This window comes from Engystomops pustulosus, chromosome 5 (genome assembly GCF_040894005.1).
Source record: "Engystomops pustulosus chromosome 5, aEngPut4.maternal, whole genome shotgun sequence".
NCBI lineage: Eukaryota > Metazoa > Chordata > Amphibia > Anura > Leptodactylidae > Engystomops > Engystomops pustulosus.
The window spans coordinates 74,646,716-74,718,804 of NC_092415.1; the positions used below are offsets into that span (position 1 = coordinate 74,646,716).

At 37.9% G+C, this 72,089-nt stretch overlaps 1 protein-coding gene and 1 long non-coding RNA gene across 11 annotated transcripts in view; one reads left to right on the forward strand and one right to left on the reverse strand.

The window, feature by feature from the left end:
• Positions 1-16,570: 16,570 nt before the first annotated feature.
• On the reverse strand, positions 16,571-49,134 carry LOC140132931 (uncharacterized). 5 transcript variants are annotated; one of them, XR_011855747.1, is made up of 5 exons: positions 48,981-49,134; positions 47,007-47,112; positions 29,169-29,249; positions 19,794-19,870; positions 16,571-17,745 (listed from the first exon to the last, which is right to left on the reverse strand). It is a non-coding gene; the product is annotated as an uncharacterized lncRNA (long non-coding RNA). The 5 variants fall into 5 exon arrangements; XR_011855744.1 differs by lacking the exon at positions 16,571-17,745 and adding an exon at positions 18,386-19,126; XR_011855746.1 differs by lacking the exons at positions 16,571-17,745; positions 47,007-47,112 and adding an exon at positions 18,386-19,126.
• An 8,499-nt stretch (positions 49,135-57,633) lies between these two features.
• SALL3 (spalt like transcription factor 3) overlaps positions 57,634-72,089 on the forward strand; it is a 17,044-nt gene continuing 2,588 nt past the window's right edge. The window contains exons 1-3 of one of the 6 annotated variants that reach the window (XM_072152369.1): positions 57,634-58,444; positions 67,676-70,606; positions 70,823-71,163. In XM_072152369.1, the coding sequence (XP_072008470.1) occupies positions 58,360-58,444; positions 67,676-70,606; positions 70,823-71,163 (3,357 nt within the window). In that variant the 5' untranslated portion in view covers positions 57,634-58,359. Of the gene's footprint in view, positions 58,445-59,088; positions 59,403-60,005; positions 60,115-67,675; positions 70,607-70,822; positions 71,164-72,089 lie in introns of those variants that run through there. The other 5 variants (XM_072152371.1, XM_072152368.1, XM_072152370.1 and 2 more) reach the window with 5 other exon arrangements.

The following is a 72,089-nucleotide window of genomic DNA, read 5'->3' on the forward strand; positions in this document are numbered from 1 at the left end:
GTGCCCATAAAGGGACTCTTTTGTATGTCTGGTTGCCAATATTAATGTCACTGTTGGATAAAGCTGTGGTTTAATACTCAAGTGATTAAAGGGTTTTTTTCCTCCCTTGTTTCTTTTTTTTATTTCTATGCGCATTTTGAAGAGGTTTTCAGAGAAAATTATTCCAAACAGTCTACGAGTCCCTTTGTAAACCATTCAGTATTAATAATAGGGAAAACCACATAAAAATGTATTACAAAAACTGAAATAGATTTTAAGTATTGAGTTTTAACACCCGATAACTCTTTCATATAAACCTTCTGGAGTAGAGGATATTTATTTTTAAATACTTTTCTAAAATATTTGTGAAGAAAAGTAATATTGCTGTATTTCAAAAAAGTTCCTGGTTAAATAAAATATAGAATTACCAACATCCTTCATGCACAAAAATTCTTCCTTGTAAAAGAATCAGTGACTTCTACTTCTTGCCATGACATGATCATAGAATTATAAAAAGGAAGACCCTTTAAGGTTAGGGAAACATGGGCCTAGGGATTTTCAGTCTTAGCATCATGGATGGATTTATAAAACACACGTCAATTATTGCTTCAGGTTCTAAATGGTTTTATAATGGTTAACCTTCAATCCTCCCCCCACCTTCCACAGGTAAAGTGTTGAGGATGGCATTACCGCAAAATGTCCACTACAGACGACCCCAGTTAGCCTGCATTGCATGTCCCCGGCCAAAATAGAAGTTTCTAAGATAAGCAAAACTTAGGCTACAGAAATAAAAGGAATAACATTCAAAAAAGGATCTCTTAGTCACCTGAACCCCCCACCCCACCACTAACAGTATAGAGGTAAAACCCAGAAGCACAAATTTATTCCTAAGATACTTATCACAAATAACAGTGAAAAAACTCTGGGATACAGTTGAAAGAAGAAACTTTTTGTATAGCCACAGAAGATCTGCAATCCCTAAATGAAACTTCTGATAACAGAGGGCATCTTATATGTGCTATCAAATGTTATACTGTTTGTTTTGCTTCTAGATAGTATTAAAATCTTAAAATAACAGGGAGCAGACAGAATAACTGAATCAATTGCTTAGTTATGAGTAAGACAGAGCAGAGCTTCAATTCTTGACGGGTCGCCCTGAACTGTGTGAGGCAGGGTATAGACCTGTACTTAATGGACACCTGTCATGAAGTCTCTGTAACTAATTCTGTCGCAAGCACCCTGAGTGTCACATCATTATACCAGGCTGTCAGTCATGTGTTTAGGAGTATCTCATACACACACAGGCTGCAGGGGGTGCCAGCACCAGTAGTGTCACATCATTATACAGGCTTTTAGTCATGTGTTTAGGAGTATCTCATAAACACACAGGCTGCAGGGGGCGCCAGCACTAGGAAGCACATAGAAGAGGCAGCACCAGGAGTGTCACATCATTATACAGGCTGTCAGTCATGTGTATAGGAGTATCTTATACACACAGTCTGCATGGAGCGTGGCAGCCAGCACCAGGAAGCACATACAGACAGCCAGCTGAATATGAAAATGACTCATTAGACCATCTCAGGACATTTGCATACAGCTTTAGTACCTGATTGTTCAAATTTACAGGCATGTAGAGGATCAATGCCAGGATAGAGGCAATGCTTTCGAATTGCAGTTTATGAAAATATATTTAGTTTTGGGTGATTTATTTTCCTGACAGGTTCCCTTTAAATACATTTTGAATATTAATAAGAAACCTGTTTGTGTCTTTGTGCTCCAATATTGTAAGAAAGATCAGATCCTTGGACTTGAAGGAAAACTTATGTTATCCTTGATATAGAGTAAATATAAAAAATACCAATTAAGATAGCTTGCGAAAACTGAGTAGGAAAGACCACTGGATTCTGAAGATGACATTTAGCAGAGAATTAAATGAAGTACTGGATTTCCCAGAAACATATATAGCAATCTACTCATTTTGTAGTGTAACAAGCTTCATATGCACCCTCTGCCCAGCCCCTTCTGTTCTATAACATTCTGCCTGCAGATAGGACTCTATAGAATTTTATCCTCATCTCCTGCTCTATAGCATGCTACCAGAGTATAACAAGTTCCCTTTAAGATTGGTGATTTCTAGCAATATATCCACGTAATATACATTTGGGAGACTGCTCCCAGAGTTGCTAAGCCATATTTCCTACAACTACTTAGGCCTTGTAGAGTGGTTTTATATTTTGCACTTTAAAAAACCAGTGAAGTTGGACAACAAAGCCATCTGTCTGTCAGGAGTCTTCACATTTTCACAACATCCTGCTAATATAACTTGTATTCAGAACTCTAATAGATGTGTATCAGCATCCTGTCTAGTAGACCAGCATCAGACACTGAGCAACTAGTACCTAATTTTACAGTATTTCTGTTAGGACAACTCTTCTCCCTTTAACAACCAATAAATTAAGGAGTCTTTTGAAGCGGAAAACAACACATGCAATGCAATTTAACTGAAACCTTTCATTTTCATCAGACATTCATTTAGAGATTATTAAACTCTTTTTCAATAAGGAGCAAAAGACTTTCTGCTGAACTACAATGTTTAATAGTAATTTCTGTATATATCCGAAAGCAAACAATAACTGTCCTTTTATATGATTCTTACAAATTGAAGGCCCAATAAAAAGGGAAGAAATGGAAATTAGATTTACTGATGATTATAACTGAATGAGGACAATGCTGTGTGAATAAAAGGTATGATAATGAACAATAAATGTACATTAATGCATATTACAATATATGGGATGAATGTGTGTATAACAGACATCAGGCTTGATGGCCCTTTCCACTCCCATAACCTCCAAACATCAATGTAATCTCCTTTATATACCCCAAGGCTCTTACTAGCTGCTAAATGCCTGTCCATGACAATTTTGTCCAAACAATAATAATACACAATAGATCAATGACAATGAAGTTTTGCTGTGATAATCTGATATAGATTTGCTAACTTTTGTATGAAATTCAATTTTGTTTGATCGCATCTTCATATGTTTCATTTCAGCCTGCAGTATTGATTCGGCAGCTCGGGTGCCAGCTGCAAAGGCAAAAAAATAAATAAAAAATGCCATATAAAATGACATTACAAAACATATTTACTATTTCCATTTATGTGGGCCCACAAAGCAGCCAGGAAATGGATCTTTATGGTCGTTATATACTTATGCAATTTACTATTATACTGTTTTTGTGAAAATTTATAGCCACTTGTTATTTCTATATCTTTGACATATAGAAATCTGTTGTCTGCTTCAATGCCGTCTGTTAGTTTCTGTCCATTTTACATTTTATCTGTTACATTTTATCACAGATCAAGCACCATGATATGTTCTTATAATAGATCTATGGACAAAAAAATGGATAACGGATCATAGTAAAATTTTTGTTTCATTCCTTTAATAGTAAATAAGAAGATATGGAAGGATCTGAAACGTATACAAATGTTATATTTATAATATAGGTGATTCCTACACCTACAACAATGATAGGATCAATGCATTAGACATAGAGGCAAGCACATTGTCCATCTGGTTAGTATATATAATTTACAATATTCCGAAGGTCCTGTACGGTGCATAATGTTCTATATTATATACATGTGCACGCACACACATGCATAAACACTCCTCGATGATGCATCTACTCTACAGTTATTGATCAAGTGCAGATGTGCTATTATTGTGAATATTGACAATGTCTGACAGTGGAACACATCAATACTCAGCCTTGTCACACATGGGAATAATTAGCTTGCAAATCTTCAAAATGTGGTACATATCAAGAAAATGAGCCATTCATTTCAATGTATTATTCAATAGAATTAGTGTTTACTTCCAATCACTTTGAATATTTATAGGTGATAGAAAGCAGCCTGTGCCATAGTTCATCATCCATGTTCTTTGTAGATTCAATGACTTGCAGCGAAGGATAATTACAACATATTTTGTTAACAGCAACAGGCATAAAGCAATTAATGCAATATTTTGCCTCGTTCTCCTTGACCTAAAAATAACAGTAGATTCTGGTTTAAACTCAACAGGAGAAATTATGTAGCAGACAGCATGATCCACTTGCTCTTTTTATTTTTTAGTTTTTACTGCAGCACACAAATTCCATTAAGAAACACATTACACAACAGAGTTGGACAAGAGGAATGCAGAACGAAGAAGTTGAAAAGAGAAAACAAAATATCACTTGGAATAAGATTTCCACCTTTTGAGGTTTTACTAAAATCACAAGAATTTAAAACTTATTATATAAGAATTTTGGTATTTTTATAGAATCACATTACAAAATCATATTGTACGAAATATGACAAATATTGCTGTAAACTACCGTATGTACCATTCAATGTACTATGGAGGTCTTGTGAGAACAACCAGCTCTTAGTTGTATATAGGTTGGGGATACACACGTTCTCAACTGCAACCACAGCTGATAGCTAACTCTTAATGTTCTTTCACATTTGAATTGATGTTCAGCTTCAGTTGTGCATCCGTTGCGTATTGCCTCCATTTTATCTCCATGATGCATCAGTTTTGTCTCTGTGTCCACAAAAAAAATTGAAGGTTTAACATTGCTTTGAAAATATCACAACAGGTTTTTCAGCCTCATCATCGAAAAAAACGAATGTTTCATCTGTTTTTTTTTTTTTGTTTTTTTTTTGGCAGAATCATAGACTTCTATTGCCTTCCGTGATCCTCCTTTGGGTGTGAAAACACCCATAGAAAACAATGGCTTTGTGAGGCATCCGTGGAAATCCCTGAACCATGGAGGTGAAAAATAAAGCCAATTTGAAAGAGTCACGTCTACCAGCTCCCCAAACATTATAATCTGCTGGTAGCAAGTACTAGCGAAATGCAGTATTATGTAAAAAACAACTTTATTATCTCTGAATATTATAATATTTCTTAAAAATCCAACTTTTAAGATGTATTGCTCATAAGAAAGTTGGTTGTGTTCTTAGCACACAGAGCACTACTTTTCCTGATGAGACCACTACCTTCTAAATCTGGATGCCTCTGGACTGCCTCTCTGTATACTTGTACCTCAGTCCAGATCTGAATGAATGGTGTCCTTTCAGGTTCCTTTCCTATGCACAACGTTATCCATCCGGGCTGTCCCTTTTTGCCCCTGATTTTCATTCTCTTCCTGGAATAATTCCTCACAAAGATTAGAGCATACCCAGTCATCTAGGGTTTTCTGGTTGCAGCCTACATCAATGATCTTTCTTTAGAAGAACAATATTCAGTTTACCCTTACTCGCAAAAAGAATGGAAAAAAAACGGCGCAACGAGGATACAGGTTAAAAAGATCCAAAAAAATAACCAGTAAATGTTAGTACAAAATTGATTAATCCTCCGCCTCTACGTTCATCCACTCCACATTTAGGAAAAAAAGATGCAGTACCTTTCCAACCAGAGATTTTTGGTACTCACGGGGACAGTCCTTAGTCCATACCCAATGTCCTCAGCTATGCAAAAACATTTCTCACAAAAAAAAAAAATTATGAGAAATGTTTTTGCATATGAATTGAATTTGCATATAAAAGCCACGTAGCCCAACACGCCGGTAAGCCCCGGAAGAAGCCATATCAGGCGAAACTCGGAGTCGGGCGGTATACCGAGCGTGTTTGTTTTATCCAAAAGGCCTTTTTAATCTTTACTCTTGTGAGTATTACCATTAAAACAATTTTAACGATCAAAAAAGTACTGCACCATTGTTTTTTTCCTTTCTCTTCCCAAATCGAATAGTAATTAGAAGAAGGAACGAAGAAAGTGGAACGAGTAGTGGAGGAATAAGTTCCCGGGTGGGAACAATTAGGAGTAGCACAAAAGCTACGAGCTACCTTGAGAATCCCCAGGAGGGACGCCGTGCCGAGCTACCGTACCCTGTATGAGGATTTTTCATGCCCTAGGCATGCAACGCTGAGGACATTGGGTATGGACTAAGGACTGTCCCCGTGAGTACCAAAAATCTCTGGTTGGAAAGGTACTGCATCTTTTTTTCCGAAATGTGGAGTGGATGAACGTAGAGGCGGAGGATTAATAAATTTTGTACTAATGATCTTTCTTTGTCAGTAGCCCTCATTGCCTAATCTTACCCAAGATTTGTGACTTACTCCATGATTTCCAATTTTAAAATTAATGAATCTAAGTTGTAGCTGTTAGTGGTTGGGGATCTCTCCTTCTCCTTTAGCTGTAAGTGGTCCACCTCAAAAGCTGAATTAGGGTAGGCTATTTTTGAATCAGTAATTTCTATGACATGAGCACTGGCCATCTCTGTCAGCTCTGGGAGCCTACACTGATCCCCCACAATGGTCTTCACCTTTTAAGAACTATGCAATGCTCAAGGAGTGATGCGATACTACCTTTCTCTGGCCTACTGTCTTGGATTCACTTCCCCTACACAACTTTCACCACCTTATCTTGGCCTTACCAAATGCTCACTTTGACTCTCTCTCTTTCTTATCTGATTTTCCTTGCGCATGCTCCTACCTGATTCTTCCCAATTTTTACATCCTTTGTGTGCAGGTAGCGTAAGACTATGTAATTTTGCTCACTAAAGTAGAGATAGCTGATGGCTATCAAAAAGTTACAGATCGCTAGATGCTTTGAGATGTTAATGATAGTTTTTATATATTGATTTATGTAAAGATAGTGGAATAGAATAAGATTGTGAAGTGCCCAAGAGACCCAACTCTTATTTCAGTCATATAGGGGCACATTTACTATGAATGTAGGAAAGTGCACTAAAAGTACTTTGCCAATGTATAATGCTGGGTATGACAGATTCATTAAGAACGTGGGCCAGAAATCATGAATGTGTCGCTTCCCTGCACTGGCCCGACAGAGTTCACCAACTTTTTTGTGTTTCACCTTTAACGTAGGGCATGCAAAACAGACTTTGCATGTTAAATCTGGTGCACGGTCCGACTGAGCACCGGAACGCCCCCTAATTTGTGTTGCATTGGGCCTAGTGCAGCAGCACCACAAAATGGTCGCTTTCAACACATTTGTAGTGCAAACACTTCTTAAGTACCTGTGCAAGGACTTTACAGCTAAAAGAACGTGCAAAGACAGTCAGTAAACTAGCTCAAAACCCTTAGTAAATGTGCCCCTTAGACTCGAACTATTGAGGATCAATAAACGTACATAGCCTGAGTTCTCTCATTGATAAAAGCGTTAAAGCACTAAGACTGGATTACCCCTTTATGTTTTTAAGATTCTACCATATGGAAGAACTATGAGTTGTTTATCCAGTATTCTTCTGTAAGAAACCATCACAACAGATACCATACTTAATCTTGATAGGAATAGTAGGAATTACAAGAAGCGTTGATTGTATATTTCATAGGGAAAACACTTTTGGTATAAATGGATGTTCTTGTGATGCATGTGAGGTTGAAAGCTACTAGCTATACGGAAAGAAAAATCACAGAAGACCAGTGATCCAGGATGCATGTTTTATTTTACTTATATCTTGTTCAACCTCAGAGCAGACTGACAAAAAAGCCTCCAGTACTTCAGAGAAAACGACAGCAAACTGAATTCTGTCATGGACATTTACAGCCGGCCCTAGCAGTGCACACATCTAAATGCCTATAGCAAGTGTCCTTTTCAAATTCGACTTTTTTTCCTGCATTTGCACTTTCTTTGTGGATTCTATTTTTTCCCATTCTCCCATTGCCTTTCTATTGTTATTCACCCTGTTTATTGCTTCAAGCATCTCTGACACACTGGACATCATCTGAAACTACAAACGACAGGATGCAATAAGCTTGAGAATAGCAGTAATCTGAGGAAGGTTCTTCATTCACTCTTGCTCCTAACTCTCTGTCTTCTTATCCTACATAGAAAATAAAAAAATCAATACCACCTCACACAGCTTGATAAAAGCGCTGGCCGAATACAGCAGGCATGCTGGATATAGTAAATTAAAGTGATCAAAATTTTCCAGTCGACTCTGCCTATAGCCTACATAAACTAACAACCCTGTCTGCCCAATGCCTGTCACCCTGGAATCTTTTTTTAGCCATGTCTTTTATTATTGTGCAAACTATATGTGAATGCATGCCCAGTCCTTTTGTATTGTACACACATAAACGTTTTTTGGGGGAGAATCTGTTGATTTGCTAAATTTGGATAACATATGTTCAAACAGAATGATCATTTCAATGCAATATTGTTGAGAAACTTACAATTTTATCCACGATCTTTGCTATTTTTTCTTTTAGACATTAATCAGAATGTTTTCTAAATATAAACTGAAATGTTTCCCGTCTTTTCCTTTTAGTACTAGTTTCTATGTATTCTTGATCATTCTGATTTACTCGTTGTTGGACTGAAGACAAAACATACAGTATTGAAAGTGTTTTTCAGTAATATAGTCTATTTATATTATTATATTTTTTAGCAAGGGCTCTATAGGAACCAGTTAAATATTAAAGCAATTCTCACCAATCCCTGATTCTGCAGTATCACCACTCCTGGGATCACGTGGCATGGGCTTGGCCTGGATAGATTCCGTATGCAGGCCATTACATTTCATTTTCAAACGTGTATAGTAGGTCTTTTTTGTGTGTGTTATTTATGTTGAAACATAAAAACCAAACTGCTAAGCATTTAGTAGTTTGTTCCTGCAATCTGCATGAAAAGTAACCTCTGTGTTTTTCAACTGCTGTACACACCCCCTTTCAGGCTTCTTCATACTTACCAGGCTTAGAGGTGGCATAAATGTGGAATTTGACGCAATTTCTGGCTGTGAGACAGAAATTCAGAGCTACTTCAGAGCTTGTATGCAAGATTTCTAGTGTAGAACAGCTAATAAATCCAGTCCATGCAATGTATTCCATTCATGAGTGATACCCTCTACTGCCTTCCTCTCTCCTGTCCTTTTCACCAATAAATGATAGCTGCAAACGTAATAGAATAAACATAAAGATAGGGTGCCCACCACTATCTGGGAACAAGGATGGAGAAGGGGTGGGAAAGCTCTGGGGAGGCTGAGGGAGCTCTACCCTAAACATACGGCCTTGAATATGGCATGAACTTTAATCTATTTTCAGCCATCCCGATGATTTCCATTTTGCGCCGCTCGGACAGGGGTTTAAAAGGGGTTTTTCGCGCACGCGATCGGATTTTGTCGCAATCACGCTGGCTTTCATGTGACAGAAATCGGGGGGATGTCGTCGGACGATCCGACGGATTCGGTCGAACCAGGGAATTTAACTTCAAAATTGCGTTGCAAGCCAAGCACTTACATGTATCGGGAGGAAGATGGTGAACTCCGGCGGACCTGAGCGGGGAAGCGACACATGCAGGAAATCAAGCACAAAATCTAAGTTAATCTTGGCACAGTGCATTCTGGACGGACAATGCACTTTCGGGAGCTCCAAGGGACCGGGTAAGTAAATGTGGTCCATTGTGTACATTGCAGAGTCTTGGGTCCATCTCACATGCCATGTGTAAACTTGATGAACATCACATGTAAAGCTCTTATTTTTTATGGTGATTTTCATGTCAGTTGTTTAATGAGGATGATATCCATCTCTTCCCACACTTTAATATATTTCACGTAAATAAACAAGTATTTATTCTATGAAAAAGGTACATGACATATCTTGTATTAACTACATATAACATAGAAACTGTGCTTGGCTTGTCTGAAATATGCATTTGGCCTTTGCTTGGGGTTTATAACTAAGGTTAATTGGATTATTGTCAGTAGAGGTCCTATCAGTCCTTTGAGAGAGGATTACCCTTTGTATCTTGAAAGAGAACAAAGAAAAAGACCTCCAAAGAAAGCACTGCTTGCATCCGACAAGGTACAGAGACTGGTCTGCTCATACACAATACGGATTTATAATCTATATTATTATTAGGATGGGCTTTAATAGGATGTAAGTATCTGATAGTAGGTCAATATTCCTGATAAAAATTCTTCAGGTTCCCTCATTCAGCTATTCAAAAAAGCATCAATATAGAAGGATCATCATTAGCCAATCCCAATTTTTATGTAAAAGCAATTTGGTAGATGTTCATTGGACCTTTTTGTTCACTCCTATTCTGTTAGATACTTTGTGCAGACAGTGGCCAAGATTTATCAATGTGTCCACTGCAGTTTTTTGTCTATGTTTGCACTAAAAAGAACATCTTTGGATCTTGCACATGTATTTAATAATTATAATAATTCCTTTATTTATATAGCGCACACAGACTACGCGGCTCTACACAGAGCTTGCCAAATCAGTTCCTGTCCCCATGGGGCTCACAATCTAATCGTGTGGGAGGAAGCCTACGCAAAAACAAAGAGAACATACAAACTCTTTGCAGATGTTGACCAGGATGGGACTTGAACTCAGGACCCCAGCACTGCAAGGCTGTATTGATAACCACTGAGCCACCATGCTTATTAAGTGTTTAGGCCACTTTTGTGTTGCGGCTGCACTTTATTCGACACTTTTAAAAATTGTGTACCTAAAGGAACATGGTAGTGCTTAGTTGAAGTTTGTACCACATTTATTTTTGGGATGTGCCACAATTCCTGTGCATGGTCTACAATGAAAGTGCACCAAAAAGAAAATGCTGCAACTTTGTCCACACTTGGCATAGCAGTGCCGATTGCACCAGATAATTGAACACCATACGCCAGTATTGAATATATTTGTACAACCTGCACAAGAGTAAGGTAAACTGCACCAAAGCAGTTTGTCCCAGTTTTCATATACCTGGGCCAATGATTTGTACCCAAGTCTTTAGTGCAGAAAAGCAGCAGTGCTAGTCATTAAGCCACTGCACTCTATATGTGTGTGTTTATAAGGACACAAGAAAGAAAGACCACGGAGGACAGTGCCTAGGAAGTAGAATCAGGGTATGGCTACAGAAATAACAGTGTACCTAAATCATACAGACCTTTCATGGCACAACAGACCACTCTATCACAACCCCCCAATCCATGGTGTGGCCGTCCTTCATTTATTTTAAAATATATTGTAAAAATCTCCTCTCTCCCAATTAAATTATATACAGCTCCTATAGTTTATTTAAAATATCACACCTATATCCAGATTCTCCCACATGTTTAACTATATACAGACCCCTAAATAGATTTGCCCCAAAAACTCTTATTTAAATTGTGCCCTTATACAGAGCCCACACTCACTTAAATTACATACAGTAACCCCTCCCTTTTAAATACAGCCTCCTCCTATATTCATTTTATATATAGCCCCCTCCCATATTGATATGATGCCTTGCCCTCAAGCTATATAAAATGTAGTTAAATTATAACCCCCCCCCCCCGAGTTATATAATGTCTAGCTCACCTCCCATATTATATATTATGAAACCCTCGTTATATTATATACAGCCCCGTTATTCTACAATATAAATCCCCTTTATATAATATGCAGCCCCCTTATATTATGTGCAGCCTCCTCATTCTAGTATATGCAGACCCCCTTATATAATATGTAGCCCCCTTATTATAACATATGTAGCCTCTGTATTATATAGTATACAGCCCCCTTATTATATAATACGTGGCCCCCTTATATTATATACAGCCCCCTTTTTCTATTAAATACAGCCCCCTTTTTCTATTAAATACAGCCCCTTTTTATTATATACAGCCCCCGTTTCTATTTTATACAGCCCCCCTTTTTCTATTATATACAGCACCCTTTTTCTATTAAATACAGCCCCTTTTTATTATATACAGCCCCTTTTCTATTTTATATGGCCACCCTTTTTCTATTATGTACGGCCCCCTTTTTCTATTATATACAGTCTCCCTTTTCTATTATATACAGTGCCCCTTTTTCTATTATATACAGCCCCCTTTTCTGTTACATACATGCCATTTTTTTATTAAATACAGGGGATAGGGCCTAACTTGCTGTTCAGTGGGGGTCTCAGTGCTGAGAACCCCACAGATCGTGAAAACGAGGGGTCCATCAGACCCCTCAGCGCTCTTTCAGACTAATAGAGTAGACAGCCGCGCATGACCGTTCTGCTCCATCAATCTCTATGGAGCTGACAAATTACTGAGCACCGTGCTCACCGATCTCCATCGGCTCCATAGAGATTAATGGAGAGGGCCTAACTTTAGTTCATGGGAAAACCCCTTTAAAACAAGCACCTCAAAAAGTAGAAGGCAGCTTTCATCAGGTTCACAAATCTAGTAAAACGTGGCAACCCAAGTGTTGTGCATTTTTTTTGGAGCAAAGTAGCCATGTTTTTTCCAGCCAAGAGTATTCTATTTGCAGATGGAAAGAAACAACCACCCAAATGTAATAATTTCAGCCTTCAATAAGCTTATATTTGTAAATATGGATACCCGTTATCAATGTGTTTGATTATGTCACCATAACTTGTGCCTTCAATTCTCTTTAAAGCAATATTTCCTTTGAGTAAACTACTGAGTTAAGGGCAACTGTAATGAACATCATTCTAAATAAATTATTCTTGGGTCCAACCAAAGACCATGTATGTAACAATACAGATCCAGCGGTGAAAGGGTTTCCAATATTCTACAATAGCATTTATGCAGACAACAGAATCAAATACACTCTGCGGCTCAATGTGTTTGTGCTCTTGTCTGCTTTTTTCAAAGGGTTTTTAATCACAACTGTAGCAGATTGATCAATGACAGATATAAGCAACAACTTTTGCATGCCAAAGGTGCAGGATATTTTTATCTGAGATAATATTTCTCTCCTAAAAGGGCCCTGCTCTGCTATGTATTAATTAAAATCTAAATACTAAATATTGATTGATGCGTTATCAGGCCGAGCAGTTGGGCCCTGCCACATTGATTTTTTCCTGTGATTTATTATCATATTTAAGAAAAATCATTTTGTGTGATTATACGAGGAAATAGACTTTAGTGAGGGTGTAATTCTTTTGTATCACTTTTGTTGTGAGGAGGACGGGCCAATTCCTCAATTGTGTCTAAGATTGCAGATATCCTTCATTGCTTCTTCTCTTTGGCTTCCGACAGCTAATGCTTTAAGCCTGCTTGGTCTTGTCATTAGGAATAATGGGTATTAGGATTAGCTCTTTAATCACAACTAAGATTCACAGATGGTATGAACCTAACATCTTCAAATTATCAAATTATTAACTAGTATTTATATGTAACAGGTTTAGATTAGGGTAACAAAGAAGCTGAGACACCGAGGAGGAGTGGATTTCAAGGAAGCAAGATGCATGCATCCAATTGTTGGTAATCATATGTAATATCAATAATCCTATTCCCAGGAAATAAAAATAATTAAAACAAATAAATTGTTTTACTGCCTCCTATGAGGTTATTGTATTAATCTATCTAACCCCCCCACACACACACCCCCTACAATAAAAAAACAATCCTTTTTTTCCACCTGAAGGAGCACAATTAAGGCTGAGAATTACAGGGATGGCACAAAAGCCAAAATCTTCATTTATGGATATAACTTGATTGATTGTGTCTGGATTACACAAACCAAACAAGGTCTGAAAAATAGATATCTTGCTGAATTAAAAACATAAAATAGCTAAACATTACTATTTTTGGGAAAGCAATCTTTTACAATTTTTTGAACAACGACCATGATTTATATTCACATAAGGAATTGCAAATCTAAAATATGCTTGTGCTCTCTATACCAGTCTGTAACACCAGTATCTTCAGTTAATTGAATGTATTAACTCAAAGCAAACCACTGTTATTACCATTTTTTCTTTATTACTTTTTATATTTCCATTAACAGATTTGCATTGGAGTTGGTTTATAGACAAAGGGTTACCTAATATGATTATGTTTTGATCCAGGAAACGGGGACCATTTAAAAAAATATTTTTTTTTTTCATGTGCTTCACTTTTTAGACACTCTTCGATGTTTTTTGTGATCAGTATGCTGCAATGCTGATATGTTGCAGCATATTACATATTTACTGTATTTTCATTACATCATGCCACAATGGTGGCTGTAAGCAATGGTTGTATGCTGTGCGATACATTAAGTTCATACTGTATAGAGAGGGTTCAGGTCCTCATCTGAAAGGTTGCATTGAACCCTTGTCAATTAGCATCAAATGAACACTTATATTTCAGCCCAATGGGGCAGATTTATCAAGCTGTCTGAAAGTCAGAATATTCCTAGTTGCCCATGACTACCAATCACAGCTCCCCTTTAAAATATTCATGAGCACTGGTAAAATGAAAGCTGAGCTGTGATTGGTTGCATTTCATTTTTTTTTGTGGATATATGAAGACAATAGGCTTGATCTGGAAGGCTGTCCCTGCTGTCCATCCTAGTTGGATGTGATGTAACCTAGCCAGATATAGTTAAAGGGCAAGGTCACTTGTCAAGCACTGAGAATGATACCTAAGCAAATGAGTCAAGGATAAGAGGAGTCAAAAGGTCGGAAAGTAGAGAAATACTCATCATAGAAAAAGTTAGAGTGGAGATAGCTTGGCCCTTTTTAAGCAAAAAAAAAGCTTACACTTAAGCTGCACACAGTCACAAAAACATATGGATATTTTTGTAAGTTTTATGACATCATAAAAAAGATTGCAATCCAGCACGCCAACGAATAGTAAAATAAAGTGTTTTACCATGATTAAGACTTTAACCAAAATAAGCATAAAGCGAGGGGTGTGGGCATAGAATCTCTATCTCAGATAACCCCCCACTATTTTCATATAATACAACCAAACTGTTGAATATACTTAAAAGATAATAAGTCAGATAAGTGCCAAACAAAATAGACCTTATTAAATAAACAAGTGGATGGCAATACAAAAGTAGCAATAAAAGTATGAAAACAGAGAGTGCCAAAATAAACACAAAATCATGAGCCAATTGGGGGAATCAGACCTGGTATATGAGACATGGCATCAGTCTGAGTCTTATATGGAGATACCCAAAGTAAAGGCGAAACATTATACCTCATATGGAGTTAACACCGAAACATAATTACCTATGTCAGTCTAACAGGCACACGCTGTACACCACTCTCTGTTTTCATACATTTATTGCTACTTTTGTATTGCCGTCCACTTGTTTATTTAATAAAGTCTATATTGTTTGGCACTTATCTGACTTATCATGATTAAGACTTTGTAAAGTCGAAACGCTTTGGTGTAAGGGTTTCTACGTATATGCACCATGGAATTTTAATCTTAATAAAAGGACTTTCACTATTCATTAGAGTGCTGGATCACAATCTTTTTCTTCTTCTGCGGCACCTGCTTCTGGACGAAGGTCTGTGTATACTCCGGATGTGGAAGGATCAGGTGAGATGAGTATATGGACTTGATTTATAAGATCATGGAAGGCAGCAAATGGCACGTCTATATAAATAAAAACTGCTTACCACTCATAACACCCATTTTAGCAAGCCAGCACAATGTAACAGAGAAGTGGAAGAGCGCTACGCTACAGAATATTGACCTTCCTTTAGTTCACCTTGATGTTGTTCTGCCAGATTCACTCCTCCACTGCTATTCAACCACATGGGTAAAGTCCAGCGCATTACAGTGGTGTCAATGTTGAAATGTACACAGCTACATATTGACGCTAGTTACAAATCCAAGGATACGACGGCCCTCGCTGATACGATCCACAAACTTTATTTAGCGTACAGGCAAGCAGACATGTGAGGACCCCGAGGTCCAAAAGGCAACAGGCTGTTTCGCGATACTAGCGCTTTGTCAAAACCTCCATATTGACGCTAGTTAACCTGCTTAACTCTCGCCAAGAAAGCAAAAAGTATCATGTACTACTGACTATGCTGTATGTAGAAATAAAGTAAAAAAAACATCCATATCTTGCCACTGTTCCTGAGAAGCTATTTTATGGTTTTAAAACCATATACATTTTACATTTCAAAGAAGACGTGTATCAGATCTGTAATAGATACTTCATTGTTTCCTGTAAGGCTAGCTAGAACTAATAAAGGATCCATTACAGATTTGCAATGCATCTTCTTTGAAATATAAAACTTTTATGGTTCTACGGAATATCACCCAGCTCCAAAGGGCAGCGTCCACTAAAGGAAAACCAAAAAAGGTGAGACCAACCTATTTTCAATACATTTTATCCATAACCTTATTACAATATCAGAGCCTGCCTGTTTCAATTTTCTCTTTTATTTACTAGTATTTAGTGAGTGGCCACACAGAGAAAAAGAGGAGGAGGGGTAAATCGAGCAAGGTGAGGGCAAAAAAAAAAATCTTGCCTGGTGGCAGAACCCTTTAGGAGACAAAAGAGTGTCTTACTCTAATGCAGGCAATTCTGGTGCTCATGGCCCAGAAAAATGTATTGCACCCTATGCTATACAGCTATCGTCACCGCTCTGTACTGCAGGGACACCACCTGCATGTCTGTACAGAGCCACAGGTGGCAGAAGAGCCCGTGGAGAGCCACCAATGTGAATGAAAATAATCATTTGTACAGAAAGTATACAGTGTACACCAGTAGAACCATAGCTAGCCTCTCATGTTATAGATGGAATGCACCAAAACAAAAAAAATGAGAGAAGAAAGTCAGTATCAATACTTTAAGATGAAGAGCTGTATTAAATACAAAAAATGTTAAAATCAATAATTCATAAAATTGTGTATTCCAGGTAGGACACTGGGAACCAATCAGGTAATATCCCCACAGTAATATGGCAACAATACATATATAGACTTCTGACAATTTCCAATAAATAACATATATTGCAAGTAATGATGTAATGGGTCTGATATTTGAAAAACAAAAGCCCATTAGTGCTGTACAACATCACATATAAGCATAAGTAGTAACAGTATTCCACCTCAACGCACGTTTCAACCCCTGTAGGTCTTTCTCAAGGAGTCTTAAGGATGCTGTATGTAATCAGTTAAAGAGGATGCAGTATATATTTTTTTAAATGTACAGTGTTGTTATCCAGGTGACATTATACTGTAAGTGACTCTGGTATTTTTAGGTGTACAGTGTGTGGATTTTCTGCACAGAGCTGAAGACATCTAGCAGCAAATTCAGCAGTGATAAGTCACAGCTGGGAGAAATTCTAATGAGACCTCTTCCTAATGAAGCGAATTGTGATCTATAAGGTACTACCACCAATGCTTCTCAGAATATGCTGTCAATCACAGAGTGTGGGGATGTTATCAATTGTTAGTAAAGTTTTCCATTTTCTAAACACAATGTGGGTACTTTGTGTATATATTCAGTAAGCTGAATATGGCAGGGGATCAGAAGTTATGGTTTCGCCTCACCCTGCAAATAGGCTAGAATGAGCCCTACATGAAGAAAAATTCACTACAGTTCATTGAACTTTTTTCTTCTTCCTTGTACTTTTCATAGATCATTGCAGGAAATAATAAAGAGAACTGAAAGGCCTTGATTCCCAAATTGGTTCCCTGAGCTCTCACGTATTGCATGTAGGGCCCAATATAGCTACACAAGCTGCAGAAATGGTAGGTCTGTTTATGGCATAGCAATTGCCATACTCCAGGACAATAGCAAATCAGTAGAAGTTAAGTAGATAAATTGTGGTTTACTTTGGAGAAACGCCAGTCCAAAATTAACTTTAGTCAATCTTCAGGTGGAAAGCAATAACTTGTCGTATCAAACCCATCAAGTTCCCAATTATTAATAAATACTATTACAACAAACATATTGGGACCAACAAGCTGATTAAATATCAGGCTGCACTTCTTTCTTTACTAGACCCTTTCCTAGAATAAGAAAGTTGCATAAAAAGTGTCTCTAAATATGTCAGAAAACAACACACCAGAAAATTATTCCTGAAGCCCACGCTTTGTAATTTTCAGCAATGGAGAGACTTAATTTCTATAGGTCCTCCTTCTATTAAAAAAATGTGTTTATCCTAAAAAAGTCAGAGAAGACCAAAGATGGCTTTCAGGATAGTCACTTTTAGGATTTTTGAGAAGGTAGATGTTTCAAACAACTTTTCTTTGTGCTTAAATGTTCTACTTTAAGAATTGGTATAGCAAAATGAGACCAAAGAATTTACCTAAAGTATATACAGTTGAAAACAGAAGTTTAGATGCATCGCTTAAGAAAATACAGTGGCCACTACCATTACCTCTACATCGTGACTGAATAATTCCTTCTTATTGATACCTAAAAGCATATACAATAAAATACAATAATAAGCTGCATGTCATAAAAATGATAAACAGTATATTTATCTGATGACTTGCTGTTTTTTTTTCTATAGCTCCCCCTGTAGTGTGGGACCTCTTGACAAGCAGTAATTATTCTTCTCCATTATGCAGAGAACTTCATTAAAACTAATCCAGCTGTGACCTCTCTCTGTAGAATTTGCTACCAGAAGTTTTTAGCTTTTGCAGCTTATCTACCCACTGCACCCCTAAACATAGCACAGTCACTTACAGGATAGTGTTGCCTGATATATAAAGCAGTAATGTACAGCTTCCCTGCTCTCTTGCCCCCCTGCAATACACAGTATTATACTGTACTACCCTGCATCTCTGTTACACAGCAGCCATTACGGCCCCTCAATATACAAGACCTCCTAATATACTGTCTGCTCCCATCTCGCCCCTTTATACAACACCTGCCAATACACTGTGCCCTTCAATTCCGCCACCTCTATACAGTGCTCCCCCTCTATATAGTATTCCCAGTCCCATCCCACTCCACCTCTATATAGCACAGTTCAGCTAAAAGTGCCCCTTTTATGCAGTCCTCTTCTGTAAAACAAACCCCACTATGTAGATCCCCCTTCCTTACAATGGACCTTTCCTTCTACAGTGGGTACAGAAAGTATGCCGATATGTAGATATTTTTGTTAATTTATTAAACAAGAAAAACTGAAATATCATATGGTCAAAAGTATTCAGACCTTTTTCTTAGTATTCAGTAGAAGCACCTTTTGAGTTAGTACAGCCACGAGTCTTCTTGGGAATGATGCAACAAGTTTCTCACACCTGGATTTGGGGATACTCTGACATTCTTCCTTGCAGATCATTTCCAGTTCCCTCAGGTTGACTGGTGCGAGTTGTTGGACATATTGGGACCAACAAGCTGATTAAATATCAGGCTTCACTTCTTTCTTTACTAGACCCTTTCCTAGAATAAGAAAGTTGCATAAAAAGTGTCTCTAAATATGTCAGAAAACAACACACCAGAAAATTATTCCTGAGTCCAACCCACTTTGTGGCGGGCTCTGGTGAATACTGGGTCCACCACCAACAACCCTGACACAAAGCACTATGGAAGACGTTTTCATCCAGGATATCTCTGTACTTGGCTGCATTCATATTTCCTTCAATTGCAACCAGTCGTCCTGTCCCTGCAGCTGAAAAACACCTCCAAAGCATGATGCTGCCACCACCATGTTTTACTGTTGGGATTATACTTGGCAGGTGATGAGCAGTTCGTGCCTGGTTTTCTCCATGCACACACCGCTTAGAATTTCTCAGTCTGAAATTAAAATAGTCTTACGGTCTACCAACAAGTTTTGTCAGGTCCGTGCATGGAACAGCTAAGACTTATGGGGCCTATCATTGTTTGAAAGCCAAAACCAGGTTAGGGTTCAAAAACAAGAAAAAGTATTTTTACATTATAATTTTTCTTTGTAAATTTTATTCTTGGTGTAGGGACAAAATAGCTTGCAGTATACTGCCTTGTGAACATACCTTTAAAGGGGTTTTGAAACCAGAATAATTGCTAGAAAATACTACTGAGACTAAAATTTATATACATTAATAAATATGATAAAAGAAATAGTACTTACCCTTCAAATCCCCTGCTATACTATTATAGCCGCTATGGTGAACTTGATTGAAGTTTGGCTAAAGCTGTCGTATCAACCTATCACATAACAATAAAAAAATCAATATGGGAAAAACTATATTGTTAGCAAACAAGGGGGTAAGGAGATGACCCAAGTTTGAAAGATTTATCAAAAGAAATTAAACTCCAGGCCCAGCTTTTTCTGGGGGGTAAATTTTCTATGTACTGTATGCCACTGATAATACTGCGGATTTATCTAGAAATTACTATCATACAAGTACTCATATCCATGCACAGTTCATACCCCACTAGCTTTGTTTCAGACTATAGAAACCCAGAGTTCTACATTGTGTTGTGGACTTGTATGCATGTGAACATTTGATTACCATGCATCCATTGCAAGTAAATTGGAAAACTGCACTATGCATCAGCTGCTTTAAAACACTTCTATAGATTTTTTTTCTCTTTAATTCCCTTATCGTTTTTATTTATTTGGTTAATGGTATTGAACAGATTTTAGTCTTAAGACCTCATTTAGCAGGGTTTATACAGTCTATAAGAGATGTAACCCTTTGTTGGCAACGCCGATGAGTCTTAAATGAAAATCTAACATCTACTATCATATCTGTTGTTTTTCTTTTTATGAGAACACAGCCACTGGATTTACACTCTTACTGAAAGTGCTACCGCCCTGGCCCGCATTCTGCTATAAATAGATACCACGAATAAACTACACAGCATAGGGCTTAAAAATAGGAAGTGACGGCTATCTATTTCGTTTGGTCCATTTAACCTAGGCAGTCTACATGACATGTATTAAAAGGTTGCATCTATAACACTGTCTTTTCCTGTTGGATTTCCTCCCTTTTCCCTATCTTAATTCCTCCATCACTGGTTTCAATATGACAAGTTTGCAATCTACAATAGTGTCCTACGTTACTGTCTAAGATGCTTTGAGTCTATGGCTTATATAACTGTCCATTTGTGTTTGTAGCTTACTATTGTTAATATTAGGACTTTAATTTTGGTGACTAACCCTACCAATCTCAAAGAATATAAGTCAAAGAATCCGGTTGTGGATTCCCCATGAGGGAAAATGTGGTCCCATGCAAACTCATTAAAGGACATCTACCACCAGGATGAAGGATTGTAAACCAAGCACACTGACATACTGCTGTGTGTCCCCTCTTCTTTAAGCTTTCTATACCCTTGTTTTTAAGAGAAAAAAGCTTTACTTATTATGCAAATGAGCCTGAGGAGCTCCAGGCTCCATTAACACCTATGGAGCCCAGAGCCCCTAAGGCCCATTTTCATAATTTCTGAGGACTTTTTTACTTCAAAACAAGGGTAAAGGAATCTTAAAGAAGAGCACATCCTGCCAGGTGGAGCACACACCATCGAGTTCTGTGCTATCTTACTGTAGGGGAACCATTCTACATTATTATGGGGTCTGTGCCTCATTACTAATGAGCCCTGTGCTACACTAATATGGGGGTACAGTACCATATTGCTCCTTTGCTATATTACTAAGCTGCTCCTGCTCTATATTACTAAGTGGGTCCTGTGCTACATTACTAAGTGGGGTCCTATGTTACATTAATATGGGGTGTCCTGTAATATATAACTATGGGGAAATGCTGGGCTACATTACAATGAGGGCTTTGGGGGCTACAACATAACTGGGGCTGCTGTGTTAGCTCAATTAATGAATAGGTGCTAAATATGAATTATTGAGGGGGAAACTATACTTTACAATATTGTATATCAAATTAAAGGGTAACAGTGTATTAAATGTATATAAGAGAGACATTGTCATCAGTTTTGAGGGTACTATGCAGCACTGTCGGATATACTCGTTATCAAAAAGACATTATACTGACTGTGATGATTTTAGGGACAGGCAGAAGGTGGATCTTTGTGCCTAGTGCCTCTGAGAAAGCTATTTCATGTGATTTGCTGTATTCCTATTTTCCGGTTCCTTTCCTGACATTGACTATGTGCTGCCTGTCCTGACCTCTGGGCTCTGGTGAAAACCAGGTGCCCCTTAGACTCCACTCCCAGGTGTTAGCTTATGCCATCACTAGCAGTGGTACAGAGGATCCACTACCTCAGATCCTGACATTACCCTACTGCATGAACCTATACAGTGGAGGACAGCTAGGTGTTGAGAGGGGGCATCGGAAAAGCCATAAAAAATTCACTGGAATTTTCCTTTATGTTTAAAAAGTGATCATACCACCAAAACCACCCAACCATCCCAGATTCAGCGTGACAGTCCTAATTTTGGCCTCCATCCCAATGTCCCGGGACATAAACTTATCGAAGGAGTTCAATACATTGATGATATCAAGAGCCGACAGCTCTTGGCAATGTCACCATTCCATTGAGGCTGTGGCGCAGGAGTCAACATGTGTATTGTGACATTATGTATGGCTTCAGTGCTACACACAACAAAATAGGAGAGCTGCTGCATGGGAGTGGGGAGAAGCAAGTATTTGGTGTTTATTATTTTTTATTCTGTTCTGTAGGAACAGAATAATGGGTTGCTTGGCACAATATGAGGGGAGCTGGGCACAATAAAAGGGGACCACAATATGAGGTGGAGCTAGGCACAATATGAAGGGAGCTGGGAGCATATTATAAGGGGAGTTAAGCACAATGTGAGGGAGAGCAGGGAGCACCCCTTTATACTGTGCCCTCAGCTCCCCCTTAAAAAAATATTAAAACCAGGTACTTCCCATTTCATTGCAGCTGCTCCTCTTTTATTCTATGTGTAGCACTGAAGCCATAATGAAGGCATAATATGAGGGAGCCACAATGTGGGGAGTGCTGGCAGAAGCATAATGTAATGGGGAGGAGCGACAACATTGTGACAGGGAGTTGTGGGGGTACTAAGGGAGGAATTATACTGAAAGTGGGAAAAGGGATGGATGTGGGAAAGGGGATTGATCAAAAGGGATGAATATTTTTTTCCTTAAGGCAGAAAATTTTGATCTTTTTTTATCTCCACATCTCCACAAAAGTTAGGAGATAAGCAAAATCATCATAAAACTGTTCCTTACTAAAACCCCACTATTTAAATATCTCACTTTAGCTCTGATCTCAGTACTGTTATCAATTTAATGCAGCGTATGAAAGTCTAAGGTCAGTTGTTGTTGTAAACATAGGGCACCGCTTCATATTAGAACAATAAGCTACCCGCATGAGAGCATATTTTACAATATAGCCTTCGTCCCTGATTGTAATCCCTGAATTCCTTAGTGTAAATGAGGGAAAATATAAAAAAAAACTAATAAAAATAATTCATATTCAGTATATTTTACTACGTCATAGTCATTTGCAATTGTTTTCCAATAGCATCCAGGTAATTCTCACTAAACATTATTTTTCTGACCTATTTGTCACCTAGAAAAAAACCTGTAAGGCAACAAAATTCATCTATAGGGCCCCCTCTTCCATAACTTTGGATTAACTCAGATACAGTGATAATGCAGACTGAGTATGGGGTAGATCAGGGCCACATCTGCCATGCACAATCTCAGGCAGCAAATTGCAAAGCTCTGAAAATACTACTGGCAGAAAATTTCCAGTAGTATGGACTTGCCAAAATGCTGTCAAGTCCATACTAAGAGGAAAAACTATTACATCTGCGTCTTTATGACACAATGCAATTGAAATGCAGAATGGTGCAGTACAGACCCGCTCATCTGCACCGATCTGCATGACACAGGCTGGCACAGGCTGGACGACAGCAACCTGGTTCTGCAGGTGAGTATTAATTTTATTAGTATTTACAGGCCCCTTGTAAAATATCTATGGGGATGGGGCCTTCCTGAATATATCATCTATTGGTATACTATCTGTATAAACTACCTATGGGGGTACAACCTGTATATATTGTCTATGGGGCTTCTGCCTTTGTATACTATCTATGGGGGTGAGGGAGCTTGCCTGTGTATACTATCTATGGGTGGGGGGCCTGCCTTAATATACTATCTATGGGGGTGGGGGGCTGCCTGTAATAATGTCTATGGGGGTCCTGCCTGCAGAAAGTTCCTATGTGGTTGGGGGACTTGCCTGTATAGAATACCTATGGAAGTGGGGAGCCATGCTGTATATACTTTCTATGTGGGTCCTACCTTAATATAATATTGTCACGGATCGTAGGGACGAACCGTCAGAGAGTCTCTGTGGGAAGAGTCTGTGGACTCCCTGGACCACCACGGGAAATGATGGTACTAGCCCCGGAGTCTAAGTGGCCCCTGGTCTTCACCAGAGCCTGCCGCAAAGTGGGATGGTCTTGCTTCGGCAGGGAGCCAACAAGTCGTTCCACGGGTGCGACCACAGTGGCAGCCAAGGTACGGAAGCAGACAACAGGAACCACAAGATGGCACAGGAACCACAGGAATAGATCACCAGAGCTGGAAACAGGAACAGACGGCAGGATGACAGGACCTCGGCAGGATGGCAGGACCTCGGCAGGAATACAGGACCGCCACAGGAACACAAGACCGCAACAAGAACACGGGAACGCCACAGGAACACAGGACCGCCACATGAACACAGGACCGCCACATGAACACAGGACCGCCACAGGAACACTCGGAGGAACACTGGTGTACAGACACAGGAGATCTTTCACTTCAGGGAATGACTTGAATATTTGGCAGTGAGTGAAGGGAGGTTCCCGATTATAAGGGCGAGCTGGATTAGCCAGTGCCAATTAGGAGGACGCTGGCCCTTTAAAACAGGACAAGTTGGTGCGCGCGTCCTAGCAGCAGGAGCGCACGGGCTAGAGTGGAAGCCGGCGTGCAGCCTGGATGGGGAACAAGTTGCATCAGGAGCCAGGAGAGGCTAGTACAGGCCTGGGGAGCAGGGGCATCATTCACACAGGAGGACACGGGTTCACCTGCGATCCGTACCGAGGATCCCGTGTGTAAACGCGACAAATATCTATAAGAGTGGGGGGGTGGGGGCCTGTCTGTAAATAACACCTATGGAGGTGGGTCTGCCTGTGTTATCTATTTATGGGTGAGGGATCCTGATTATATATACTATCTGTGAAGGGGACTGGCTGTATATACTAATTATGAGGTTTCTGGCTATACATACTATCTATATATTAATTAGCAGGTCTTGTATACATAAATATTGCAATAAAATTTGGGTACTGTACATATTTTATTTATTCAGGAACTATATATCAAATGTTTTATTTGTAATGACAGGGGTATCAATTATTTAGGAGAACTGTTATCCAGGTGACATTATATTTTTAATAACTGTGGTATTTTTAGGTGCACAGTGTGAGGATTTGCTTCACAGAGCTGAAGACATCTGGCAGCAAATTTAGCAGCTATAAGTCATGGCCAGGAAAAAGTGTAATGAAGTCCTCTTCCTGATGAACGGATTGTCACCCGTAAGTTACTAGATGTCACTAATGTATGTGTCACTGACTGACCTACTATTGTGTGAGACAGCATCAGCATGTGTAGTGTTACAGTGATTTGTTGGCGCTGTGTGAGGATGTACTCAATTGTTAGCAATGTTGTCAGCATTTTTTGAACAGGTTTTAGATGCTATTTATAGATTTCCTGGTGAGCCAACAAAACAGGGGATCAGGGATGGGCTGATTGGGGGGGGGGTGGCGGCGTCATTTCAACAAAAAGGATAGAATCGGCCTTGGGGTAGAGGAGAAGTAACCAGAAGAATAATCGGAAAAACAACAGTTACAAAAAGGTAGTAAGGTATAGTAGGGACAAGGACTGTAAAGAAGATAATGCAAGAGGGTAATTAGAGACAGATACATTTCAGTTCAAATTTAAGAACAGGATAAGAAAATAAAAACATGGTGCTGAGGCCAATGCACAAATTTATCAAGTACACCACCTGATACTTAGATTGTTATGACTTGATTTTTACCACATAGATTGGACCACTGCAGACAATGACATAAGCCGACACCTGGGAACGGAGTCTATGTGGTACCCGGTTTTCACAAGAGCCTGCCGCAAAGTGAGTTCGACTTGCTGTGGCGTGGTACCACCAGGTCGCTCCACAGGTGCAACTTTGTCCGTGGTGGCAGCCGAAGCGAGTCATGCGGTAGAATGGTGGTCAGAGACAGGCAGGAGGTCAAGACAGGCAGCACAGGTTCAACGTCAGAGGCAGAGCAGAGGGTCAGGGCAGGCAGCGGAGAAGCGAGATCAGGAACAAAACCGGGTCACAACGGGAAAGGAGTCTGAAGGCAGGAGATATGGGACACAGCTTTTTAAATGGCATGGAAGCTCAAAGATCTGGCAGGGGACACAGGAAGGGCCCGGGAATTCAACAGGGAAGGCTGCCAGTCAGCGCAAAATATGGGCACGCTGGCCCTTTAAATCTCAGAACACCAACGTGCACACCCTAGGATTCGTTAAGGTAAGTTAAACTCCACTCACAACTACTACTTTTTATAAACTATTTGATTGTACAGCACTTCATATAAAGGACATAAAGGCATTTCCGCTCCAAAACCTGGATCACCTAATGAAAACATTGTGATGCTGAACTGTATGTAATAAAAGAAATAATTTACACTAATGATGTAAATAAAGAAGCAGCAGGAACAAGGAAGAAAGGCGTTCATTCTGCTGTTAACTGGTCATAACTGATAGATAAGAAGTTTGTAAGTGATCAGAATTTTCTACAATATAAATTAGATTTTTCTATGTAAACAGTACATGATTCATTTCCAGTATGCTATACATTGCCAGTTTACCGCATGCTCCAGCATTCATTCATTCTGCTACTCTTAGCCTACTCTCAACTTGTTAAATCAGAACATTGGACATATATTTGGCAATGTGACTTGCGAAATCCGTGCACAGCAAATTGTGCAATTAATTACATATACCCAAATGAGTGATATAATATACTTAACATCTAATTTTCTAAGAAACTGTCTCGAAATTAATATACTGCATTTGTCACACATGGCTTTATACAGATTCCGTTACAATGAAGTACATTTGTAGAGTCCATGTCTGTTTATGAGCAGATCTTTTTTAAAGCTTCTATTTCATCAGAATGTCCTAAACGTTATGATCATAGTAAGCTTGGACTGTTTGCATACAAGCAATAAACAGGCATGTTAGTAGGAGTACGGCTTATTAAATGGGGATTTATGAATGCCTCCGTGACAGCCTTGAGTATGGACAGAAATCCTGCAGCAGATGTAGGCTATTAATTAGCACCCTGTAAATGCAGTCAGTACGGTTTAATACATGTGATACTACAGAGGATAATGTCTGAAGAGGCACTTTAACTGAGTAAAATTGGACCTTTTTTTAAATATACGCTGGCTTGCGGAAATCTCTAAATTTCTACGCCTATCTAATTTACCATTTACAAAGGAGGAAGATTAGGTCAATGATACTGTAGGACTCTCTTACAATTCACAAGTACAATAATTTAAAAGTGTACTTAGTGCTAGGCGTTAAACATTTAAACGCGCGATTTAGAGCATTACAGGGAAATTGCTTAACCATTCTGTTCAGTTTTATATGCAGTTTGTTTCCTGTCAATTGTGGTGATGAACTTTGTAATGGAAAGCTAATGCCCAGTGGTTGTTAATAAGGGTTGTGAGAAAGCCAAGGAACAAACAACTAGCACTTCATCTTACTCCATACAACGGGATTGTCTTAGCCCTGTGGAGAACATGAAGGCTAAAATGGGAAGTTTCTATAGAAGTTAACTCCTTCTGCTTACATTAAGACATTAGAAATCTTGTTTTACACACATCTACATGAGCACATATTATTTTTCCTGAAGCAAAGGATTTCGGATTTATACCAATGTTGTTCCAACAAGGTCTATGACTAGAATACAATGACTACCACAGTAAAATTCATAAGATATAGACTTTGATTGTCTATGTGAAAACTGCATTTATTATAAGAATAATATATAACACTTTAACCTTAAATTCCATAAGAATGTCATCTGTTTATGCAGATCCACAAATAAAAAATAAGAACAGAAAGCAGGCATGTTATTTCACTCCCTGAAGGGATTTTTGTTAAACGGCAAACACAAGTGTGTCACCCATGTGCCATTAGTATTTTCATATTTCCAAAGACTTCTAGGCAACCCAAGCAGTCTACAGTCTCCTACTGGATCAATAAAAATCACGCTCATGAGCATGGGCTCATTGAAACTACTGTGTCAGTGCACCCCCCACAGAGAACAATGTTCATGTGCCTAAAGCTTTAACTTATGAAACCTTGTATGTTTCAAAATCCTTATTCACATAACTTTTTTTTTCTGCTCTAGACTTCTCCAGCTGTTCGGGGCCAGATGTGGTTGACAGCTATCATTGCATCTTTGGTATATTTCTCTGTTACCCTATTACCAATGAGTCTTTTAGTTCTTCTCTCCCTAGCAGTCAATTTCAGTAAATAACTCTCCCATTCTCTTATTGTGCACAGACATTGCTGATGGAATCTACACCTATAGAGTGTCAAATATGACCTTGTATCAGTGACCTTATGTTGTATGGCCATCAAGGATCTGTCAACAAAATAAGGGAAGACACACATAAATGTTTCAGCAACACCCCAAGCATAAAAAAATGTACTATTTAAAGTAGTCTAGGGTTCTTCTGGCAGATGATGGGGAACCAATACAATAATAGAGTCCCAGGGTAACACTGTGAATGGTATTGTTATATTGAGCTGCCCTTGCACAAACCATACACATGTGGAATGCCATCATCCAAAGAGATTCCACATATTTTATCTTTTTCCTCTACCTATACATCTGTGTTAGATGATTATAAAGGGAAACAGCTCATATAAACTAAACATAAGGCCATGTAGGTTTTTTGCTGTTGTTGTTCCCCATTCTGAATTAAGATGGTAGGATTACAGGTTGTAGTTAAACCTGACTGCTTATTCAACCTCTTCTACTATGAAACCACAGCTACAACATCCAATTGAGTGTGTATTAAATAGTTAATATTATAAAGAACATTATTGAATGAAATGTTAACTACTGAGAACCGTGGGAGAAGGTAAAGGTGGTTTATTACCATTCTGCTTTCCGCACTACATAACACTGATGTGTTGCTGCCTCTATACTCCCGGTGGTCACATGATCACTAAGTGGTTGGGTCAGAACAGCCACATCTGCTGCTATATGGAAGTTGCCCTTAAGGATGCCCCAGTTACAGTGGAAAATTAATTTAAAAAATTGAAAATAAAAAAAATTGTAAAAGTGTGGGGAAAAAAAACAACTGTTCACTTTAAACTATCTCTAAATGTCATGAAAAAAGGCATAAAAATGCACCGAAAAATAATGCTATGGCCCTTAAACTATTACTGTATGTCTGTAAACTTGCCAAAGATTCCGATCCTTTTTCAGGCATCTTCATGGAGGAAGTCTGTTTTTCACATGTCAGACCATCATCTGCATTCATAGCCTGCAACATAAAAGATAAAAAAAATTGCGACAATTATACTTCAATGGCGACTTCAGTGTAAAATTATTGCTTGGTTCTAGTTTTATAGTACTACATTTTACATCAGATTCATTGACAATTGTAACCAGTAGAATAAAACTAAATATTATACATTGCTCTTAAATAGGAGAAATGGAAACCATGCATAGCAAACTACCCACCAGGAAATGGTTGGTCTACATTACATTATACAACAGGGAATTAACACTATACACTATGCTCTCCAACAGGGAATAGCTCACTATTTATTAAAGTCACCACCAGGGACAGGGACAATATACACTGCCTTTCAAAAAAACGTCACCATTCATTAAACTTTTGGCTATATCATATTGATCATCCATTAGTGAGAAACTCAAAGGGAGAACATAAAAATGAATTAATGTAAATCATATTAAGTATACTTTATCAAAGATCTAAAACAATAGTACATTTGGAGTAAGAAATACATTGTAAACATGAAAGTCTATTAATGACTTTATTAATTTAGTAATAATAATAATTCCTTTTGATATAGCGCACACAGATTACTCAGCACTACACAGAGCTTGCCAGATCAGTTGTAGGACATGTAGTATTAACTTATATGCCTCTAGTTCATAAGAAGATCTACAACAATGTGCTGTCATTTCCAATGACTCTTATTCTATCTTACTTTAAAAGCAAGTGTTGATTTCTCGAGGTTTGACCTGTATCTTCCTGTAATCCTTTTAGTGGAGGAGTAATCTGTGACTGGATTCTCTCCAGGTTTATCTGCTAACATTGAATGAGTTAATACATCCTTAACCTTCCAGAGAGATTACATCTATTATTATATTATGGTGCATTGTCATTTTGACTCAGGCTTTTAAATGCTGAACAAAAATATTACTATAATGGGTTCTGAAGATTCCAGCTTCTTATAATGAAATAAGTATGTGGCAATTTGACAGAGGAGCAGATAGATAGAAGTCAGCTTCTTATGACCTTGGACCCTGTAACTTAATCCCTTTATCCCAGGCAGTATAAAAAGACTAGGTGCTATCAGTGTCTGCAAGTTTCCATCAGATGTTAATGCTTTAACTGAACTATTATGAACTCTCATAAACCTACAGATCCATACAATAAGTGATCCATATGGGGGACTAGTTACACATATATATAGAATTTGTCAGTTTGTTTTTATTATGTCAATATTTGCTTTTCCTTCATTAAAAATAAGAAAACATTTGTGAGTACATTCAAATTCGGCGCATTCATTGTATGATTATGAGGGTCCATTCACACGCAGTATGCCCACTGTGCGGGCATACCGCCGTGTGCTGGAGAGGAGGAGGAGGTGACCCCTCCTCTCTCCATAGAGCATGCTCTATCTTTTTGCGGTGTGCGGGTCAGATCAGTGCTACACACCGAGCCCTGAATTGCTTGATGCATTAAAAGGTTTGTCTAGAGGTCGAAAACATAGATGCTTTCTTCCACAAACAGCAACACATCTGACCATAGTTTCAGTTAGCAGGCAGCACCCACGGTCAGGAGAGGAGATGATTTTGGAAGAATGCAGCCATTTTTTTTTCAAACCCCAAACAACCCCTTTAACTTGGGTGTTTTGGTTGGCATTGGATATAACCATAAACTCAGCCTTAACTATAATTCGGCAGGTCTTCCTATCAGCTCTGATTTCTCACACATGAACACACATCTCCTGTACTACAGGGGGAGGAGGCAAAAATCACTAGAGCCACAGGCACTTCCTGTACAGCAAGGTAAAGAGGAGAGCAGCTCTACAAATAAGATGTGTCGTGATCCGAAGGGGTAGGAGGCACAGCAGTGTTGAGTCTGTGTTTAATTGATTAGGTGAGATAGCAATGCTGAGTTTGTTATTAGCGATCTTATATCCATCTAATGACTCCGATGTGTCTTATTTCTCTTTTTCTATGTGTCAGATATTAGTAGAATGTTCAGAAGCTAAATGAAAATGTAAAATATTTTAATGGGGCCCACCTCTGTACATCATAGCTTGCTTTCTAGTCATTGCCTTGGACTGCTATGGTCTTAGGAGCCCTCTCAGTAACCTGCAGGACTGGTCTTTGTCTTTAACTTATGCCATTCAAGCTCTGTGAGCAATATTAACTAATAAAATTGGGCCTGGGGGTCGACCAAGCTCAGGGGCTCACTGATAGATCCACCTGTTCACTTGTGGTCCAAACCTGTCTCCAGCCTGTACCATGATTATCTAAGAACATTGTCACACAGCAAGAGGAGATTGTAGGATAGGAGGATGGGCACAAGCATAGCACAAGCAAATCAGGAAGTGTCTGCTCAGCTAAAGACCGCCCAAGATCTGAATCAAACAGCGAGAATCGGATGTAGTGATAGGAGCAAAAGCGGCAACAAAACTGAGTAAAATTGCAAAATAAGTGGTAAAAGTTATCTTTATCATGTAAGCATAGCTAGGGATTAAGATTTGAGGACTTTCTTTTATGGTCAAACCCCTATAATAACAACTTATGGCCCAGCACAGTCATGCAACACCTGAAGTTACTTTTCACCTTCCTGACATGGCCCATTTAAGCAAATGGGTTCAAATTTGCTCAAAGTGGTTATAACTTTGGAATGCTTTAACATATCCAGTTGATTTTTTTCTTCTGACAAATTTTAGTTTATGTTAGTTGAAAAATTTTGGTGATATGTTTTGCGTTTATTTATGGAAAAAATGATATTTGGAAGTTTTGGGAAAATCTGGAAAAAAGGTTATACAATCTTTATTTATTTATTTTTTTACAATTTGGACATATGAGGTCTTATTTTCTGTGAGATGCACTTTACAAATAATTCACTTTAGTGAGTCTTTACTATTTGATTCAATTTTACTGACTATTGAATGTATAGAGAAATAGAAAATCATCAATTCTGGTTTTGGATTTTTTGCATTTTTGGGGTGGCCAATCACTGCACAATAAAAATAATGGTTAATGGTTTACTATGATTACGGTGATGCTTCATCTATATAGTTTTTTAAATATTTTACCGAAGAAAAACTAATACAGAGAACTTCTTATTGGTTTTAGTATTTTCCAGTAGACAGGGTTGGTTTAGGGCTTATTTTTACTTGTTGGGTTGTTCTCTTCATTGGTACCATTTTGGCGAATATTTCTCTGTTTGCTCACTTTCTGGAAAATTTTTGTGAAGGGATTTTATTAAAAATGTATATTTTTGGCAAGTTTTTAATTTATTATACAGATTGTTAAGTATGCAGCAATACCAAATATGTTTTTTTTGTAATTTATTACATGTGAACAGGGAATGATGGTATTTAGGAGACTTTTACTTTATTTTATTAATTTTTTTTTTTCTATTTATTGTTTAAACTTGTTTTTTTTATTACAGGTTGGCTTGATCAAGCGGTCCTCTGATCGCTTCTTCAAGCTCTCATTGATCTAACACAGTGCAATACAGATATATTGCATTGTGTTATGTAACAGACTGAGCATGCTGCACATGCTTAGTGTGTTACAGATATCCAATATGCAGCCGACACCCACAGCTTCTGGCACTGGCACCATTCAGGAGTCAGTGTCAGAAGCTTGATGAAATAGTACTGCACAGGTCGGCAAGCCATTGCCAGTCATGCCGTACTATTATGTCCAATGTGGGTAAGGGGTTAAACTTTTTTTTATTTTATGTACATTTTGCAAAACAATTCAGTAAAGTTTCTGTTCAAGCTAGTTGGCTGAAAATAGAATATAAATATAGAAAAAGGAACATATGCTGTTTCAGTATATCATTTTAATTATCAGAAAAATTGAGTACCACAGTGCAACTGACCAAGAGTGTTTATTATATTTCTGCAGGAAAATATCAGTGAATATCAGATACAAACAGACTGAGTGAATGGAAACAATCATCTTTCCTATTGAAGATCAAATTGCCTATTGATCTTCATGGGAGAGTGTAGTGAGCATGCCCAGCGAGATGTAGCAATCACTATTGTCAATGCTGGATCCTGTACCATCTGACTCTTGTTATTTAATAGAGATGTTATTTTATTTCAGTCTTAGCTTGGATGACAAATGAGCTGACTGGAAGAAATAGCCTAGTGTTTATAAGTTAAAGAAAAATACATGATGACATAAAAGGGAACAATTATTATATGATGGAGCCCCTCTGTCCTTCACCCACCGGATTTATTAGGAGGCTCCAGCTATTGTGACATAACCTGTCTCTCAAAGGGAAAAATTATGCGGCTGTCCACGCCCCCATTCACACCACTGCAGGCCCAATTGCCGTGGAGGCAGTGTAGAGGGGGAAATAGGCGCAATTCTAGGCTGTATGCCAGGAATTGCACCTATTTCAGGGCTGGTATGCCAGATTCCGCCAAAAATGAAATTTAAAGAACACATTTTCTGATAATAAATTCTTTTAAAGTTTTTGTTTTTTGTTTTTTTTTACCGAAATTGTCTTTACTATCATAACATTAGACAGAAAAATTATTCAGAAGTGACTGCATTCCCAACAACGGTTTCTTATGTAGGCATCAGAGCACCTTTTGGTCCTTGGGGTTATTTATCATTAGGCCGGCTCCCTGGAAAAGTTCTGTGTCTGTCTTTGGAGTTCCTCTGCCCATCAGATTCATTATAGTGCCGTCTTATACTCTACTTGCTGTCTGGGATTTAAAAAAAACGTCCCAGCACATACGCCAGCAGGGGACTGGAGTGACTATGCAATTTTTTATGTGACTTTTTGCAAAAAATACCAGGTCATGAATCTGGCTTTGCACAGTGTTACACTAGCAGTAGTTCTATGTCTACAGATTAATGAAATGATAGAAATAGTCCTGTGAGAGTTTTTAGCAGTGATACGGCCCAAAAAAATATCAACGCAACTTTGAGACTTTTTTAGTTTCAACAAAATTTTATTGAAGAAAAACAGAATGGGGCCTTACAATAGGTCACGGCAAAACACATACCCCTCGCAGGGGGAATTCACAGAGTTTGGTATTATACATAGCCAGCAAAATGAAAGGGGGGAGGAAAGGGGGGGCAGAAGAGGTTGGAAACCTGGGTAGAGATTACTAAAGGTTATTAGGGGGATAGAGCTAGAGCCCTCTCAAGGGTTAGTGAACCTTGTGCTGTGATCCATGGGTTCCAAATGCCTTCAAATAGGGGTAAGGTGTCTATCCTGGTTGCATCTATCCTTTCAATTGATTTTGTTCTTAACTGCTGTGAACAATAAGTCTGGGGACTTCCATTTTGCCGCTATATGGATTCTAGTTGCTAAAGCTATAAACTGAACCAAGGGATGAGCTTTATTTTTGACCCTCGCTGGTTTATCCCCTAAAAGGAGTACAGCTGGGGTTACAGGGGTTGCATTACCTAACAGAGAGCGGATAAGGGTCTTAACATTGTTCCTTTTTTGACACTTTTTTTTTTACACTAAATAAACCTCAGGAAAACCAATAATAAATAACTCCCATTGAGTTTATCTCCAAATCAACCCTAAAATGGACTTCCACTAAGAACACTCATAACCTGTCCTCAAGTCCTATAAGAATGAAGCATTGTTGCATGATCTGGGGGCTGTACATAGAGTCCCACAAGTAAGTTAGTACTCCATTGTCAAGAAGCGTCAACAATACTTGCTGGCCCTTTTTTCATAATTGCACTTCCTTATCTTGTGGTACTGCAGCTCCTGTCTCCTTCAGCTGCAATAACAGGTATCGAAACCAATAAATAAATACAAAAAGTGGAGGTGTCCTTTAAGTAATGTGTCAATTTTTAATAAGATCATGTTTATAAAACAACCAAGCAGTATTTGTCACATTCTCCTGTCCCTGAAAAAAACTCTGGAATGTCCTTCAAAATTGAACAACAGAGGTGGCCCATGAATTCATAAGAATCCAAATTGTGATTTCACAATTATAATTAGGAGACTTCTTGTTCTATGTAATAATTAACTTTAAAACAAAGATTTGTGAAGCATTTAGGAGTCAGATGGAATCATGTGAAAAGACCACTTCATCTATTTTTACCATTATTTGTGTGGCAGTAACTTCTGACCTCTACATGCTGCTCGCTGACACCTAGGATCTGTGATAAAGCACAGCATGGATTAATAATGCATTGATCTGTTTAAAATACTAAATTATCCAGTAACAGTACAGACTGGACTTTAAATGTGACCATGGCTGCCACAAGGAATTTTCAAGGCCCCATATACGCCAAATGAATGCCCTCCATTCAATACCCATTTACAGTGCAAATTTCAGTTTCCCATCTAACCACATATTACATCCATATCTTTGTCACACAAAATAATAGGTCTGATAAGGGCAAAAGAGGCATCTAGCAACTTGTTAGCACTGTGACCAAGTTCCTGATGGCAATTCTTCCTAGATGGTGGACTTGCATGTGATCAAGATATGACTTCCTATACAACATAAAACACGGTGGCTGTATTCAATATGGTCAATAAAAGTTCAATCAAAAAACAGTGTGAGGGACATTTATGAATACTTTTTGTGGTGCAGAAGCACTGAAAAAAATGATTTGAGATTACGACACTTCCACTGCATGTGTCCCATGCCTGTGCAATGTTTGTTTGCTGATTTCTATGTAAAACTGCTCCAGGGCGGGCCTAGGGTAGTTTTGCCCAGTGGCGCGGTTATCTGACAGATACCTCAAAAGGTCTAAGCCTCTTGATGTAATCCGCGGGACAGCGGGGTTGCGTTACCAGCATATGATAAATTCCCCACAAACATCTAAAGCCAACACCTGGAATTTAACACTTTGTGTTCTGTCCATAAAAAAACATATAACAAAACAAAAACATATCTATCAAGTGTCTGAACGTCAGAAGATTTCCAGTTGCCCATGGCAACAAATCACAGCTCAGCTTTCATTTTACCAGTGCTCATGAATATTTTAAAGGGGAGCTGTGATTGGTTGCCATGGGAACCTGAAATATTCTGACTTTCAGACACTTGATAAATCTGCCCCAGTGTGTTTTTAGAGGGAAGGGTCTATAGAGCAGTTCAACACAGAGAGCTAAAAACTCAGCAGTGTAAGATCATGTCCTAGAATAGAAACTGAGATATAGGTGCTTATTTGGGTCCACAGGAAAACACTAGGGGTTTTTGCACGTGAAAGGATTTTGGCGCATCGGCGCCAGCTTTCATGTGACACAAATAGGGGGAGCGTGCCATCAGACGATCCAACAGATTCGGACTAAGCATGGGATTTAACAGAAGGTGAACTCCGGTGGACCTGAGCAGGGAGCGACACATGCAGGATATCCGTTGCAGCCTCGTAGTGAATCGCGGCACAATCCATGATCGTCGGACATTCCGGATCAGCTTCCATGATGGCCAACCTGAAGGATGCCCTGTGACACCTGTGGGGAAAGGAACAAGAGATGATAAAAGGTCCCACCCTGCATCCGCCTGACAGTGACTACCAAATAACCACACTGGGAATTGATACAACACCAGTTTATTTAGCATGTTAAAATTTACACACGAAATACAAGCAAGAGAGGGTATATATACACTCACCGGCCACTTTATTAGGTACACCTGTCCAACTGCTCGTTAACACTTAATTTCTAATCAGCCAATCACATGGCAGCAACTCAGTGCATTTAGGCACGTAGACGTGGTCAAGACAATCTCCTGAAGTTCAAACCGAGCATCAGTATGGGGAAGAAAGGTGATTTGAGTGCCTTTGAACGTGGCATGGTTGTTGGTGCCAGAAGGGCTGGTCTGAGTATTTCAGAAACTGCTGATCTACTGGGATTTTCACGCACAACCATCTCTAGGGTTTACAGAGAATGGTCTGAAAAAGAAAAAACATCCAGTGAGCGGCAGTTCTGTGGGCGGAAATGCCTTGTTGATGCCAGAGGTCAGAGGAGAATGGGCAGACTGGTTCGAGCTGATAGAAAGGCAACAGTGACTCAAATCGCCACCCGTTACAACCAAGGTAGGCAGAAGAGCATCTCTGAACGCACAGTACGTCGAACTTTGAGGCAGATGGGCTACAGCAGCAGCAGACCACACCGGGTGCCACTCCTTTCAGCTAAGAACAGGAAACTGAGGCTACAATTTGCACAAGCTCATCGAAATTGGACAGTAGAAGATTGGAAAAACATTGCATGGTCTGAAGAGTCTCGATTTCTGCTGCGATATTCGGATGGTAGGGTCAGAATTTGGCGTCAACAACATGAAAGCATGGATCCATCCTGCCTTGTATCAACGGTTCAGGCTGGTGGTGGTGGTTTCATGGTGTGGGGAATATTTTCTTGGCACTCTTTGGGCTCCTTGGTACCAATTGAGCATCGTTGCAACGCCACAGCCTACCTGAGTATTGTTGCTGACCATGTCCATCCCTTTATGACCACAATGTACCCAACATCTGATGGCTACTTTCAGCAGGATAATGCGCCATGTCATAAAGCTGGAATCATCTCAGACTGGTTTCTTGACAATGACAATGAGTTCACTGTACTCAAATGGCCTCCACAGTCACCAGATCTCAATCCAATAGTGCATCTTTGGCATGTGGTGGAACGGGAGATTCGCATCATGGATGTGCAGCCGACAAATCTGCGGCAACTGTGTGATGCCATCATGTCAATATGGACCAAAATCTCTCAGGAATGCTTCCAGCACCTTGTTGAATCTATGCCATGAAGAATTGAGGCAGTTCTGAAGGCAAAAGGGGGTCCAACCCGTTACTAGCATGGTGTACCTAATAAAGTGGCCGGTGAGTGTATATATGGGCTCTGTGATTCATAGGAACAAGATAGATAACATTCTTCAGCCATCTATCAATAGTCGCCTTTGACACCTCTCTCCCCTTACTCTTTATCTGAAATCAAACATGAAGGTTATGATCCTTATCCCAAGTTTCGGTAAGCTCCATATCATAAATAGCAAAGGTTGCCGGTTTTCTACTTGACTTGACATCTTTTTAGACAGCCCGTGAGATTTTAGGAATTTCCCTTCAGGATACAGGCATCAAGATGAAACCTCTAAACATACTACAGGCCCTTGACATAGAAGGCCCTTCTCAGCAGGTAGGATTATCGGATCTTGTGGAGCCATTGACCTCAGCTACTTTTTGGACAATTTGGACATAATAATATCACTCTGGTCTTGTCCACGTATATTTTCTGAAGTATTCAAGATTTTAGTGAAATAGAAAGAAAGGTGTATGCCAGAGGCGTACTCCAGTGGTGACTGAAGGAGTCCAGAATGTTCTTGGATTCCCTTGTGTCTAATGAATAAAAAAAGAGGATATTTGGCATTCTTCCTTGTGGTAAACAGGTCCACATGACATTGAAAGATCTCTAGAGCTAGGACCATGGTCTGTCTGCTGAGCAAGTCTTCTGTTATATTTTCCACCTCTTGCCAAGATAGAAAGAACATTCCTTTCTTCCCAGACAAAGATTTTCTATGAGATGGATAGCAGAGTTGGAGACTTTGTTCCTCATTGTCTTTTTAGATAAGAGACTGCAGTCATGTTGTCCCTTCTGTAGCTTTCTCACCTGCAGCCTCTAGAGAAGATCTTCTTTTAGTGCTGTTCTCACTGAGATGCGACCCTTACTCTGAAAGATGGTGATCTGATAATGGATCTTTTGTCCTTCTAAAGAAGAAAAAAAAATGTTAGCCAGATTCTAACAAGACTCCTAAATATCTTTTTTTGTGTACTGGGTGTCAGGTCTGATTTTTGAAGTATCCAACCTAAGTCTGGTAGTGTAGCAATTTTTAAGTTGTGGGAACAAATTAAATGGTCTACGTCTTTTGCTACTATTTGTAGGTCGTCCAATTAAGGAACGTTGGCATCCTTAAGAATGCCACGATTTCTACCATGATTTTTGTAAAAACCCTAGGGCAGAATAGATGCCAGGAATCTAAAGTTATGAGTGTTGCCATCTGGTGAGAAGATGGGGAACCTTAAGAATGTTTGTGAAGAAGGGTGGATAGGTACATGGTAATATGCATCTTCTAGATTTATTGTGCACGTAGAGGTACTTTGTTAACGATAGTAGTGGCTCATCTTACCAATTCCATCTTGATGAAGCGGTTGTGGATCCTCAAATAAATGATTAAACTATTTGTTAGTTTTTTATTAAAAACAAAACGGAAATAAAACACAGAATTTATATGGTCTTGAGGTACTGGAATTACTGTCCTTATCAATATCAGGAATGGTACTTCCTGCCATATGATAAGTATATAGTAGAAGACCTTGAGGAAACAGTTCTGAGAACAAGTTCTGTTGTATTTTTATGGGTGTGTTGGTTGAGCTCTATTCTATCTATTTATTATGATGTCCAGAACTGTTGGATTTCCTCTGATCTTTACCTTGTAATCAAAGACTCCCCCCAACCCTGACATCACTTTTGTTGGAGTCATTGGATGATGACTCCACGGTTTTTACCTCCTTTAGGGTAACTTCAACATCCTTGCTTACCTTTGCTTTTAAAGGAGTCTTTTTGCACTTTGTAATTACGAAAGGAACACTTCTTTTGTACAGGTTTATTATCTATTATTCTTTTAATCAGCAGATTTTTCTAATATTGTATCAAGCTCTGGACAAATACAAATTTGCAAGAGAAAGGAAAACTGAAGAGTTTGTTAGACCGGATATCACCACGCCAGGTTTCACCAAATAAGCTTCATACAGCCCTGGAGATATGTGTAACCATACATTTGTGTTGTTAGTAGCAGCAAGACTGTGAACAATGGATTTATATTCCAAGATTGTAGCTGAACCTCCTCAAGGCACATCCGCTCCCCTCTGTTATGAGTAAGAGCAGTAACAGGCTTTTGTTTGAATACTACAGCAGTTACCAAGGGGAAGGGAGTCAGCAGTACATTGAGAAGATTGCGCGAGAGGTCTGTTGCTACTGACAACATAGAGAAATATATGACTGCACTGCTCTTTAGGGCTGCTGCCTAACACCATAATACCATCTGCAGTTTTACGTGGTCATACCTGTCCATGTTGTCCCTTGCACCCCAACCTGTGTCCTCCCTCAGGTCTGGAGCAGCACACTTTACATTCTAAGGTTTCATGGATGGTATTTACAAAAGTGATTCCACGTAATACCACCCACGTAACCTTCCCTTATCAAAAAGAATTCATATGTTTACTTGAGAAAAATATAATGTTTCCCTTAAGAGATTAAAAGTGTCTTCACAGTATGGCTACATAGGAAAGCAGACAGGTAGTTTGACAATTAGATGGCAAGGACCATAGTGGTTTTATTATACCCCATTAGAAGAGGATCTGTCATCAAGTACAACATGATAAATGACAATCTTTGTACCCATGATACATTTTAGGTCTACTTTTAAAATATTTCAACCATTTGAACAAATGTTGCCCGATTTATGCAAATTAGCTGATACAAGTAAAGGGGTGGTAACCTTTTATTTTGTCCGGTGCGTTCTATAACACAAGTGGTATTTTGTGGCTGGTGTTTTCCCAACCTCCATTTTATTATAACTGCCCTATCATGTTGACTACTACTACTACTACTAGGAAATCTACCATCAAAATTAAGCATCATAAAAAAGGGACACTTACTCATAAATCCAGGCACCATGACTGTGGTCATCTGCTTATATTTGTTATCCATGGCCTCCTAGCTCCTGAGGGAGCTGGGGGAGGGTAATGCATGCCCCTTCACAATGTAACACCCTGTGAAGCCTGAGCACTTCTGACTCATATGCATAATTTTAAAAGTTGATTTTAGAAGGAGGGAGGCAATGGATAACACATATGAGAAGATTACCAAAGTCATGGTGCCTAGATCTATGAGTAAGTGTCCCTGGTTTATCATGATGGATTTTGATGGGAGATTGCCATTTAACAAAGACTGCAGAGACTACCAATGCAACTATGTAGAATACCTGCACAGACTATGAATATGAAAATACATTTAGTTAAATTTATCAATCAGAGAATTATATGCTGGACATACACATAAGATAAATGTATTGATTTAATATATGTGTCCCTCAATATTGCCCCCTAGTGGCAACATATTCAATCGTTTCTACCGTTCTTCTGCCAGATGTGTCAGCATGTTGTTACCATTATAATATACATGCACAATCAACCAAACAAAATATACATGTTAAAAGGGGAGTTGGATGATTTTATGTGTATGGTTGGTCCTAGTTCCTTAACTATGACAGACCGGTGTTCTTACAAATCAATTAGCTGTCATAACAGCTAACATCATGTCCTCACAAATACAAAAACATCACCTAACCAATACTCAGGCATTTTTTGCCCAGTCATATAATAGGATGAGAGTCAGTCGTGGGTCACTGTACAATCCTAGTAGCTAAATACTACGGTTATGAATAGGAATCAGTGATGCGGAGGCTTTCTGCTGATTTCCCTGCCATAATATGTTAGACATCCCATCTCTTAATTATATTTCCTGTGCCTGTGTGCAGAGAAATGTGAGCTGTTTTATGTGTTTTCCCACTCAGCTGTTCCTTGTGTGAACATGTGGCGCTGCCAGGGCGCTTGTACTGGTCAGCTACACTCCTTTTATTTGGAGCAGATTTGATTTCATTAGACCTGTGCTGCTCTGAATGGTTTTATTGCTAAAGACTAGTTCCCTTTTAAAGAAAATATATTTTTATAACAAGAAGGAATGTCCAGCCCCGGAATAAAACTTTGTACACAAAGCTGGTGGTATATTTTTAGCTTAGTGCTGATGAAGGCTCATTTAAATAGGTGGAAAATGAATACCTGCAAGAGGGTCCTTTATACTGAAGACAGGAATTCCTTACGGTGTTCCTGTAAATCCCATGCTCGCTATGGTCTTAAACATTTAATCTCAGCACCATTTACACCCTTTTCCACAACATAAACCACAAATTCCATTCCATCTCTTGCCACTTCCTCCCAGAAGTGTTCTTAGACATCAGTGGTTTTCACTGTATGTGAGGTTCCCTGAACCACAGACCAAGGTAGTAAGATTCACCACAGATAAAGTATAGAAGCTTTTTAGATTACTACTCTACTTCTTGGACCTTCACTTTTTCACATAGCCAAGAAATGCCATTGGCATCTCTGCAGATCATAGAAAGATGCCTCAGACAGGAGGTTATCTTCCATAGAAAGAAAGGCTGAGGCACAGAAGTTTTATTGTTGGAGAATGCACAGTTAGACATTGGAGGATACACTCGATGGACACCTGGAATGTAGGAAAAACAAAAAGTTATAATAGACTTACCTACAGCTACAGTTACTACCTGAAGCTAAGGGAATCACATGTTCACAACCATGATAAAGCTGGCTTATGTTTAGGGAAAAAAAAAATTAAAAAAAATTTTAAAAAAAATCGAAATTTACATTATCAATTAATTTAATTCATAATTAAAAGTTAGAAAGCCAAGTGTTTTTTTTTTTTTAAATTATCTAAATGAAACCATATTAAAGGTTTCTGCCCTAAGGATTATCTCATCAAATCATAATGTGGACATAGTTGTGCATCCATAGTTATTTCAATCCAACTGCATCAACCATATTGAACCTATAACTGTACACCTGCATTAGCTGACCAGCCATTAGTGGTCAACAAACTTTTATAAATGAATAGTACAAGTGAATACAAGAAAGTTTGTAATATATTTGTAAGGTGTTTCTTTCCCCACTTACTTAGCTCCTATTCTGCTCTCTCCCTTCCTGATAAAATGAGTTTCCTTCTGAAATTTCTGCAGAAAAATATCAGATGACATTGAGTAGATGTTTTTGAGAAGGTAAAGGAAAGTGTGATAATTCCCATGTATAAATATTTTACTATTGAATTATAAAGGTTATGTACACTGCAGTGTATTAAATTGTGTCTTAGAGCATCTAGGTTTTTTTTTCAATTCCTGGAAAGTGTCATGCTCTAACCAATGTAAGTATGCTCACAATGCAGGCCTTATTTGAACAAAGCTGAATTGATAATAATAATTATCATGCTATATTATTATATTTTAATGTGTCTTACAATATGTAGAATTTTTAAAACATTATTGTTAAATCATTTTCGATGTTTTTTCATTAGTTAATTATCCGTTCTTTCCTTATGTTCTAAAGGGCCATAAAAAAATAATGGGAATAAAAACCGAACCATGCTAAAAGCTGTCACTGTGAAAAAAATAATGATTTAATGAAAATTTCCAAAACAAACTTTTGTCTTGAATATATACGGATGCTGCAATTTAACCAATAAGGTTGCAATAATAAAAAAAAACATTCAGTAACCGGAAGCAATGTTTCTCTATGTGCTTTTAAATCTGGTAAAATTAGGTTTCTAGAATATGGTCTTATACGGTGCTTGAAGATCTTTCTGCTGTCTATAGTTTTGTTTAGATATGACTGGGGATGCTTTAAAAATAATAGAGCATATACTTACCTCTCTCCCTGCTCTCGTTCAGCTGTAGCGCCACCTTTCACTGCAAGGTCTTTGTTTGTATACAGAGGCTGGTGGTCCAGTCCCAGCTACAGACCCCACCAGCGTTAGTTTACAGCTATAGCAGCAGCTATAGCAGCAGTCCGTCAGTGGTTGGGATGGCATAACTAGCCTCTGTGGCATCACGGGTGAATGGAAGCAGGGAGAGAGCTAAGTATATGCTCTTTAATTTACAAAGCTGATTTAAGAAGCGGCCATGGATAACAAATATAAGATTACCACAGTCACTGTACCTGGATCTATGAGTAAGTGTCCCAGGTTTATCACTGTTTATGGTAGATTTTCATTAAATATTGTTTCCTATTAAACTTATGAAAAACTGTATGGCTGTGATTTGTGAATAACTGTCCCAAAAAGACTACATTTTATTGTGGACTCAGTCAAAAGTGTACTTAGTTTTTAATAGGCACTCGCCTGTTCTAACAGCTGAGCCCTCTCCTTAGCCGGTGAGTGTTTGCTGCATATTGCAGCAAACACACACATGTAACAATAGTAACACTGTTAATCATTCAATCACTGGAGGCAGTAAAAAGACAGGGACGCTTGGACTAGGTCCGCACAAAGACCGGTGCACAACATGTATTATAATATGCGATTTGAACGTTGTTGTAGATGGCATTTTATGGTAGGATCAATCACACAAACTTGGGTTAAAGTACCATATGGGGTAAATCTAAAAGAGAGTTTTAAAAAATGTAATTAAAAAAGACATAAAAAATCAAATCACCCCCCTTTCCTTAAAACTGATATAAATATAAATAAACAGTAAAAGTCTAAACATGTTTATTTCTGGCATTTAACCCCGTAATGGAAAATTACTCCCAAAGTCAAAAATAACTGTTTTTTGCCATTTTGCTAAATATAAAAATTCAATAAAAGATCAAAAGGCTGTACTGTCCTCAAAATGGTAGCATTGAAAATGTCATCAGAAGTTGCAAAAATTGACAACACACACAGTTCCGTACACCGAAGTATGAAAAAGTTATTAGCGCTAGAACATGCCAAAATAAAGAATTTTTTTACAGGGTGTTTTAATTTTTGTAAATGTATGAAAACATTATAAAACCTATATAAATTACATATTGCCATGATCGCATCGACCCAAAGAATAAAGTAAACATATCATTTGTGGTGCACAGTGAAAGTCATAGATTCCAAGCCCCCAAGAAATGGTGCAAATGCATTTTTTTCACCAATTTCACTACATTTTTTTCTGCTTCCCAGTACACGGCATGGAATATTAAATACTGTCACTATGAAGTGAAATTTGTTATGCATAAAACAAGCCCTCACACAACTCTTTACATGGAAAGATAAAAAAGTTATACAGTTTTCAAGGTGGGGAGTGAAAAATTAAAAACAAAGAAAAGCCTGGTCATTAAGGGGTTAATTATGTCAGATTTATAATTGAGCATTAGATAAATGCTGATAAAGACACCCAAACTCCCAAATCCTCAATAGGGCAAATGTATAACACCTCATCTACCAGTTTTCGAGACTTTTGTATCCGCGTGCTAGAATTCAACCAAGGATCCCGTTTTGTTCCAGTACAGAATTGAATTACTTGCTTATATAAACCCTAGCCTTTTAGCTATTTTGTTATATATATTTTTTTTATTTATTTATTTGTTTGCTTTGTTATATATATATATATCATTTTTATGGTACCATAATTTACAGCATCTCCTCTAATTGTAATAGATTATATTACTAGTTGTGGACAAATCTGCACCTGGTCCAGGGCAGGTGCAAAGGAAGGATTTTTTTTTCATGGATCCTGTTTTAACATGTAAATTGGAATTATTTAACATGGTTAAAATGTTTAAAATTGAGCTGTGTTTTTTTATTTAATTTTTGCATTTACATTTATTGACATTTGCTTGGTTACTTCTAAGGGCTCGGTCACAGTCGGTGTCAGTCACACATGCATTTTTAAATGCATCACAACCGTTGAGATGACGTACCTAATTACATTGCTGTCAACATGTAAAGACAAAGTTAAAACATATGTTAAAGTGGTGTTAACACACACATTTGTTAACATTGTGTTAACACATGTGTTGACATATAGTGAACACATACATTTTGTTAACACCTTGTTGAGAGCAATGTAATTAGGCAGATCTCCCCTTCTCAGCTGTTGAAAACTCATGTATTAATACTAGATGTGACCGCAAATCATATGTCATCATCACCCTGGGGTGTGACTAGAATGCTTAAAAATGCAGGCCACGGCTTGAAATCCAAAATTTACAGTAGTATCCTTTCTTGTACATAAACACCTCACATCAGCAATAGGTAAATGCTAATAAAAGGCACCAAAATCAACACCAAAAAAAAAAACTAAAAAAAATATAACACCTTGTGTGTTAGTTTTCTGTCCTTTTGTTTTCACTTGCTAAAGTGGGTGGGATAGGGAACAATTTATATCGAAATACTGTTGCTAACGCGACGCTAGCACGCAGGGGGAGGTCCTCGGCCCGAACGCACATGCGTTTCCAGAGAAATGCATGCGATCGGCTTAACAATCGCATGCGCTCGGGCCGAGGACCTCCCCCTGTGCGCTAGCATCGCGTTATGATGGACGCCTAGGGGTATGTGTGACCGTGGCCTTAATAATCCTGACAAGTCTGGCTCAAATGGAGCAAATAAACAAGACACGCCCACAAAAAGTAGGTCAATATATACCGGCCTCCAGCCTAAGACCAGGGCTACATGGGCTGATTTGCCACATAACAGGAAGTAATAGATATGCCATGTGACATATTTTTTTTATCCCAGGCATAGCCACAGTGGAATTTCTGGCTGCTAACCAACCACATTGAGCAATTCTGTCCAACCTGTCTCAGGTTATCACAGGGTGACATTTCCATTTTTCGGTTGCCAAAAATTTGCAGGCAATTTTTGGTAAAAATTTTTGGTAATTTATGGCAAAAATGTTAGGCTACCATATAGATCTGTTTAACTATATTCACTATATAAATTAATCAATACATAAGTAGCACTTAATCCGTTTGCTAAAAAATGTGACAAAATTAATCAAAATGTATAAAGTTGCAAAATAAACTGAAACTGAAAGTTGTGTGTAGACATTCTTTACACCCAGACATAAATGGACTTCATTCCACAGTGAATTGCTTACAGATTGTCAGATTACCATGTACTGTACTATTTTCTGTACTATTTTCCTAGCAATAGTACAGATTACATTTGCTCATATCCCACGGTTGAGAATTGTTGTGATTATATAGCTACCTTTTAGTTGCTGGATTTGGAATCATTTCTTGCAATGCAGGTCTCAAGTGACCATTCAAAGCCAATTGACTAAAAGCTTGCAGTTTCATGATGTCTGGGGAGGTTTCTAGGGAGAGAAGAAAGTAAACGCCTACAAGAAGACGGCAACCAAGGGCTACTTAAACTTTAATTAACACACATGAATATTCATAAATGTCTAGTAAATGGCCACCGTCATGCAGGCATGTGGCAATTAAGAGGGTAAATGCAGAATCTGTCTAGTAGATGGTTAAAAAATGCTTGTATGCCGGTAAGGAGCACACTCTACTATCCCATGCATAAGATATAATGTCACTCCGACAAGTCAAGAGTCTAACAGCATTTTAATACATTACATGACAGGAGCTCTTCAACTTTTATTCTTGATGGACTGATCTAATCCTCTAACAATATCTACCAGAAACGTCAATGAACGGTCCTGTGGGTATAGATGAGGGTGAGCACAAAACTGCCACAGGGCCTCAAGCCACTAGACAAAGGCTTGGATCAATTTAAATGCACATACATTATTTAAAGCTTTGCAGGTCCCATATTGTAATTCTTTATAACCCTTCAGCTTCTGGACAGGCCAAGACTCTGATCTGCATTATGCTGTATAGCTATCTAATGTGTTTATCAATACCATCAGAAATCATTTCATTTACCCCTTCAATTGACTCTATGTGCAGAGCCTGGTACTTATTCTATATACAAAGTTGAAATATACCAAGTCCTATAATAAAAACTATTTGATATAGATTTCAGAGAGGAAATAGAATATTCCTTATTACATAAACCTAGAACTAAATTGGCTTACCATTCTCCAGGCCCACTTTCATCTATCCCTAGAGTGATAAGTGACCACTAGTTTAGCTATATCATTACAATCACTCTACTAACACACTTAGGGGTCAATTAGGGATCTGAGATAGTTCTAGAAGTGTTAATAGTCCAATAGAAAAATATGATGTAACACTAGAATGATCATTTATGTCAGTATTTATAACTTGAAAAATCTAATGTGACCAGAGACGTGGCACCAACCATTAAAATCATACACTTAGGCGACTATATTGTATTTCTTTAAAGAAGACATTTTTTGTGAATTTTCTGTTTTGGGACCAACTAACAGCATTCTGTATGTGGGCCGCTAGCACGAAAAGTGTAATATGAAACACCTACCAAATATATGTATTTGGTTATTATGTATAACTGTATATACCATATAAGATAGTCTGCAGTACTAAATTATAAGACATCTGCAGGTGTCTATTCTCTAAACAGTGCTTCACATTACAGATTCATAAAAACCAAAAAAAAATTAACTATATGAACCTGACACAAAAGAGACGTAATAAAAAAAAATTCTACTACAAATATTTTAAATTGTTTTTTATCTTGTACGTATTCATTATTGATAGGATACAAGGTGGATAAGCTCAGAGCCCTGCAGTAGAGCAGACAGTATGAGAATACACATACTGTAGTGTAGCAGCCACTCAGCTGGCAAATCCATTGTAAAGCAGACACTTCATGTGACATTGATCTCACAGCTAAAAGCTGCCTTTTATTTGCTGTGTAAAAGCATCCCTAGGTCTTAGCACAATATTCTACAGCAGATGGTTTCTTTAGGGGGCAATTAAATCATATAAAGGTGGTGGAGGGCAATATATAAAAGAATGGTAGTCTACATACCAGGGTATCAGGAGAGATAAAACTTCTCCCTGCATGATGGAGCCATGACAGACAGCTGAGCTCTGTGACCATGCCCATGTTACTAGTTACTTTCCATATTTCCAGTTATACAAGTAGCAGGTGAAATGCCCACGCTGCACTCTTAACCCCCTGTCTGCCAGACAAGAGGCCTGGATGCCCAGGAACAGTGCCTTGCAGGAAAGGGTTAACTAGTGCTGAAATCTGCTGAATTCAATCAGCCATTAAATAAAATCAACATACCGTTTGCATGAAGGGGAAACCTTTCCAGTTCTGATTGCTCCAAAGGGGATTGTGCTGGTCCCTCAGTCACTCACACCTTCCCAGTCCTCATCCTCCCAGAGTACACATGCTTGTAATTACTGGTGATTGTGCTAATGCTACCCTCAGCAGAATCATGCTGGCACACTCAAGGGTGAGGCAGGAAATCCACTCCATTTAACCCAAATACACTTGTCTTAAAGTCCCACTTGGCATTCTCAGCTCTCAGACAAATACAGCTGAGTGTTAACAGAACTAGGTATTCCCATTACAGAAACTCTTCCACAATACAAGGGAAGCATCTGGTGAATGTAAACCTGTTACTATTGATCAAAAACCTATATTACCTTCATTGCTTGTAATCAAAGACCCACATTGATTTTAGTACTACATTTATCCCTATCTATTATCATGCCATGCACCTATTATCATGCCATGCACCTATACTATATATATATATATATATATATATATATATATATATATATATATATTATACATTAGTGTCCTATATTCCCAATTGTTCCCATTCTGGAGAAATGACAGCCCCCCCTTCTTCTTTCTTTTCATCAACAGGAAATAAAGATTAGTTGGCCAGATTAGAGGATTCATCCTGTGTGCTGTGCTGATCTTTATTCCAGAGCCTTTGTGATGATATTGATGATGATGATGGCCAAGTGGACAGTTTGATTTTTGTGTTTGGAGCTAGTTATAAAGAATCAATATTATATCAAGGGGTAAGTTTGGTGATAAAAGACTTTAACCAGTGCAGCTATTCATCATAAGTCTGTAGCAAGCAGATAGGTCAAAAGAAATTATATTGCACTAAAGACTGTGTCTTCTTATCTCTGCTATAGCAGGGGAATAAGGGACAAGGCGATCGATACAGTGGCTGCTGTATACTTCTGGCAATTATCAATAGCTGATTCCCTCTCTGCAGAGCTGCATCTATTAATACAAGCTAATAATAATCTGCCTAACACAAGGGCCACTTGTCTGTAGCTTGGACAGCTATGCTGAGACAATGGCTGCATAGCCCCCCCTGTCTATTTCTATGCCCAAGTGGAGCAGGGGCAGCGCAAAATAGAAATAAGCTATCCATAGATTCATGCCACTGCAGGGTAAACATGCTGACAGCTAGCTAATGAGGCACAATGCCCAGCTTACCACCTAGTACAGTGATACATTACCATGTGTAATATTAAATAACTGTAACAAGAATCTCAGAAATGTAATATAAAAAACAGTGAACCAAGAGTGCAGCCGAGGGTTAATACAAACTAGTGTTAATAATATGTAACATTAATTTATTAGCTACCTTCAAGAACAATACAATATATATATATATATATATATATATATATATATATATATATTTATATATATATATATATATACGTTTTTATATGATATATATATATATATATATATATATATATATATATATATATATTTATTTAAAAAATTGTATCCATCTATCTAGGATGATTTGGGTGAGCCACCCCCTTGTCTTGTGTGCAGCACCCCCCCCCCCCCTCCCCTATTGTAGGGAACGAGTTAATCCCTCTCAGTGTACATCACACCTCGGAGTAGTATCTAAACAATTCTTGTAACCTCTGACTTCATTAGCTGGATCCCTTTATTCTTCCCTTAACTTCCAGGACACTTTGGGACAATCTATCAGCAGTCTTTAACCAGTGATTAAGTAACATTATCTCCGAACCTGCTCAGTAGCAGGACAGAAGAGAAAGAGTCATGTGCCAGACACTACTCATCTCCAAAATAACCGAAAACGAGATCTATGGGTATCTGTCAAAAAATAGAAATAGGAAATGCTGTAATGAGCGTAAATCAGAGAAAATTAGAGAAAAAATGAATATGTAAAATGTTAATCGTACTTATGTAATCCTACTTATTGCAATGAAATAATAGACAAACTGCTCGTACTCTCATACTCTCTCCATTTTATATATATATATATATATATATATATATATATATATATATATATATATATATGTGTGTGTATTTTATTGATAATACTATAATAAAAGTATTAATAATTTACATCTACATTGTTGATATATTTCTGTGTCGCTTTCCTCGCCCGATTTGTTCAGTTTCCATGACAGGTTGAGCTGATCAGATCGCAGGAAAGTTTTAGCTGCTGCCAGCGTGTTTCTGGGGCACAGCATGGGGCATCGTTTGTAGACAATAATGGAACATCTTTGTAATTGACATGTGACCTGCTATTGGGGCAGCCTGTGGTAGAGCAGGCATTTATCCTGACAGTGGCAGCTGCTCTTATAATAATATTACTATGGATGCAGTGTAAAAAGTTGGCAGCAGCTGGCACAGTTGTGATAGCGGCGGGCGCAGCACGGACTGGGTGTACAATGCCACCTCACACCAGAGCTGCAGAGTACACGATCTACCGCACCGGCACCAAGCGCAGCGAATCCCTAATTACACCTGAAAGAAATACATAGAATATTATGCAGAAAAATAATATCGTGCCCTCGCCTCCATAACAAAACAATGGGAGATCATGGACGAATTAAGAGTAATTTAACTCCTATCTACAAGTGTCACAATGTAGCTGATCCCTGCAAGTAGTATAATATATATATATATATATATATATATATATATATATATATATATATATATTTCAATTGAAATGGGAATTATGCAAGTGATAGTAATTATTGAAATTATTATTATTATTATTATAATTGTTATCATTATTAATATGATGTTCATTCTGGGCGTGGCTGTACATGCAGGTAATCTGATGATGGGCTATTTGCTGACATTAAATATAAGGGGGTATGTGGAACTTTAATGTGCTGAATGTACATTAAATCCTGACATACTTAGATTGATTTTTGGCATGTAAGTCAATTAAAAAAACGTCCCCCACCCTACGATTTGTCCACCACACCTTCACGCAGTTAACCCTTTTAGTACTGTAACATAATATGTGTTTATTATAAAAAAAGGGAATAGGAAGGTGTGATTTGTTCAGGGTCTAAATATATATATATATATATATATATATATATATATATATATATTACACACACACAGGCTATAAATAAATATGAATAAATAGAGAAACATATATATATATATATTACAACTATAATCAGCCTTAACATTAAAACTACTGTCAAGAGAAGTGAATAACATTAACTATCTCATTCAAATGGCATCTGTCAAGGGGTGGGATATATTAGTCAGCAATTGAACTGTCAGTTTGTAAGGATTGGAAGCAGGAAAAAGGAGCATGCTAAGGATCTAAGCAATTTGGACAAGGGCCATGTTATGATCAGGTCAGTGCATTGTCAAAATAACAGGTTTGTAGGATACAACAAGTTCTACAGCCATTAGTATCTACCAAAAGTGATATAATATAGGACAGCCATGCACCTGTGCCAGAATTAAAAAGGCTTACTGGTGTCTTTAGGGGGTACCAAAGGGGCTGTCTGATCTCATCTCACAGATGAGCTAGTGTATTACAAATTGCTGAGCAAGACTACCTGCACACTAATGATACAGTAATTGTGTATTAAAAAAATTTACTTTTTTCAGTTTTTCATGGCCAATTTGCTGGCTTTGTGAAAAAAGGTTCTGTCTAGTAGATCTTCTACTTGTTAAAGCATAGGCTGCACAGATAGAATAATGGCCATGGGGACTGATCCATTAAAAAATATTGCAAGCAGTGCAGCCATGTGCATCCATTCTAATGTGTGCTTCAGTCCTTAATGCTGGAAATAGAAAGGTGTCAGAATGGACAACTGAGCTGCATGGCTGCAGAACAATAAGAAGCTGCCCCAATACTTCCTACAGTATAAGGGGCATGTGGACCGCCATGTGGACATTAAAACTGTCATATAACAATGAAGGAAGATTACCTGGACAGGAATCACATCTTATTTTACTTGGTGTGTATGCAACACTTAGCTAGAGAAGAGATGCAATCAGTATGCATTAATAATTCTTTATTTATATAGTGCACACAGATTACGTAGTGCTGCACAGAGCTTGCCTGTCCCCATGGGCCTCACAATCTAAACATCCTACCTGTATGTTTTGGAGTGTGGGAGGAAACTGGTGGACCTGGAGGAAACCCACGCAAACAAGGAGAGAACATACAAACTCTTTGCAAATGTTGACCTGGGTGAACCCAGGACAATAGTGCTGCAAGGCAGAAGTTCTACCCACTCAGCCACCGTGCTGCCCATGGGACAGAAAATGTATCTTTATTTTGATCTACTTTTTTTCTCTTATTTTTGCTGGTTCTTTAGTTTTTAAGACTTTTAAGGTGCAAATTGGAGACTTTTGAAGTACAACTGACCCCATGCTTAGTTCCATATACGCCGCAAAAAAATAAAAATCAAAAAACCCGCAAAACAGAGACCAAAAAAAAATCAGACATTTATCACAATAGCAAATTTAGAAAGATACATAGCACTGCTAGGGTATGCTGATTTTATCCAACTTTAAAAAGTTGCAAAGGTCTTATTTTACAGGGACATCTTATTTTTACATGAACAAGAATTTACATTTATAGTTGAACAAAAAAATGAACATTTATTAATATACTGTAGTCATGTTATCAAAAACATCAGCATAAACATCGGAATTCCATCAAGAAAGTCTTGTGACGTTATTTCCATGTACAACAATCTATGGTAGCGCAACAGTCATTGATTTTATCCCATGACTTCTTCCCCCATGTCACAGCCTCTTGCAGTAACTCATCTACTAATACTAATATATGGCATGGGGGAAACTGTAGCCATGACCGCCGCTGGGTCTTATTTTCAGGGAAGGTTTTATATTTCTAAGCTTGAAAAAAATTGGCACTAGGCCTTATTTTCAGGGGGTGTCTTAGTTTCAGGGAAACATGTTATCACACTTGATCTGAAGACATTTATAATAGTTTAACCCTTAATAATAATTCTATTATTTATATAGTGCACACAGATTACGCAGCGCTGCACAGAGCTTGCCAAATCAGTCCCTGTCCCCATGGGGCTCACAATCGAATTAACCTACCAGTTTGTTTTGGAGTGTAGGAGGAAACCGGAGTACCCGGAGGAAACCCACGCGAACACGGAGAGAACATACAAACTCTTTGCAGATGTTGACCCTGAGACTTGAACCCAGGACCCCAGTGCTGCAAGGCATAAGCCACCCTATCCTATTTAGTTTAGTCACCAATTACAATGCTTAAGAGGTTTCCACTGCGCTATTTCCTATGGTGGGTTTTCCCTTGCTGATTTATGATCCACAGCATGTCATTTTATTTGTGCGGAAATCAACTTTTCAATGCAAAGGTTGAGCTCCGCCCCCTCTTGGGACAAAATGTCAGTATAAATGTATTAGAAACTATTCTGCCAATTTTGTCAATTTCCTGATGCCTGCGGAATAGCTGCGGAATTACTGCTGGGGTAAATTCTGGAGCCATTACACCACGTGTGCAGATAGCCTAGAGTGGTGGTAGTAGTACCATGCACAGCTGTGAGAAAGCTGAGATGCTAATTCCTTCGTGCACTCATCCTGTAAAGACACTTGATAGGACCAATGTTGACAAATATCTGCAGAAAGTTCAGTGTGGCCTGCATGACATCCACAAAGGGGACTAGAAAACTAGTAGGAGACATCCATTACACCCTTAATGTGGCATATTAGTATATGAGTCCCGGGTCTCAAGTATGTAATGTTTACCAAGGTATTAGAATTACAAGGTAAATGTGCAGGCATTGTCAGTGTGCCCACATGACCACCAACTGCAGGGTAGCTGCAAACTCTTAATACACGCAATTAACCCTTTTAGTGCCATGAACTAATCCATTTTATTTAGTAAAACACATACACAGTAATATAACCTGTTTATTACTAATTCCCAAAACTACGAATACATTACATACACAGCTATCAAAGGACACATGCAAGCAGAAGAGTATAAAATAAAAATATAAAAAATATCACAACAGACCCATGGTGAAATGAAATTGCAATAGATTGCAGTTTTCTCTGGATTGTGGAGATTAAACACCCCTAATTTTTTTTTGTGGTCCTAAAGGCCCTAAAAACTACATTTGACCCTAAGGGGTTAAGATTCTGCATGAGGACTAGATAGAATAACAGGAATGCTGAGAAGCAATGGAATTAATTGTTCTCAGAATGTCCTGGAAAATAATGTTACACACTTCATTCTTTGTTTCTGTTCTTTTCTTCAACAATTTATTTCCAGCTACAAATTTGGTACATCCCTATTCCTTGATATGCAAAAATTGATATTGGTTTCTGAAAAGAGAAATCAATAGTAGTGAGCATTAAAAAGAGGACTTTACAATTAGACCTTATATATGCTGTAATTCTACACTTTGTATGCCTTTCACATTGTCCCTTGGTTCTGTACAAATGAAACCTAAAAAAGAATTTAGAAATATTTGCAATAAATGTTAAAGGTAACTAAAGCACATACGCAGACCAGAGAAAGGGAAATATTTTTATTGATATTCCATTGCATTTGTAATGATGTTTTTTTGGATAATCATTTAGAAAGCCAGGGCTGTATGTGCATATAAGGTTGCATAGTATCATGTATCAGTTAGCATGTAGAGCATGTTACCGCTATGAGTAGTTAATCTAATGAACTGATAACAGGTGGTAAATTATATGATATTCAGACCTAATGAAGTGTAAATTGAGATGGTTTCTTGTATAGTGATTGTTTAATGGCTAGATATACTCATAATACATTTACATTTTAAGGAGCACTTCCTAATGTGTCACATGACCACCAATGAGGTTCTCCAACTTTTGTGACAATATGGAGTCAGCTTCCCTATTTGTTCCTCGATCAGTCTGTTAGGAATGAGCAGAGGAACTGACTTCCTGTCCACACATAATACACTGGGGGAAATTTATCAGAAGTGTCTGAGGTTAAACTGTTTAAGTTGCACATAGAAACCAATCAGAGCTCAGGTTTTATTTTATAGACAGCGGTGGGAAAAAAGCTGATCTGTGATTGGTTTCCATGTGCAAGTAGAACAGTTCTACTCTGAGACACTTCTGATAAATCCCTCCCACTGTGTCAGTTAGTGAAGCTGATAGCTGGTCATGTGACAGAATATTACAGTGCTAGGAATGCTTCTATAAGGTCGTGTCAATCACTTATGATTATAAAAATGTCAATATTAATGATAGATTGCATGATAAAGCATGTGAAGTACAGATGATTGGTCAGCAGTCAAGCTTGTGATCTGCTTGTCTTCATGATATACTTATAAGCGCTTAAAATGTATCTAAATCTTAAAAGCTAGTTTTTATTGCAGAAATAAATAAAGCATGTAATAATAATAAACTTTGCAATATGCTTCATTTTCTGACTTGATTATCTGCTTCTTTCTCCTGTAGAAAGCAGTGTATCTGAAAGTTTTGTGAGATTCCTCCACCTCAGACAGATAAGGACATGATCTTTAACTCTTTCAATACCTAGAGCATATTTCACTTAATGATTCAGCTATAATACTGTTTGTTGGATAAAGAATTTTAAGAAATAGATCAAGGACTATAGAACATCTGAATAGTTTTGGCTATAACAATGAGATGTTACATGAAGAATAAAATTAGTTTTGGTGCACTGTGGCCATTACAGTGATGCATCTCCTCTGGATGTCTCCACAGGAGTGGGCTTTTACCAGGGAAAAACACACCTTTATACTGTTCGTAATTATTTTAAGGAATTGAAAGCTATACTCAATAAGATAACATTGTGGAAAGGGAACAGAAAAGATATTAATGAAATCTGAAAGTATTGTGGATGTGTTATAAGTGAATATAAGGCCTAATAGTCAAAGAATTAATAAAATAAATACATTTCATTTATATAGTGGAATATGCTCTGCAGCATTTTACGGATCATGGGGACATATACAGGCAAAATAAGATGTTACAGAGCAATAACAAAGGCAGATGGAACCATTGGAATGAGGGCCCTGTTCACAAGAGCTTACAATCTACTAATCAATTGTTAACATGGACATGTAAGGAGTTTTTGTATTGTTTTATTTTTTTCTGTTGCTTGTCTATATGCAACTGTAGAGGATTGTGGGTAAAGAAGAGTTCTGTAGTTAATGGTAATGTGCAGGGACTGGAGAAAAGTTGTAGTAAATATTAGTAGTAGTAAGAGATGTTGAGAAGAGCAGTAGTGGACAAGACGGGAGAGGATAACTGTGGATGCTCTCTCCCTGATAGAGTTACAAGGCTGGCAGCTGTGAGCAGTGCCAGTAAAGTGAGGAAGAGATAAAGAGCAGAGCGCGGTACATGCCAGGCCGGGGATCAGAGTGTGTGAGATGCTGCTACCTGATGTCTAGTGTCTGGCTGCACATGCTCCATATTAGCTGCTGGGAAATCCTCTAACACCCACTCTCAATAGAACGTGTGAGGGAGAGGGAGGGTGACACATGTACAAGTGCTGCACTTTCCTCTTCTAACCTGGCTTCCCTCCCATCTCCTCCACCACCCACAGCAGAGCCCATCAGGACCCACCCCCTCCCTGGCAGCTGTGTGAGAGTCTAATGTGCTGCTCCCAGGGTCCAGAGAGAAGGCAGTGCAGCCAGGGACGGGACGCAGCATCTCGCAGCTGAGGAAAGTCTGCACACAACTCTGCAGAGCCCCAGGCTGTCATCTTTATCACATTGATTATTACAAGTCCCCAGAACCCCACCCCTCTATCCTGTGCCCCAGGGGACCAATCAATTACTCATCCACCTAAATCCATACATAAATACAACATGATCGGCACAATGTGATCGGTGGACGCCATCCAGCCTGCGATAGTCTCCTGCTAGTCCGGGAGACAAGGCAGAGTAACGGAGAGAGGAGTGCAGGGGATGTGAGCACAAGGTCGTGTACATGGATTAGGGACACCACAGTGAGGAGAAGGGGCGGGAAGGCAGAGCAGAAGTGCACGGCCACAAAGTTTCCTCACATCTCTGGAAGACACAACAGACACCACAAAGGACACCAGGGGTCACACAAACACGGCGTGTGCCCAGGACCTAGCGAGGATGTGACCTTCCTGCCTGTGTGTGCGTTCGGGAGGAGAGACAGCAGCTAATTGCCGGAGCCCATCCCTCATCCCCCGCCCCCCCCCCAGCAGATAATCGCTGTGTATTATTCACCATTATACAGGCACATGCGCACTGTGATCCACACCGGTATCGGCTCATTCCCCTCATTTTCCAACTCGGCTATTTGTGAACTATTTTTTTTTTTATTTGCCACTGATGTATCTGCAAAATAGCAGCGACGAGTCCCAGCTCCCAGCAGCAGTAGCAGCATGTCTCGTCGTAAGCAAGCCAAGCCCCAGCACCTGAAATCGGACGAGGACATCGGCAACACTGAGGTGATCACTGACAGCAACGGTGAGTGACGGGACAGGGGTCCTTACCTATTATTTTCTAAAATTCACTTTTTCTCCCACTTGTGCAGCTTTTGACAAGAGTACAAGTATTCATTCTACTGAATAGCATTAGTAGTCACACTTAAGATACCATAAGTAACTACAATTAAATATATTAATAGTATTAATATCATTACTAATATAACATTATTAGGACTTTATAAGTTGATGTACATGTGACATTCTCCATGACAATACTTTATAATACTTTAAGACTGGTATTTGGAAAAACTCTTTGTGATATCTGGATGTCTTATCAGTGGATTTTCATACGACTGTCTTATGAACCTGTCAAGTTATTTTAACCCAGATCTATCAGGATACACAAAGGAAACAACTCAGTGACAAATTCAGCTCTGCTACATCTGTGCATCTCTGGTGTGTTTATTGCCTCAGGACATTCCAGCATTTGTGAGAATCGAAAAGTATTTTTATGAGTTTGGGGAGTGATATTGACAATCTTTCTAAAGCTTGGAGCTTGACCAGGATTTTGCACCTGCAGAGCAGACAATAGTGCAGAGCAGAGTGGCTGCAGGGAGGACTCTGCCTGGTGTTATTGGGATGTACAGGGCTTGTGTGCTGGTGGCAGGGGGTATTGCCCTCTACAATAGGTGTAAGTGACCTCTCCTTGTTGAAGTACATGGGATACAAGAGAGAGGGAAAGTTACAGTGATCAGCAGGAGCTTGTACCATCCCAGTCTGTGTCCTTCCCTGCAACTACTGGGGGAATAGAGAAGGGAGGAGGAGGAGGGGGCTCTGCTGATCTTGTTTTGGGGATGGAGAAAGATCGAGGCTTGTGAAAGCCTTTCCGGAAACATTGTGCATTCTCTTGATGTCTCAGACACACACACAAGAAGAGGGGCACTCCATGCCTGCCCCTGCCCTTTCTGATGGGGAGCTGCTCCCAGGTTCAGCCAAAGGTGAGGGGACCCCTTGGACAGGGGCTTGTTTTGGGAGCTACACTGCTGCATGTGCTTAAAAGGTTACAAGGGACAGCGGGAGGTGGGGATTGGGAAACAGTAGTTTATCCCATAGAGGACACATGGAGCTCCTGTATGTACTGATGACCCAGGAACTCCTATTTTTGTTTTCTAAGATTATCCACACAGGCGGAAATACTTACCCATTACCCTTGGGGGTTTCTTTACATTTTATTCTGCTACCAAATCTTTTTATTGTGTTATCAATAGGAATAACCAATTTAATTTCTCTTTCTATTTTTCTTTACTCAAGCCTCCTATATTTGAAAAAAAAAAATAATTTATTTTATTTACTGATATTATTCTTAGCAGCTGTGGAGAAGCATACTAGTGTAAAACTTTCCAGATAGATTTGATGAAGTTTCCTGAGCGGATGAGTTTTTGTGGCTGGTCAGGGCAGCGGGTCCTAACATGAGAAGAGATAATCTGGTGGGCTTTCTGCCTCCAAGTAGCCGTATCATGCTCACTAATGATAGAGGAGAGGTGTTGAGGAGGACAGGCCTTGCTCGGTGCATGTCCTTTGAGGCTGAGAATCCCAGATGCTCCCTTTTATTTCATTAAAAAGAAGAAGGCATTGTAAGAAGCCCTTCAGAAGAGTTTCCTGGATTTGGGAAGAAAGTATCTTTCTTGGGAGCTGTTTTTATGGCTAACTGTGAGTTTTATCTATGTAGCTGTGTCACTAGAGATTAGAGAAGGAGATATGCGAAAAGAAACGCTTGCATATGGTCTGTAGATTAGGGCAAAAGGAGGTTTTTGTCATGGAAATGTTTTTTTGTTTACTTCATCACTTAGCATTTCTTACACTTGGTTTGTTTTGTATTGCACTCAATGACTACACGATCAAATGAATGGATTTATTTCTTCGGAATGAGAAAGACAGCCTTTCCATCAAAGAGGCTACATTGCAGCCCAGCGAGGATTTTTTGAAGCCTGCTTATTGAGGCTCTGAATGGCTTCAAATCTCCTTTCAGTGTAACCCAAAAAAATTAAACTATCCATATAATTCTGCAACCAATAACTGCACTGTGAAAGAACAAGACTTACTGAAAAACATTCAATCTGTTAAAACATCACACTTTACAATAGAAAGGTATTTCCATTACCCAACAAATAAACTCCGTGGGATGGTTGTAAAATCCAGAAAATACTATTAATAATTTTTCAAAGGAGAGATATTTGATCTCTTGCTTAATACAATAATACGTCTATGTTTAAATTTCAGTTTTAGATATTGAATCCACTTACTTAAGATTGTTACAAATCAAATAATTACACTGACAACAATTTGTACAATGTGCTAATATTCATTTTTTATCTACAGATAAGTTATGCCTCTCATAACTGTCCATCTGTAGAGATTAAAGATATAAGAAGCATATGTATATATAGATAATTTCTTTTTATTTAATTTAATATTTATTTAATGTTAACTAACATGTGTAATAATTACAATAATGACACCTTTTTTTTAATAATAAAACAATTTTGATTTGTCTACAGTGGTGTAAACGGTTTATTACGATTGACCTTAGATCTAAAGATAATTTATTGAGTTAAATAGGATCTGAGAAAAGGACATTTTATTGTAAGTTTGGCTTAACTAGTTGTCATTGAAATTAGCAGTTTAGAATTTTGAAATGTCAAATATGGATAAAATAAAATTTATATATATATATAAAATCACTTAGCTAGCATGTCAACATTTTATTATACAAATGCGAATGTAATGCGGTGAGGCTCAGAAGTGTGAACAGCACTTTTTTTGCCTTTTAGTACATAACTAGGGTTTTAAAGTTGGAAAATGAAGCCAGCCTTGAATATCGGAATGCTCTCTATATGTTGCAGCTTGAATCAAGCATAATTCTTAAAGGCTCTGATGAATGCTGAATAACAATGAGATGCTATAGTCTTCAACCTAAAAAAAAACTTTCACAAGAGTGATTGTTTATAGATGAGTGGTGTGGTTTAACTGGCTAGTACAGAGGACAAAAAGTAGACCGTTAACTACAACAAATTTGTAAAACAAGTGGTTATTTTTGTATTTAGTATAAGAGAACGCTGCAAAAGATGGGTTAGGTTTCTTCATATTCGGCTAATTCCTCTATATTCCCCTATTGATCTTAGATGACCAGAAGGATACTTAATTTTCCAATTGAACTTACGCTCTGAGGCAAGATTAAAAAAAAGAAAAGAAAAAAAAAATAAGCAGCAATATTTGCTTTAAATATATATTTCAACAATTATTTAATGTTTTTAATATTAGTTTGATAATATTTTTTTAATAAACTTTAAGTAGAGGCCCATTATAAAAACTCATAGTAGATGTACCAAAAATTGTGGTTACATGTTTTTTGCATGAATTAATATAGATGTACTATATTTTTCCGTATTTCTGCTTTTCTGCTTTCAATAAATCTTTTATAATCATATGACATAACAGAGAATTTTTTGTTCTCTTACCCCACTACTGTTTAAAAATTCTTTTAAGACAGCCTATTAGTGTCTTATTTCTAAGCACTAATGCCCAGCATACACTAGAGATTCATTTTGTTTAGTGACATTGAAAAGGTGGGACTGCATGAAGTGCCAACAGGTTTCCAATGGCTTGTCCCTGAGGGTGGGTGTTTAGAAGTGCTTTGACAAGGCTGGCTGATTTAACCTTTGCCTGTTTTGCCCTGCCAGGGGTGGCCACTAGATGTCAAGCTCATAATACAATTAGTACATCTGTGCAGTTGACCTTGGCAGCATGGTTGCTTCAGTTGTGATAAGTGTTAACACTAGAATTGAGTGTTACCTAGAGCCCTTGCTACATGCTATATAGTATGTTTCAACTGCTGCTGAATACATATGTAGACCTAGTCAGGTATACGCCTCTGACAAGATAAATTAATTAATATTATTTTACCAGGGCCCAAAAAGTGTACAATAGATGTAGCTTACATGATTAGTGATCAATTACATAACATGGATATATATATATATATATATATATATATATATATATATATATATACATATATATATATATATATATATATATATATATAATGTTTCATTTCTACATAGTAGATTTTTTTTATCTTTACAAACTGGAATTTAATTTGTTATTTATTCAAATATGAATGAGTTTTTTCTCATTATTCATCGAGAAATAAATGTAACATTTGCAATGTAATGCATGCAAACTGATAGCCTCATAGAATCCATTGGTTTTGATTACTCATTTCTAGTGATCTTGAAAAACCATGAGCTATGTACATAGTTCCCCCCACCCCTTCTGAGTAAATTACATGACATACTGTATTTAATTAAAATTATTCAGAGTCTAATTTAATAGGGAGCCCGAAGCTCTATCTACTATATTGTGTTCCCTGAAGGTATTGTCATAAGTAATAAGCTTTAAATGAAAATATTTATTTTATATATCTGATGACAACATAAAAAAGAGATTGAAAAATGGCACAACACAAAATTTTGCATTTTCTTTAAACCTTACATCCAATTCTAGTTTATGATTTATTTCTTGGATTTTAGTTTCAAATGAACTGATTGATGTTTTTGAAATGTAATACCATACTAGTATATACCATGGATTTTTATTAAAAATATTTTTTTATCACTTTCACCCTCACTTGACCACATTATAACAACTAAGTGAAATTATTACTAAAGTGGATAACCAAATTTTCCATAATCTGCATAATTTCTAATGATACTGGAGATGTTAAGGCAGTCCCTAAACAGACTGTTTAAGTAGTTCATGAAATGCCTTCATGATTGCAAAACTAAAAAGAAGGGAAAGAAAGACAAGAAGACATTTGGTGACTATGCCACAGGTGGCTGTTACTTAACAAATTCTGAGATTTAGGCCACTGAATAGATTAATCTAAATATGCTAGGCCTATAACGTTGTGCATAGCAATAGTGCCCTCCACTGTTCACTGTCATGTTGACAGCAATTGTGGTGTTTGAAAGAGGGCAAAAATTTCTATTGAGTCTGGAATTTCAACTACATTGTTGAACACAGTAGGGGTCTCTATTTGTCTCCTCCTGTTTCACAGCTTGGGCTCTGTATGCGATAATTCATCTTCTTTTATGGGAATCACAGCCATCATAAAGAGTTAAAAAGAATTCATTTGCAAGAAAACAAAATGTTCTCAAACAGTTTCCTAGAATTCAGTAGAATCAGTTCAGAAAAAGGAGAACCACTTTTTAGCATAAGACATATATTTTCATGTATTCAATTATATACCCTGGAGATGATACACCTACAGTCTGTGTTATGTAAAGAAAGAGGTAATGGGCTGAAAGATTATCCCGAGCACATGCTGAAATCCAGATTCTGTTCATGGACGTTTCAGCAGAAAACTATATAGCTATGCACTTTGTTGGGATATGGGCTGTTCTGTTCATATAGACATCCACAAAACAAGCTAATTCAAATAAAATATTATAACTTACATGACTATTTAAAAATGTTATATTTTTATTCAGCTTACCCTGCTAGGAACTATAGCATATTACGTAGGATGTTATATAGATTATAAATAGATGAAATTGTATCATCATCTTAAAATTGCTGACAATCTGGTGGAACAAATAAGGTAATGGTAATAATTTAACATAAAATGAATAAAGTACACTTTTTAGATAAGATAGTTTGCACTCCACCCTCTACATATAATGTGTAGTATATATCAGAAGGGAAAGGTGTAAATACAATAGGTCAGACCTAAAGATAGATAGATAGATAGATAGATAGATAGATAGATAAATAGATAGATGCTAGATAGATAACTGATAGATAGATACAAAGAATACAGCAGCATTCCATGTATTAAATGAAAAAACAAGTGAATTTATTCCAAACACATTTTTTTAGATATATAGAGAAATAGATATATAGCGATAAACATTATACACTTTAAAGGTGATTAATTGTAACGTTGAACATTGTTCATTATTAGAATGGACAATATTTATTTAAATAGTTCAGGAGAATGCAACAAAGAATAGGCTGCCTTACATTGACTATTAGCATTCATTATACTACATTAGGCCCGTTCTATGATTCTAACTGCTATCCTCTCTGTGTGGTCTTGTTCAGAAAATGATTTGCAGGAGATTGTAGTTTCCTACATACATGTGGTAAAAAAATTTACGAAAAAATGCATCTTTTAACTAAATGATGTTCAGCATAGATCTGATACTTCTGTTTCAGCCATTATTTTGAAAGTCCATTAAGGACAGGAGAAGCAATTAAATATTAAACAGGCCTACTAAGCATAGTGTCTTTGGTGTGTGTGACACTTCTCACTTACTCAAATTTTACTTAACTTAATGGGGAATAGAGAAAACCTTAATATCTGTATTGGCCGAGACCTTCTTTACTCCTCTTAAAGTTACAGGTCAAACAAAATTGCATTTCAAGTGCAGTGAAAGATGTCATTTAAATAGCTTCCCTCAATCGGAGCTGCCTGCTTGGGAACGTAACATGCTTTTTACATATAGATGGGTTCCTAATTAATTGTGTCATTTCTGGAAAAGCCTTCTATAGGGTTTCTGTTTTCTGTATAAAACTGTACTTTAAAACACATTGGTATCCTTTTTAGCTCAGTTTTTTTAGTAGTTTTGTTTTAATTTTTTTTTAAATTCCATATTTTTTAAAATTTTATTTAGTATCTGATTGGTACATCGCAGTTACGCCATGGTATGACTTTACTGTTTGTTCAATATCTATCTATATATCTTACTAAGTAATTGTTCTATATGTAAGGGGCATTTATTTTCCACTTGTTTAGCAGTTAGTGATATTGATATTTAGAAGCAAATAATGTTTACATCTGATGGTTTATGTGTGCACATTCATTGAGGTGATTCAGAACACTACTGTTTCACCAGAATACATTAAAAATCAAAACAATCAGGGCAGTGTTAATTCATCCAATTCTACAGGAAACCACTTGAAGAGAAACATTTTTAAACTGCTGTAAAAAAGCCAATTCTCAGTGACCGATTCTGAATCTGATAGTGTGTTTGATTAAAAAAAAAAGTGCACCACAGCTGCTCTCATTGCTGCACGGAACATCACTGTGTAAGGGATCCAAATGTAGTAGTAAAAGAGTTTGCACCTAAGATATATTGGTGGGATATTCAGCTAAAATGTGTGCATTTTTTAGCTGTATCATGGAAAAAAATATAATCATATCAAAACCAAAACTAAATTATATGAAAAAAAATACATACATTATTATTTTGCATATTTTATTTGCCACTATCACAAAAAATATTTGATCAGAGCATTTGGGATAGATTTTTACACAAATGTGATAATACATTTAATGTGCAAACAGAAAATTCTAGTAGACTACATATCTTTAAAAGTTTGTCCAATATATTAAATATTATGTACGTTGTTACATTTTTATAGTTTTTAAATAATCTTTAAGATTGAATATTTATAACTGTAAATTTGTTTATTCTTTTATAGTAAAAATTGCTTTACTATTCTATTTAAAAAAAAGAAATTAATATAATATTTGTAAGCCAGAAAAATATTTTTAATTTTGTACATAAAAAAAATCACATTATTTGGGTAATATCTACAAGATCCCTAATAAAGGTGTAACGAATTTAACGAATAATTATATAAAAGTGTATACATTTAAGTGTATATATATAAATAGATAGATATACATATATATTAATAGATGTTATTGTTTTCATAAAAGCTGTAAAATTTTGAAATTTGTAAAGATTTTAAATAGTATTGACTCGTAGAACATTATAGTTTGACTTTTTATATTTCATGTACATAATATTGCGTTTACAGTGGAAGATTTAAACATCTGTGCCACTATGTCAAAAGACTATCTCTGTACTGGAAAGGAATATGAAGTTACTGAGCGAAGAGTTTGCATTCCTCCCAAGCAGTTTTTTGAATACTATAAATGTTTTTTATATGTTCATTTCTCATTCCAGCACAGCTATTTATTTGATCAGGTGTGAATTAGAATTCTGTTCATTAAACATGCTTGTTATTCAGCACAAGAGGGTAACGCAAGTCAGAGGAAGTGACTGCCTACAACAGTAATTAAACATGTGTAACCAATTAGTGGGTTTTCTACAATGGCACAAGCATATAATTTACAGAGCCTTTCTATAAGAATAGATGAAAATAGGTACAAAACGTGTGTCTGACGGCAGCATACTTATGTTTAAACATGTCAGTAGAAATGTAGTTTAAATATGTAATTCTTAGTTTGTTCACAAATCTGTGAACTCGATGCTGTGTCGGAATAACATGTAATTTTAGTTTCCTGCTAACGAAATATGGCATTTGACAGCATCAATTATTTTTGTAGAAGAGTAGCAGTTAAGTGTCAGGTATTATTTCTTTTTAGCAGTGAAAATACAATTCACATCAAATGTTTAGCATATATCCATTTACAGCTAGGGAAGCAGTTTGCATATAGATACTTTGATTTTATTTTAAGACTGACAATATGTCTTTAAAAGTTCTTAGTGTTTAGGCCGAAGGTTAATGTAATTAAGATATTATGCCTTTGCCACGTTAAGTACAAAAGAGCACAAGCAGATCTACTACTAGTTACCCTACTTAAATGATAGCTAACAGTAACAGTACTTTTAGTTCTTTTAATAGTTACCTTCACAGAAATATCTTCAAAAGTAAATATAAACTGATTGATCTATTGTATAAAATTACATAAATCTAATACGTCTCGGACAATAGGTGCATATCAGGGTGTGTATGTCAGCTTGTTAGCTTAGGCACTGCTTCAAGTTTGAAAGGTTACAGATTAGTTTAGCAATGTTAACTGAACTGGCAAAGGCATCTATAATTTTGCTGGAAATTAGGAAGCTTGATGCTAAAGGGGAATCCTAATGAGCCCATCAAAAGCTTGATTTGTACCCAACAGACAAGGCTGCTGTGAATTGTATGAAAATATTGGAAATCAATGGCTTCTATGGAATTTCATTAAGAAGCAGTATCCACAATTGATAGAGCTTCATAATTTGATGGATTGTGCAAAGAAAAATATTATCTAGGTAAAAGAAGTCATAGAAAATTGTTGAAGTGGGGTAATTTGTACAAAATAAAAAGTATTGATTTTACTCGTGCAAAATTTTCAAATGTAGAGTACTTTATCTTTCAGCTTAATAGCTTATGCAGTCTTTTCATTTGCTTTTAGCAGTACCCGGGGAAGGACCAGATGATGGGGATAGCGGGAATGAAAGCCGAAGTGGAAGTGAGGAGACCAATGTTTGTGAAAAATGCTGTGCTGAATTCTTCAAATGGACTGACTTCTTAGAGCACAAGAAAACTTGCACTAAAAACCCTCTTGTGCTGATTGTAAATGATGATGTAGGAGCTCCAGCCACTGAAGAGTTTCCCGAGCCATCTCCTGCAAGCTCTTCGAGTGATCACGCAGAGAGTGAGACTGCAGAGGAAGCTGCCCAGTCAGAAAATAATGAAACCGGTGATATAAAAGAAACAGAAAAGGAAGAGGAACCAATGGAGGTTGAAACCATTGAAGAAAAACATTTTCCAAATCAAGAAGCCTCAAACACTTCTACTCCTCTACCTCAGATACCTGACCCATCTTCCATAACTAATTACAACATGCCAAACACTAATGTTACATTAGAGACTCTTCAAAGTACAAAAGTGGCAGTTGCACAGTTTTCACAGAATGCACGGTGCATAGGTGGCACAGGTGCTGCAACTGCAGCAACAGCTATGGCAATTCCAATGATTCTGGAGCAATTGATGGCACTGCAACAACAACAGATCCATCAGCTGCAACTCATTGAACAAATACGAAGTCAGGTTGCACTGATGAACCGCCAGCCACTACGTCCTCCATTGACCTCTTCAGTTCCAGCACAAAATCCTCCAATTCCAACACCCAGTCAGCTGCAGAGCTTTACTGCACATCAAAGCCTTCAGTTAACACCTGTAGTTCCACCCACTCTTGCAGGATCAGTAAATAACAATCAACCATCATTTGAAAATCCTCAACATACATCACAGCCTGCCTCTGGGGCAAGTACCCCAAATATCCCATGTCCTATCCCTTGTACACCTACAGACACAAACATACCCTTATCAAGTAATGTTAAATCAAGTAGTGTGACCCCTAGTCCTGTGCCCAATACAACAACCAGTACTACTCATCCTCAGAGCTCATCTACTCCTCCATCCATTGGACATGGAAATATCCTCACCTCACCTTCCAGTTTGCCAAGCCCTCTTCTACCTCAGAGTTCTTCAAGTAGTGTGATCTTCCCTAATCCACTTGTAAGCATAGCTGCAACAGCTAATGCATTAGACCCCCTTTCTGCACTTATGAAACATCGTAAGGGAAAGCCACCCAATGTATCAGTGTTTGAGACCAAGTCCACCTCTGAGGACCCATTTTTTAAACATAAATGCAGATTTTGTGCCAAGGTCTTTGGGAGTGATAGTGCTTTACAGATCCACTTGCGCTCTCATACAGGTGAAAGGCCTTTTAAATGTAATATATGCGGAAATCGATTTTCCACAAAAGGCAATTTAAAAGTTCATTTTCAGAGACATAAAGAAAAGTACCCCCATATTCAGATGAATCCTTATCCTGTTCCAGAATATCTTGACAATGTCCCCACTAGTTCTGGAATCCCATATGGAATGTCTCTTCCTCCCGAAAAGCCAGTAACAACATGGTTAGATAGCAAGCCAGTATTACCAACAATTCCAACATCTATTGGGTTGCAACTTCCCCCCACAATACCAGGTGTTAACAGCTATGGTGATTCACCAAGCATTACCCCAATGAATAGATCACCTCAAAGGCCATCTCCTGCATCAAGTGAATGCAACTCTTTGTCTCCAAGCATTAATCATACTGAGCCATGCATGGTAACATCTGCAGAATCTCCACAATCTGCTCAAACAGCCACAACCACTATTCCAAAAACAGAACCAATTGCCCTCCCTCCAATAGTCCCGAGAACCACCGAACAGAATTCAACTGGACAGATATCTTCCCCTGTGACAACAGCTATTCCCACACTAACAGACACCACTATATCAACAAGCCTCCCAAATCCAGCGCTTCCATCTATGCCTGACCAGTTCAAAGCAAAATTTCCATTTGGTGGTCTTCTTGAGTCTATGCAAACATCGGAAACATCAAAATTGCAACAACTAGTTGAGAACATTGATAAAAAAATGACAGATCCAAATCAATGTGTCATTTGTCATCGAGTGCTTAGTTGTCAGAGTGCTCTTAAGATGCATTACAGAACCCATACAGGAGAGAGACCATTTAAATGCAAAATTTGTGGACGTGCTTTTACTACTAAGGGGAATTTAAAAACACATTTTGGTGTGCATCGGGCAAAGCCTCCATTAAGAGTTCAGCATTCCTGTCCAATTTGTCAGAAAAAGTTTACCAATGCTGTGGTCCTACAGCAACATATCCGTATGCATATGGGTGGACAGATTCCAAATACCCCTTTACCTGAGGGCTTCCAAGATGCAATGGACTCTGAGCTCTATGATGAAAAGAATCTTGATACACTGAGTAATTATGATGACGATTTTGATGATAATTCTATGGATGATGAACTAGATATGAAAGACACAGCAAATGACTCTTCTAAGCCTTTAATACCATACTCCGAGTCATCACCTTCCTCACCTCCCACTGTCATTTCAAGTATTGCTGCTCTAGAAAATCAGATGAAAATGATTGACTCTGTTATGAGTACACAACAATTTATTGGCCTAAAAACCTTAGAAAATGGATCAGGGGAAAGTGATCGGTTAAGCAATGATTCTTCATCTGCTGCAGGAGATCTTGAGAGCCAAAGTGCAGGGAGTCCTGCAATGTCTGAGACTTCATCCATGCAGGTTTTGTCACCTGCACATAGTCATAGCGAAAGCATAAGATCAAAATCTCCCCATGCATCTAATCAAGAAGAGCCACCAGAACTACAGCTTAAAACAGAAAAGCCTGACAGTCCCTTGCCTGCCCCAGAAAATGAAGGTGCACTGGATCTGACATCCACCAATCCTGTGAGACCAATCATCAAAGAAGAGGCCCCTTTTAGCCTGCTGTTCCTGAGCAGAGAACGTGGTAAGTTTAAAAGTACTGTTTGTAATATCTGTGACAAGCCTTTTGCTTGCAAAAGTGCATTGGAAATTCACTACCGCAGCCATACTAAAGAACGGCCATTTATTTGTACAGTCTGCAATCGTGGGTGTTCCACTATGGGTAATTTAAAACAACACTTACTGACACACAAATTGAAAGAGCTCCCATCTCAGTTATTTGAACCCAACTTTACTCTAGGTCCCAGCCAAACTACTACTAGCCTGGTCACCAGCACAGCGCCTGCCATGATCAAAATGGAAGTGAATGGTCACCCCAAGCCGATCTCATTGGGTGAAGGTCCTCACCTTCCAGCTGGAATCCAGGTTCCTGCTGCACCACAGACAGCGATGAGTCCAGGCATCACTCCTATGCTGGCACCCCCTCCACGACGAACTCCCAAGCAACACAACTGTCACTCGTGTGGGAAGACCTTCTCTTCAGCAAGTGCACTACAGATACATGAACGCACTCATACTGGTGAAAAGCCATTTGGTTGCACAATCTGTGGTAGAGCATTTACCACAAAAGGGAATCTTAAGGTAAGGTGAACTCTCTACAGTCATACAAAAGAAAACATAAGGATTTGGTGAAAAGAGCTGTCAGTCAATTACATTTATAAAGTTCAAAGAATTTGTATAGTTTAAATGATTTCATAAAGCAAATGACATTGCATGTTCTCAAGACTGCCAAGAGAGAAAAGGCATACTTGTGCCCAAATGCTTTGAACATATGAGAACTCGGTAGGCACATGCTGCAGATGAGTCCTTGAACAGTCATTAATATAAACTATAAACCGTATGCAGCTGTAATTTCAATTTAGTTTTGTAAACTTTGCAGTTTACTAGGTCCCTGTGAATACATTCACACCTCCTATGAAATTAAGACTTTCCAAACAAGTAGGTGAAACAGTTGAAGGTTAATTATATAAAGTACAGCAGTTTTGTTATGACAATGATTTAAATCCTCCAGTCCATAATATGTGAAAAATTCTGCTTCAATAAACCCCCCTTCCCAGAGGCACATTTAACATATGTATTACTTTTCTAATCGTAAGCACTTTATAGTTATTTCATATAGCACTGATGTTTATTATAATTGTGTATGTGACATTAGTAGGCTTTCCCAAAAATGATATTTTTTGTCACAGAGTAAGAAAGAAAATTTTGTTTTGTTTGTGTTTATTGCTGAAAATCACAGCTATGTGCTGTATATCCTGTGCTTCTCATTTTTGTCAATGAAAATAACAGTTCTATTTTGTAAACATAAAGCATGGGAATTATGATCACTGAATCAAGAGCTATGCTATGAAGTGCACAAAGATCTTTATAGCTGGATCTAACAAAAATATCATATTTTCTTTCTTACAGTGACCGTGTCTGTAGTTTACATCTTTTTTTAAATAAAAGCTTTGGTCAAAGTAACATTTTTTCTCTTGTACAGGAGAGTGATTCTGAATTGTTGTTTT